The sequence below is a fragment of the Ursus americanus genome, chromosome 14, assembly GCF_024610735.1.
Source record: "Ursus americanus isolate L20-20 chromosome 14, mUrsAme1.1.p, whole genome shotgun sequence".
In the NCBI taxonomy this organism is placed as follows: Eukaryota; Metazoa; Chordata; class Mammalia; order Carnivora; family Ursidae; genus Ursus; species Ursus americanus.
The window spans coordinates 61317164-61387859 of record NC_142140.1 but is presented as its reverse complement, the minus strand read 5'-3'; the positions used below and the strand labels follow the sequence as shown (position 1 = coordinate 61387859).

Here is a 70696-nt window from a genome sequence, read left to right as displayed (position 1 = left end):
GCACAGAGCAGAATAAACTTTCAATTAAAATGTACACACTGCGGCAGTGGAAGGGGGCTGGAGAGAACTTGCAGACGTCTTTGCTGCGAATGTGCTCGAGATTTAATTTTACTATGACGTCTCCTTGGAATTACACTGCTAATTGATCACATTGTGTCTGTCTGTTATTTAAACTTTCAATAAAACGGAGATTAATGGAAGGTGTAATCCTCCCGGGCAGAACAAATATTCCCATTGCTCATGTCAGGTACAGAAATGGAAACGCTCTGCTAACAGCTTTTTGCATTCAATCTGCGAACATGAAGTTAATCATGAAAAATATAGTGATTCTTTAATTGCTTGAATGAAATTTTTTCCTGCCTGCCCCATTTCTCACCCAAAATAGCCGCCCTTGTCAGAGGTGTGGAGTGAAGGGGCGGAAAGGCAGAGCCGCGCTTCAGGGGCAGGGGCTCTGGAGGAGCTGGCTGCGGGGTGGCCGGCGTCTGTGTCCGAGGACATGTGGCTGTCGGGCGGGACAGAGCCTCCGGCCACTTTGGGACTTAGGCAAGAATGTGTGGTGGGGAAGGGGCTTGTCTGTGGCTCAGGCTCCCAGGTGGGGAGGAGCAAGCTGGGATCTAGAGGACCCCTGAGTCCTCCTTCGGGTGGGGGGCAGGACGGAGTAGCAAGTAAGAACCAGTGACCTTGGACAAGTTCCTTAGCTTCTCCGTGCTTCAGCTTCCCCTCCTGTGGATGGCGTGAAGGTCACCATCTCCAAGGGCCGTTGTGGGACGTGCTGTGGTCCCAGAATCGGGCTCGCCGGTCCATCCCGTGTGCCCAGCAAGCTTGGCCACTGTCACTAGTACGTTCTCAGCTGGTGCTTCTGTCTTTTTACGGTTCCTCTCCCAAGTCCAGTTGCAGTGAAGCCCGTACCTTGGAGTCAGAGCGTAGCGGCTTTTTCCGTCATCTCCCACCATCCAGCTGGGTGACACTGGATGCAGTGGAGACCGTCGTGCCTGCGTTCCAGGGTTTCTGCAAAGGTGGAGTACCGGTAGAGCGCTGATGGCAGGACTCGGCATGTAGAAAGCTCGCAACAGGTGGCCGCTGTTAGCATTACGGCCGTCCTTCTGTCCAGGCCTGCAGGACCCACCCAGCCCCTTTCCCGCTAAGGCAGCACAGACCCAGACGGTGTGGGAGCAGTCTGTCTGCAGCTTCCACCCCCTGGGGTTCTTTGACTTAGGTCTGGATAATGGAGCCCCACAGCTCAACCTGTTGCCCTGACCCACGTCAAGGTTGATGCTCCCATTCCCTTCTGTTCTTCCTTTTGCAGGAGGATTCCTCCTACCTCCTTCAGATGTTTCCCAATGCAGTGGATTCTGGTCCTTCATTTACCTTAAACCACCTCATGTCATGTCCCTTTGTGAGATTGGGAGACTCGGTACCCCAGGAGAGTCTGGAGTAGCATAAAGGACAATGACACGGCCACCTCCCATATTCTGGCCACTATGCTTCTATTGATATGGCCCAGATGGCATTCATTTCTTGCAAGCCATATCACACTGCTAATTCAATGAAATTAGTTAACTAATTTTTTTCTGCATTTTTTTCTATGCCTGTGGATGAGGACTTGTGTTCTTTGCATCCTGGGCTAACAGCCCGATTGCTGGACCCACATATAGGGCTTTACTTTGTTCTTCGTAGAGTTATGTTCTTACCTGCTGGTATTACTCGGGCTCCTAATTCTGACATCTGTCATGGGAATGTCATGGTTTTCAAATATTTCACAAGTATGACATTAAACCTCTTTCCATACATATGAGGAAAAGAAGACCTAATTTGAGGGAAAGACTAGCTGAGGGGCACACAGCCAACCGGCCAGAGAATTAGCACGAAGAATCTAGTTTTTCTGAATCAAAGTCCAGGGATCACGGAAGTTCAGAGCTGGGAGAGGGAAGGGAAGCGGAGGTCATCGTCTCATCTGCCGTATTTCCGACGAGAGGCTGGCCGTCCACCCCCTTTGGAATGACCCCAGGGGGAGAGGAGAAGCTCATTGCCTCCATCCCAGCAGAGAATGACTCTCGTTGTCGAAATGTTCCTCCTTGAGCTGGGCTGCCATCGGCCTTGCATGAGATGTGTGGGAGATGAGGGTCTTTCCACATGTTTCAGTCAGGGCTTTTTGGTTGCAAGAAATGGGGATCTATGTGGGTGAGCCCAGGGAGAGGGGGTTTGCGGGGAGGCTATAGGAGGGGCCCCGGTTCTGTCCCACTCTTGTGCTCACTCTCTCTGCAGGCACGCTGCTCTGGGCTTCAATCCCATTCTTTCTCTGTGCAGACTCCCTGGCACTCCTGCATCCCGGACTTTGCCCCCTGGGGCTGGCCCAGTGGTAGCCTCACCCCCACGTGGTCACATTCCTCCCCGTCTCTCAGTTCAAGTTCCGGGGGTGGAATTCAATCAGCCTGGCTTCTCTGGGAAACAGAGCTCAAGACAGAAGCTTCCGTGGCGTTGGGAAGTGTGGCCTCAGGAAGCAGGGGTGAGGACAGGGGAGGGAGGCAAGAGAGAGGCAGGTAGGGGTGTGTGCTGAGCTGGCCCCAGCGTCCGGTCAGCTGGCTGTTTGGACAGCAGGTCACCCATAGAGAGGCCACACGAAACCACTGCCTTTCCAGTCTGTTTAGGACGGAGGTTCTCGACTGGAGGTGATTTTGTCCCCCTGGAAACCAGTGTCTGGAGCAAGGGGAGCGCAAGGGTTTCTAGCGGGTGGAGGCCTCCGGCAGCGTCCAGGAGCCCCTTCCCGCCTGGCCGTGATGACATCGGCGACACCGTGCTGCGGAAAACCCGCCTGGAATCTAGGAGCGCGGCCGAGTGGAGCAGGTGTGTGCCCACGGACGTGGGACACCTGCCCCTGGGGTGGGGGTGGGGGCCGCCCCGATCTGCAGTGTTTGCTGTTTCCTCCATGGCGTAAATACTGTCACGGTGGCCGAGGGCACGTTACGAGCAGATTCACGATCAGCTTGTGAACTTCCTGCAAATCACGTAGCAGCTGGCCCCTGAGAATCCCCGTGAGCCGCCACGGCGTGCACCCGCGCGTAAATAAATGGGTTCACACACAGGCAGCTTAGCACACTGGGAAGACAGCGGTGAGGTGCCGCAGACCCTCCTCGTCCTCCTCGGAGAACCTTCCCACTTGCTCCACGCGGCCCCATCGTTCGGTGGGCGTCATCTCAGAGCGGAGGCATCTGTGGTGAGAGAGACACTGTCGTGGATTCTCTGCCTGGATTTTTTTTGGGGGGGGTGTCCAAAAATAACGCTATTCGAACCAAAAGCTCTTTTGGACATTTAGACAAAAATGTTTGAGTCTAGAGGGGTAGCTGCCATCTGGTCTCGGGAACAGAAAAAATCCCAAACGCTGGGGGAAGAAAACAGAAAACCCCCAAACGGTGAGGGAAGCGCTGAATGTGGTGTGTGTGCGTCCCAGCTAGAGAGCCCCCGTCCCCGCTTCCTGGAAGAGTCCTGGGGGGTCCATGGGATTTGGAGCAGGGAGGGCGCCGGGCAAGCCTGGAGAAAGCAGGCTCAGGTGCGGAGAGACACCTGCTCTGATGTGGTCCAGGGCTCTGAACCTTCCTGGGTCGTCAGACGAGCGCCTGGGGGCCGGGGCCTGACACGAGCAGCGAGAGACCCTCACAGGCAGAGGGACGCCTGTGTGGATGGGGGAGCCTGCAGCAGCCAGCTGCGTCCAGCCGCCTCAGTCCCCTAGCCGCGACCCCCGCAAGAGGAAGGGGACCCTGACGTGACGGGTCTGTGCCACCTTCAAAGGGAGCTTGAAATTCAGTCACAAAGAAGTTACGTTATGTGTTTTTTCACACCTCGATCTGTGGACTGGGATAGAAACTCCAGCTCTTTGCTCTAGACTAGGGGTCAGGAGACTCCCAGAAAGGGCCAGAGTAACTTAACGATTTTGGGCTTTGGGGTCACGTAAGAGGACACATTTCCTTCTTTCTTTCTTTCCTCTCTCCCTCCCTCCCTCCCTCTCTCCCTCCCTCCCTCCCTCCCTCAATCCTTCCTTCCTTTCTTCCTTCCCTCCTTCCTTCCTTCTTTCCTTCCATCCTCACTCCCTTCCTTTTAAAAACAACTCTTTAAAAATGTGGAAGCACGGGGAGCCTCTGGCTGCGGGCCACACTGGCCGCGTGCGTGTGCGTGTGGAATGCACATCTAGCATCGACAACATCCGCGGTTTCTTCCATCTTCGGATCAAACCCGGGGCCCATTTCCTTCGTTGCTGGGGGACCAAGCCCTCCACCCAGCTCCCCTCACCCCTCCCCGCGCCCTCCTTCTAGCTCTGTGCCGGCCACCAGAAGGCCTCTTCTGGGACATTGGTGACAGGGCTCTGCTCTGGCTGGACCACGCTGACCACCGGCTCTCACCTATGGACCCTGGGCAGCTGCTTTCGGAAGTCCTCACGTGAAAACCAGCCGGCCCTGTAGTCTTTTTGGTCTTTTCCGTAACCGATTCGTTGTGAAAGGCAGCTGTGCTCAGAGGGAGAGGCAGACGGCCCCAAGGTTGCCACGTCCCTGTGAGGTTGGCGTGAGCCCTGGGGTCCCCAGCCCACACCTGGATGGTCTCCCCAGGAGGAGGGGCCAAGGTGGGATGCGAAACTCCTGGAGGAGGGGGTGCCTGCCAGGCGGACCTGGAGTGGACTGAGGCAGCCCAGTGGTGGGCTGGGCTGCTGTGCTCTTCACTGGCCCAGGGCCGGGCTCTGGACTCGGGCTCCGAAGCCCGCGGTGGGATCCTGGAGCCAAGGACACAAGGATCTTGGGATCCCGGCGAGGGGCATGCAGTCCCACCAAGTCCCGGGCTGAGCCCCGACCCTGGCCTTGATCTGGTGATGACTCTGGCTTCCAAAGGAGCCCTGATCTACCCACAGCCCCAGCCCTGAGAGGCACTCCATGCCCTGGGGGCCCCTGCTCTGTCACGCACGTGGGAGCACACGCAGCTCTGTGTGGCCGTGTTCTCTGCTTTGGACCAAACTCCGGGCTGGGTCCCTGTCCTGAGAATCGGGGCAGGTTAGGGGCATTGTCTCCGCATGCAAAACACCATGTGTTGGAAGGAAGTGAAGGGTTTTCCTTCTGACATTGGGAGAGCAGACCTGGCACCCTGATTTTATTTTCTGCAAAAGAGGGGAATGAAGGGGAAAACCTGCCCTCTCCTATTTTGAGACCATTAAACTTCAGACAATTTTCTTGAGTGACCGTCAACAAGCAGTTCGTGAACCCTCAGCACTTGGGGGTGGGGGTCGAGCCCCAGTTCAGCTGTGCTGGGAGACACGCGGCTAGATGGGAGCCCCACTGGGGAGGAGCTCCTGTGAGGGTGGACAGGACACGGCGGACGTGCTGGGAAAGACTGTGATCCCAGCTGGGTGTTCAGAGGGAGCGGCCGGAGCGCAGGATCGGGGCTATCCGGGAGGGCTGCAGGGTGTAGGTGCTGAGCTGACCTTGGCCCGGGTGAATCGGCACACTTGGAGTCCACGAGCCCTGTTTGTCCACTGGTTCTGTGGACGCCGTGGGCTTGCTCTGGAGCCCTGGGGACATTTGTATGGAGCAGCGGGTCCTTGTCAGGCTCTGGTGACCCCGCCTTCCAGCCCCTCCTCTGGGAGCTGCCTTCGTGCGTTCACATGCCCGTAGGAATGCACGGTCTCCAGAGCTCCGTGCCCCCAGATGCTCTGTTGATGGCATTCTTTCTCCAAGCGATTTTTCTAAAATAGATTTGACCACGTCAGTCTCCCACTTGAAAGGTTTCAGTGACTCCCATTGGGTGTAGACGAGGTCAGACCTCTTTACCATCGTTCTCCCCACCAACCTGCCCACCACCCCCACAGGTGCCCGCGCACACACCCACGCGTGTGCACGCACACGTCTGCTCACACACACGCGTGCACACACATGTGCACACACACACACACGCTCCACATGCTTGAACTGTCACGTGCTCCCATCTGCCTCCTCACCATTCGGCTGTCCCCTCTGCGGGGAGCTGGGGGTGCCCCTCGTCTGCCTGCACGCGCTCTCTCCCAGGCACGCGCTCTGGGGCTGCGAGGCCATTGCCTGAGCTGTCCCCGCCTTCCACAACTGTGCAGGGGTCACATTTATGCAGACACGGTTGGTCACTGTGTTCCCTCCTTGGACAACCACATCGTTAATTTGTATCTTCTCCATTTTTCTGCCGCTGTTGCTGGAGGCTTGTCAATTTTATTGAGTTTTTCAAAGACCCGGCTCTTTGTGTCATTGGTTTTCTCTGCCGTGTTTCTGTTTTCAATTCATCGATCTCTGTTCTCGAATGCATTGTTTCTTTCCACCCACCTGATTTGGGTTTGTCATGCTGTTCTTTTTCTTGGTGGAAGTGGAGGCTGAGGTGGTATTCGAGACCTTCCCTCTGGCCTCTGGCCTCCGGGGTCCCTGACGGAATAGCTGTCTTTCCCCTTTACGTGAGGTGCTGTGTCTCGCTGGCTACTTTTTCTTTTTTTTTAAAGTTTCTATTTAAATTCCAGCGTGGTTAACACACAGGGTTATGCTAGTTTCAGGTGCACAGTGTAGCGATTCAACACTTCCCTCCGTCCCCCAGCGTCTATCTGGCGACTTTCAAGGTTTTTTAATGTTTTTAATTTTTAGAAGTTTGTCTACAATGTGTCTTTGCGTGGATTTCTTTAGGTTCATGCAATCTGGAATTTACCTAGCTTCTTGAATCTGTAACTGTATGTCTTTTGCTGAATTTGGAAAGCTTTCCGCTGTTTTTGGAATAACGTGTCAGCCCCACCTTCTTCATCCTGTTCTCCTGAACTCTGATGATACCAATGTTCGTTCCTTGGTTGTAGTTATCTCTACAGGCCCCTGAGTTTCTGTGAAATTGCTTTTAAGTCTGTTTTCTCTCTGTTCTTCAGATCAGGTACTTTCTCTTGTTCTGTATTCAAGCCCACGGTTCTCTCCTTGGTCCCCTCCTCCTCCGAACCCACTCTCTGAGTCTTATTTTGGTCACTCTGTTTTTCAGTTCTGAGATTTCCATTGGGCTCTTTATATCTTCTGTTTCTTTGCTGGGATTTTCTACAGTTTGTTTGTTTGTTTGTTTCTACCATGTCTGTAGTTGCTCATTGCTTTATTTTGATAACGGTCAATAGAAAATCCTTATCAGACGATTCTAGCATCTCTGTCGATCGGTGTTGACGTCTGTATCCGTTCCCCAGAACATCTGTGATAAAGCACCACAACCCGGGACGCTAAACACAACAGAGATTTATTCTCCCACAGTTCTAGAGGCTGGAAGCCCAAAATCGAGGCTCCTTCTGGAGGGTTAGGGGAAGAATCTGTCCCATGTCTTTCTCCTAACTTCTGGTGACAGGTGTTAGGCTGCAGACTGGCTAGGAGATGACATCGCCAGTCTCTGCCTCCATCTTTAAGTGGCGTTCTCTGTCTGTCTGTCTTGTGTCTCTTCTCTTGTTATAAGGACACCAGTCATATTGAATCGGTGGGGGGTGCGTTCTACTCCAGTATGACCTCACCTTAACTAATTACACCTGCAATGATCCTATTTCCAAATCAGGTCCCATTCTGATGTCCTGGGGTTGGGACTTCAACCCGCCACCTGCTGATGATATGTTTTCACCCAGTTTGTGTTCGTCCTGCTTAGTATGACGACTAACTTTGGGTCAAAGCCCAGACTGTTGGGGTGTGATGTAATGGACTCTGGGTCTTTTTTTGACCCTCGATTTTATTTGAATTCCTCTGACCCCACTCCAGCAGGGGGAGGGGGCCCTGCCTCGTTCCTGCCAGGAGGGGGCAGAAGTCCTGGTCCCATGGCTGGCTTCCGCTGACACTGGTGTTGGGGGGCCTCTTCACCCTCTTGTTCCCCATGAGGCTTCCACTGAAACCTCCCTGGCTGGGAGGGGGGAGTAGAAGTGCCTCCTTCCAGGGACACCAGAGGGCTGTCCTTGTTGCTTCTGGGTGGTGGTGAACGTCCCGGCTCTCCACTCGGCCTCCTCGGACATCACTCCATTGGGCGAGGAGCCCAGGGATTGCTGGAGGGTGAAGTCTAGACTCTCCTGAGCTGTGTGTGGAGTGGGGGTGGGAGGGACAGTATTTTTAGGCTGCATTCTGCTGGAGGAAAGCAGTTATTACTTAAAGGTTTTCTGCCTCGCCAGGCCGCTCCTATTCTGGTCCTTTGGCTCGAGAGAGCAAGCTCGTGTTGGCTTTTCCCGCCTGCACCATATTGGTGTTTAGATGGCTGGCTTCTGCTGCTCCACGTCTGGTCTGCATGAGGCACAAGAAGAACCCAGGGATCTCTCTACCATATTATCCCTTGGGTCTCAAAGTTCCAAGACAGTTTGTCTTCTTCTTCCCGACTCTCCTTGTGTTTTCTTACACATAACATCCCAGCAGGAGGAATGGGCAAAAGTACATCTACTCCATCTTTCTGGAAGCAGAAATCCCTCCGTGGGTTTCTTTATAGCTCCTTATTATAGTACAGTACGTTAATATTTTTGCTAGTGTGGAACAGCCCTCATATCGCTAGAATAAATCCTACTCATACATGCTTAACGTCTTCACTTAATGCACTACTAAATTCAATTTGCTAATATTTTAGTTGGAATTGCTGCCTCTGTGTTCATAAGGGAGTTTGCTTGTGGAACTTGGGGTGTGTGCCCGGGCCCACACCGTGTGCATGCAGACTGTCGTTTCAGGATTTGGCTCACCTCCTTGAATGAGGCCAGAGGTGGTCCACTTTTTCTCACGCTACAGAGTAGTTTCAATGACATGTGACGCATTCATCCCTTGAATACATAATAGACATTCCCCATGAAGCCTTTGACGTGGGTGCCTTTATATGGTGGGTTTTTTTTTTTTTTGGACAATCTAATTAGCTTCTTTGCATCTCTGATGTTCTCTGATTCTTTCCTTGTCCTGAGTTACATTTGAAATTCTTTTTTTTTTAAGATTTTATTTACTTATGTATTTATTTAGAGCTCTGAAAGTGGGGGGGGGCAAAGGGAGAGAGAATCTCAAGCAGACTCCCTACTGAGTGTGGAGCCCAACGCGGCTTTCCGTCTCACGACCCTGAGATCATGACCTGAGCCAAAATCCAAGAGTCGGACACTTAACTGACTGAGCCACCCAGGCGCCCCTGAAATCCTTTTTTTTTTTTTAAGATTTTATTTATTTGTTTGACAGGGAGAGAGAGAGTGAGCGAGAGAGGGAACACAAGCAGGGGGAGCGGGAGAGGGAGAAGCAGGCTCCCAGCGGAGGAGGAGCCTGATGTGGGGCTCGATCCCATAATGCCGGGGTCACGCCCTGAGCCGAAGGCAGACGCTTAACGACTGCGCCACCCAGGTGCCCCTGAAATTCTAATTCTCTATACAATCATCACTGCAAACTCATTCTGCCATCTGGAATCTCCTTTATATCTCCATTCATGTTTTCAAAGTATGAGGTATTCATATCTTCTCCTTTTTATTCTCTGCGGGCTTACCAGAGGTTTGTGTCCGATTAATCAGAATTTTTAAATGACCACTTTTTAGTTTACCCAGTTCCATAGGCTTTTTTCCCTAACTCATTCTTTTTCACTTTAAACTGCCAAGATTAAATCTTTCATTCTACCTTAAAAAAAAAAAAAGCCTCATAGTGCAGCATCTGACGTACTGAACTGAATGCTGATTTGTTTCCCTTCTTTCTCATTTTATAATAAAATATTTTGGTGATTAGGTTTTCTCTAGGCTGTGCTCAGGTCCTCACTCCACAGGATTTTATATCTTTAATCTGTAAGTGATCTGTGTTTTCCGAATTTGGTTGAAAAGTTCTTGAAACCCTTTCTGTGGTTATTAGTTCTTTGCTAGTTCTCTGTTGTTAAATGCTTTTTTGGTCTCATTTTATTGTGGCGAGACTATATTCCCTGTGAAACGTCCAGTTATTTTGAATTTTCCTGACGTTTTCTTTGTGGTCTGGTCAGTCTGTGTAAAAATACAGTGCTTGTTAGTAGGTGATGAAATCCTATACGTGTCTGAATTATATTTGTTAATTATAGCTATCATTGTGTTTTTGGGGGGCATACTTGAAGGGATAATTGATAAGATGTATATTAATGTATACCACTATGCTAGTAGTCTTGTCACTGTATTTTTTTAATTTTTTTTAAGTATATTTTGGCTTTCTGCTGTTTAACGTGTAAGGTCACAACCAGTACTTTTTATCAATCGTTTTCCAACTCAGCGATGAGCTTATTCTTGGGATTTTTTTTTCCTTCTGTCTTTTTATTTATTTTTCTTCTGTCTTTTTAATGAAATCGGGCAGGATGGAGGCATATGGCCACATATTCAATCCCCCATCTTCAACCTGAATGTGGTTTTTTTTTTTTAAGATTTTATTTATTTATTTGACAGAGAGAGAGAGAGACAGCCAGCGAGAGAGGGAACACAAGCAGGGGGAGTGGGAGAGGAAGAGGCAGGCTCCCCGCGGAGGAGCCTGATGTGGGGCTCTATCCCATAACGCCGGGACCACGCCCTGAGCTGAAGGCAGATGCTTAACGACTGCGCCACCCAGGTGCCCCCTGAATGTGTTGGTTTTTAAAAAGAACCGAATAGAGGCTCTTGGCCAGCTCCGCTGGTGGGGCACACGACTCTTGCTCTTAGGGTTGTGAGTTCGAGCCCCACGCTGGGGTGTAGAGATGACTTAAAAATAAAATCTTAAAAAAAAAAATTAAAGAGAACAGAAGAATAAACACAAATCACAGTGCCGTCGTTCTTCCTGGGGAGGCCGATGCTGTGGTTCAGCAGTGAGTGATGCCCCCCTCCCCCGCAAAAGCGTCAGAGTTTCCTGTCTAAGATTGCGTATTGGAAGACGTTTTGGGTGCCCTTTGTGGGGAGAGTAGACCCGTGCCACAAGACATGTCATTACCCCCCAAGACTATGCAGATGTTGCCTGAGGTTGCTGATTTGGTTCTGCGCCCGACAAGCCGTCCTCACAAGGGACACAGTGGGCTCTTCTAAGAAGACCAGGTCATGCTGCTCTCCTGCTCAAAGGCGTGCATGGCTCCCTAGTACCTGGAGAGCAATGCCCTGAGTCTTGCCGAGGACTCGAGGCTCTGTGTCATCTCTCGCTATCCCCTCCCTGCCCCTTGGACTTTGTGCCACTCTTCCCCAGACACGGGTCCCCTGCAGGTGTCTCTCTCCCTGTCACAGCTCCTGTCCCGATTCCCTGTGTGCCTTTCTCCCCCGTCTTGGCCTGGTTGCTATCCTACTCATCTTTCCAGCTCGATCTCATCTCGGTTTTTCTCTGAAATGCTCCAGGACTAGCCCAGGGGGACCAGCTGTCCCCTTCTCCAGAGGGCTTCATTGGAGCTCATATATTGACCACGGTCCAACTACTTCTGGGGACGGGATGCATGTGCTTGGCTCTCCCGCTGGCCTGTGAATTACTGTTGAGGGCAATGCCCGATTCTCTCTGTTCCCAGGGTCTTAGAAAAGAGTCTGCCACATGGAAAAGGCTACGGGATAGGTGGCTGAATCGAATCAGATTCTTGGACAGGGAAGGGGAGCAGCGTCTAGGAAGGGCCAAGAACACGGGTGCTGGAAGCATTAGCTGATTATAACCCAAATGGCTAGTTCCGAGCTGGAAATAACAGCAGCTCCCCTTTGCTTCAAACAGGTGGGTCTTGACACAGAAGACAGACTGACGAGCCTTACTTCCCTCCTGCCTGGGTCCAGCGAGAAGGGAAGGCAAAGACTCCCTAGCCCAGTGGGGAGGAGAGGGGTCCCAGTCACTCCCCACATCCTGGCAGACCCACCGAGACCTGGGGAGGGCAGGAGAGGGGGACAGGTCACTGAGCGCGTGGGGCCATCTCTCTATCCGGGTAGGACAGTAACCTTGGCAAGATCGTGGTGCCAGCCGAGTTACCCCAGAGGGCTGGTCCAGGTCTCTTCTAAGTCTTCCTGAGAACGGCCGGGCGTCCAGTGGGAGGGGAGTTTAGGCTCCAGACTCCAAGTAGCTGCATTATAATCATTATAATCACGTCGCTTCAGCCTGTTCCATACGTAAGGCCCATACGTTTTTTCTAAATCCAAGGACCATCCGTGAGCGGAAGGAAAACGCCCGGTTACGATGGGGTCAGTTCAGGGCACCCAGACACCCACGAATGGATTCCCGCTTCGCTCTGTCACTTCCTACGCACGTGACCTTGAGCGGCTCTGTCTGTGTGAGCTTATTTTCTCTTCTGTAAAACAAGATCGTTATAGTGTCTACTTCCAAGGTTTTCTGTGAAGGGAACACAAGAACGCACGAGCCCTCGGCTCGGTCGGTGCGGCTGTTTCTTCCCTTCTTTTGTGCCTGATGGGCCCCGCTGCTTGGTCCGTGTGGCCGAGGCCCAGGTCTGGGGCAGAGAGCAGCTGCTTGGAATTCCTTCGGCGGCCCCGTGCGTTGATGCAGCGTTAAATTAAGGCCCTTAATTCCTTGTGGAAACATGCCTTCAGAAAGGGCCTGGAATTTGCAGCTTCTTTTCCTGAGTCAAAGCCGCACGGCACCGCGTTATTTGGAGACTAAGGAACCCTAATGCAACAGCGGTGGAACATTTGCTTGCTGCCGTGTCCCCCGGCGGCCAAGCTGGCGGGTGTCACCCGCACTCCGGCGGGAAGCCGCCACGGCCCCCGCACACGCCACGGAACACTTGAGCAGATGGTGGAGACCTGATCTATTCGCTGCCAGGACGGAGTCGTTTCACAATTGACCGGGGTGCCCAAGGAGCCCAGAGCTCAAGGAGGCTGCCTCCCGGGACTCCTAGAGAAGTCACTGAGTCACAGGCAAGCGACTCCGGAAATCCTTCCGCTGACGGCCCAGGCCAACCGATGAATAGTTTGTTTCTGTTTCTTATCAGAATGATACATGATTTAAAGAGCCCAATGGGCCCGTGACACGCGTTCCTGGAAACAGCCCTCCTTCGGTCCATCCCTCCCGGCTCTGTCCGCGTTCCCCTCGCTCTGCTGGCTCCCCGCGTTCGCTGGACGCGTCTCCAGGGCCCTCCCGAGAAACGGTGCCTGGGAGGGACATGGTTTGACATCTTGCATGTCTGAAAATATCTTTATTTGACCTTTACTGGTGCCTTGGCTGGCTGCGGACTTCCAGGCTGAAAATTACTTTCCGCAGAATATTCGGGGCGTTGCTCTGCTGTGTTTCAGTCCCCGTGTTGCTGCTAGGTTAAGGTCGCTCCTCTTCTTGATCCTTTTAGGAAGTGCAGAACCTTCTGGAAAACGTTCCCCCCAGCACTCTGATGCCTGGGGGGGCGCGAGCCTTAGTGTGAGTGTCCCTGAACCTCCGTGTGCCGCCCAGCAGCCCCTGTCAGCGGGACTGCGGTGCTGAGGGCTCGTTCAGTTTTCCCTTCCATGATTCTCTATTTTCGTTCTCAGCTCTCCGTCCTGTTGTTTGCGTGTCGGATCTTATTACGGACAAGTCCTCGGACGCCTTGTGTTTTCTGACCTCCTTGTCTTCTGTTCTGCCGTGCAGCGGGGTTCTCTCACCTTCATCTTCCTCTCTCTTGAGTTGTCCATTTCTGTGTAATTTCACCTCCCGACAGCTCTGTCTCATTTTTGTTGGTCCCGTCCCTGTTCAACGGCAACCGTCTCCTCCCTGTTGCGACCATCGCTACTTTTTTCTCTTTATAAAGTTCTCCTTTCCCTGCAGGGTCTCACTTCCTCCAAGTTGCTCCCACTGACATTGTGTGTGTGTTTAAGATTATATCTATTTGAGCGAGATTGAGCGCGCAAGCAGGGGGGGCGGGAAGGAACAGAGGCAGAGGAGGAAGCCAACTCCCGGCTGAGCACACTTGATCCACCATCTTCGATGGAAGTCTTTCCACAAAATCACAAATGACACGTTCACTGTAGAAAACCAGAAAAATGGTTAAGAAAAAAATACGATCAGGGAAATCGTGCCTTTACCCCAAACTACCGGTAACATTGCAGTAATTCCTTCTATTATTTCATATATTTGAATTACATATAAATGTTATGTGTGCACACAATGATTGGGAATCAATTAACGTGTTATTTTTAACCTGTTTCCTGAACACATATTGTGAACACCTTTCCAAGTCACTAAATGTATTTCTAGGAGCACCTCGGTGGCTCACTTGATTAAGTATCCGACTCTTGATTTCGGCAGGGGTTATGATCTCAGGGTGGTGAGATCGAGCCCCACGGCCGGCTCCACGCTCAGCAGGGAGTCTGCTCGAGATTCTCTCTCTGCCCCTCCCCCTTCCCTCTCTCTAAATAATGCTTTAAAACATATTTCTAGACTTGTCTTACTGGTTCATATCCTTTCATGAGATATTTCTTAATACAGCATATTTTTTTGGTCCAGTTCTACATTGTGGGATATTTATACCAGTTTTTCAGGATCATAGTAAAAACGCTAATGAACAATCCTATTTTCAGAGCTTCCCGTGAGCCCCGGATTATTCCCTAAGGGTAAATTCCTAGAATCACTGCACCGAAGTCCCCGTACTGTAATTCTTTCAAGTGTCATCACGCAGGCGTCCCTCTCTTACGGCAGAGGCTGGCTTCTTTACCTTTGCCTACGTGTTAGATTTTAAACCAGCTCCCGTGCGAGGGGCCCGCATGATGTGTGAGGGGCGTTCTGATTTGTGTGTCTTGGGTTACTGCTGAGGCCGACTGTCTCTTCCTATTCATTGGTGGTGTGTATTTCTTCTTTTCTGAATAGACCTCACAGCAGGTGGAAGATTTACTCTCACACTCAGAAGTGCAGAAATGTAACTTTGTTCATCTTTTTTCTAACTAAGCTTCACTGGCTCTTGGGCTGAAACAAACCAACTTTTCATTCAAAGTGACTTCGGGCTCTGTTATTTCTGGCTGAACCTTCGCGCCTCTGTCCCTCCCGTCCTGTCCCTTTGTGGGAAGGGTGGCTGGCCTCACCCCTACCCGCAGGCACCTTGGTCTTCGGATGCACCCTTGCACCTGCCACTGGCGTCCCCCACGTCCAGACCCCACCCCACTGGACCAGGCGCCGCTGAAGCCGCCCACGGGTTTCAGGTGCAGGTCTGGGACAGTCCCCGAGCCGCATGGAGGGGAGAGGAGGAGGAGGAAGCTAGGATCTCCCTGCCACCATTCTATCTCATCTATGTCATCCCCACTCCTCCAGGTGGCCCCCAGGGCTCCAGGTGGGAAACAGACCCAAGACCCAAGACGCAGGGATTCACCTGCATGTCCCTGGCTTGATCTCCTTTCCGATGGCTCTCTTCTCCTGAGGGACTTTAATTTCCTCCGGGGCGGGAACATTGCCCTCACCTCCGGTCCCACGCCCTCCAGCTTCGTGACCCCGGGTCCTCCAGCACTCCATCTTTCTTGGTGTCGCTGAAAGAGAAAAACTGTTTCTGTTGCAAATCAAAAAGCTCTGACTGTTGCTACCTGGGATCTTTACAAGCTCTTTTTTGAAAGTTAAATCCGAACAAAGCTTTTTTCTCAGCCAGCGGCTCCCGTCCTTGGATGCACACTGGGATGACCCAGGGGCTTTGAAAAACCCAAATGCTTGAGCAGCACCCCAGATTTCAGAGCTCCTGAGGGGGTGTCCCAGCATCTGTATATTTTGAAGCCCTCTTCCACCCCCACCAGGTGCTTCTAATGTGTAACCAGGATGGAGAACCGCTGTTCCAGGCTGCGACAGCCTTCCCCACCCCTGGGCCAACCAACGGCTTAACCTCCCTGTCCTTGGAGGTGGAGGGGTTCCAGGCACCTGGGGGACAAGATCGCTCGTCGACAACTGGGCTTGCACCTGCGTCTCTCTGCTGGATACAGAGCCCCCCTCAGCTGGTTTGACAGGCTGGAGATGGAGACTCTGCAGAAGGGTCCCCGCAGGGGTGGGGAGGAAGACTCTGCCCGCCCCCCCTCCCCCAGGGCGGGAGGTGGAGCAGGTCCTCATTAACTTGGGCTGAGTCAGCTCCCCAGGAAAGGCTTTCCCTCTTAGGGACCAAAATGTCCCAATGTATGTTTCACAGCTTCCTGGGGTCTCTGACAAACCTCTCCAAACTCCTTTATTTGTCTTTTTCCCCCGAAGGTCACGAAGCCAACTGTTCCCCTCTGCTCACAGATGCACTGAAGCAGGGAGCTCATTTCCATCAGAAATTGGCCTCCGAGGAGGGAAGCTGTTGGGGACAAGCTGGCCGCCCTCCCGCAGGACAAGGTTGCCGGCCAGGATTTTCTGCATTTAGGCTCAGAACCCGGGACAGCCAGGTCTCCCCAGAGCAGACCCCAACCCACCAAGGTTTGATAGAAACTACTTTGATTTTTCCTTCACAGCAGGGGGGGGGCATTTCAATGGAGGCGTTAGGCGCACGCCCTGCCCTCAGGGTCCTGGCTGGGCAGCGGGGGTGGGCAGAGGTAAGCCACAGCGATAGCAGCTGCCAGCATCCCCAGCACCTACTTGGAGTCTCGCACAGGTGGTAGAGATAATAGTATTGCTACAGCTCTTCAGCTGAGCACTGGGAAAGGAGCCCTTCCCACCTTTCAGATGGAGGACCAGCTGGGAGGGCTTCTTGGAAGAGGGGGCCTGTGAATCATTCCTAGAAAGGTGAGCAGGACTGCAGGGAAGGGGACGAGCCAACCTCCCTGAAATGGAGGGAACAGGACGAACATAGGCGGGGGGGGGTGGAAGCGTGTCATTCGCCAGAACGGGGTGAATCAAACATTAATTAGATGGGGTGGTCGTGAGACCAAGGTGGTTCTAATGCCTCGCAGTGCGTGTCCGCAAACCAGAACCGATACCTGCAAATGCCTCAAGGTCAGGAAGTCGAGAGTGAAGGACACACATCACCAAAGCCTCTCTTCTGGACAGTGACCAGTGGTCCGACTGGACACCACGTGGTAACCTTGTCCCCAGACCCCGTTCTGAGCATGGCCGTCAGTCAACTGCCCAAATTACAGATACTCACAGTGCTGGTGCTTGTCAAAGACAAAACCAGACATGTAAGGAGAGTGATTTTATTTCTGCAGTCGGGAGAGCTTTCGGCTGGAGGTGAGCGTCTCCTCCGGGAGGTCTGGCCCTGGGCTTGTGTTGGGAGGAGGAGCCAAGTGTAGGTGGGCATGTCACAACTGGGACTTGGGGGGGTTCTTGGCCGCTCTGTCCAGCTGTTTCAGGAGGGCAAGCCAATCAGCTAATCATTTATGAGACAAATCATGAGAATTCACAGGTGGACAAGGAGGGACACCTGCCGGTCTTGTCTCGGTCACAGGAGGAAGGGGCCGCTTTGCAGGAGCCATTTGTGTCCCGGACACAGAAAGGGTGGTGGGGTGCGGGGTCCTGCACCGCCGCTGTTTTCTGGGGCACGGGGTCAGACACGTTTCAACACTGTCACGCCCGAATTTCTGTACACGAGAGGCTAAAGGGGAGCCACTCGGCTGAAGGGGTGAAGAGATGCTACTTGGGAACAGTAGCAGTTTTCTAAGGATGCTCTTATTTACATTTCATAAGAGGTTACAGAAGCATGAATTTTCCTTTTAAAAATTGTTATTACAACCCACATATGTTATGTTAATGACTGACGGGGAACAGAGGGTGTGGGGGGGCGGGTGGTGCAGGCGGTGTCCTTATGCCTTGCGGACCGTTGAGCCTGAGGGCCGGGGGAGGCGGGACGTACCAGCGCGAGGCTTCTAGATCTGACCCACAGACCACCCGTCACGCTTGCAGAAAATGCAGACTCCCGGGTCGCCCATGAGCTGCCGTGTCAGGATCTGGGCTTGGGGAGGAGCGGGGCCCGAGTCTCTCTAGTCCTTGCTGGTGCGGGCGGTGGAGGCTTTTCAGTGGCGACACTGGGAATGAATGATGGAGGGGCATGGGGAGGAGTATTCCAGACACGGGAACGGGGACCTGGAGGTAGGAAGGAGCCTGGGGCTCACGGGCACTGGACGGAAGTGGAGGTGGCCGGCAGGAGGAGAGTTGCACAGGGTGTGGCTGAGAGAGGGGAGACTTGTTGGGTGCAGCTTGGCCCGGAGGTCCCCCCACACCCCGGACTTCATCCTGAGACATGTGGAGAGTCCCTGAGGATTTAGCTGGGGGCCATGACTAGGTCACCGGCCCGTCATACTCAGAGTGTCCAAACTGGACTCCATGGTCTCGCCAGGCCTCAGCGCTCTCCCTCCTACGTTCACCTTCAGCAGGCATCACCCACCTGGACACCCACCTGGACACCCACCCAGACACCCAATCAGCCTGGCCACCCTGCACTCTTGGGGCTCATCCCAGCAGCCCTCAAATCCATCTGCTTCCCTCCCCTGCCATAACCTGAGCTGGGGCGGTACCTTCTCTCACTTGGACAGTCAGCAACCTGGGTTTCCTGCCTCCCAGCTTGCGCCTCGCAGCCCATTCCCTCTTCGTGCAGCTTGACCTCACCCACACGACGATGGCCCACCACCCTCAGCTGCCGTCCTTGGAGTCAGGCCCCTGCTGGCCCTCTGGTCTCATCTGGCACCGGCACCCTGGACTCTACTGCCCAGCCTTCAAACCCTGCCCGTCCTCGCCTCCAGGCCTCGCCCCTCAGCCCAGAACGTGCCTTCTCCTGACTGTCTCTGACTCATCCTTCGGGTCTGGGCTCAAGGCCGCCATCTTGGGAGGCATTCCGTGGTCTCCCCAGGCCGGGTGCTTCCACCATTCTGCAGCCTGCTGGTCCCATCGCATTGTAAGTATCCGCTCCCAGTGTCCCCATGAGGGCCTGGCCCTCCTCAGGGACACGTCGGGGTCTTTCTGCTGGAGCCCCAGCCTCTCGCGGGCCACATGGGAGGTGCTAGTGAGTAACTGCCCCAAGGGGGTCGGTCTCTTGCCTCCCTGCCCCCCCCCCCCCCGCCAAGCTGATGGGGGCGCTGACATGGCGGCTTCCATCCTGCCGGCTGCTGTTTTCTCGGTATCCTCCTCCGGGCCCCTCACCTCCCACCCTACCTCCCAGCCTGTTCATCGCCTCCTCTTTGGCTTTGGTGCTTGTGAGACCGTCCAGGATAATTAAGAGAGAGAAGTTTTATGCTGTTTATGGGGCTTCGATCAAAGATTTTAATTAACCTACCTTGCTTTAAGCCTTTGAAAGTTCATTCCCCAGGGCCGACCATTTGATAATAGAATTAATGCTTCCAGGCAGCGTGGAAGGTGGAGGCCCAGACATGGGGGCCCAGTGACTGTCTCATTAACCCTTCCCAAGAAGGATGGATTTCAGCTCGTCCTGAAGGATTCATCTCGACCGGAGCTACTCACTGATGGAAGGCGGTGCCAGGAGTGGTGGTGAGATCTCCGTCACTGGAGGCATGTCAGCAGACCCTAGACGAGCTCCCGGGAGGAATCTTGAGGCCGTGGGTGAGGCATCCCGTTGTTGATCAGAGTAGGTCACACTGCAGGACTTGCCAGCACTGGGGGTTCGATCTGCACATGGAGGAGACAGTGGTTAGGACTGTCTGGGGTGAGGGGGAGCCCAGGGTGGAAGGAGATGGGGTGCTATTATTAGCTAAGAGGTACTGAGCTCCCTATTTTCCAGGCCTTGCGTTACCTCATGTAATTCTGATGTCCCACAGACAAGCAAACTGAGGCCCCTTGAAACGGGGCTCCCGGGGCCCACAGGATGAAGGCCACGGAGTTTCTGGCTCTTCTCGGTCTGGACCCCCGCATTCTCCTCGACACCCAGCAGCCCCCGCCTGCAGGAGCTTGCTCGTTTCTGCCCCTACTGGGCTTCCTGTCTTGGTGGAGATGTAGCTAACCGGCCGCCCTGCCCCCTCCCTGACTCCCGCCCTGGGCCCCTGGACGGACTTTTCCCTGGATTTCTGAAACGCTCACCTGTATTTTTATTTGGCCGATGATTTCCTTCTTTCGGGCATATAAACGCCTGGTTTAATGTCCAGCTCCCCTGCCCCCTAGACAGAGACGATTTCAAGGTGGCATCGTCTTAGCTCGAACTGTGTTCCATCCGTGCCCCCGGCCCCAGTAAGCAGCCCGCGTCACGAGTAGACGGAGGAAGTGAGTGAGGAAGAGCTCTCGTCTCTACCCCATCGGCTCTGAGAAGACGGAAACACTAAAATCTCAACCAAGGCATATTCCCGAGTCTCTGCAGTGTGCCCCGGGCGGCGGGAGAAGGTGGGGGTGCTTCTCAGCCGAAGCCCGTCTTAGTCACCTGGATTTTGAAAAGTCTGTGTCTCTAGTACCTTGACTTTAAAATGTGTATTTAACAAGTGGATCGAATGCAACTATCCTCCACAGGGCAGAAACCAGGCTCCAGGAGGCCAAGCATGAACCTTGGGGGGTGGCCTCCGCGATCCATGTGGGTGGCCTATATTTCCAGAGAAACCCCTATATGATCAGTTCTGTCCAAATGCTTTCCGTTATTCAGAGAAAACAAGAGCAGCTTTCTTTTGGAGGCTGTTCCTGGGACAGGTGTGTGAGGGTGTCAAATGGGTCAAACAGGAGATCCCTTGCACACCTGCCCGGGAGAGCAAGGGTGGCTGGGGTCTGGTCTGGGCTCTTCCCTGGTACTGCCATTGGGAAGGAGTGTTGCAGGGAGCAGGGTTCCCGAGGCAGGGAGGCTGGGAGCCATTGCCAGTGCATGAGAAGGGGCTCAAGCATCTCTTCCCACATCCAGAGAGGGAGTGCGAGACCTGAGGTCTCCCCTCACCTTCGAGAAGTTCGGGGAAGAAAAGCCACGGGTGCTCCTTTGCAAAAGGTAACATAAATTTAGAGTTTGATTAAGCAAGAGGGGAGAGTAGCAGCTGGCGTTCCCTGGGACAAGCACTTCTTACTATAATGTGCGTTCTACTAAGCAGGCAGTTTTAGGGAACGGTATCCTGGGCTGTTTGCTGCAGTGTAGGGCCTGTGAGTAAGGGCCATGCTCAGGGATCGCACCGTCTGGCCTCAGTCCCGACCCCATCCTCAGCTGTGTGGTCCTGGTCAGGTTTCTGGGCCTCTCTGGGCAAAATGGGAACAAGGACAGTCCCTATCTCAAAGGCTGCTGTGGGGGATTGGGTGACTGAGACACCGAGCTCAGGTGTTACCAGGGCCTGGCACAAAGCAAGCGCTCCATGAGTGGGAGCTGCAGCTGTTTGCTACCGTGGTTACCGTCTTGTGGGGCCTGCTGTCCACGCCGGGGAAAGCCAGCCGTGGGGGCAAGGGGAGGAACCCAGGGCTGTGTGTGTGTGGGGGGCTTTCAGGCCCTGCCCGGGCTTCACGTGCAAGGCTGGTTAATATGCATCAGGCTTCCCTCCTTCCCCAAGTGCCCTCTCCAGATCATTGCTTCTCTGATTAATTCTTCAGAACAAAGCACCCGGCACTTACGTTTGATTGAACAGAGGATCCCACAGGCCCTTCCCACTGCTGGCTCTTGGGGGACAGTTTCACACCAGAACCAGCTTCAGTGAGAGACATTTGATATCCAACTCACTGATGTGTCAGGTCAAAATCTGTCAGTAGACGAAAGTGCTTCTTCTTTCCAAAGACAACATAAATGTAGGATTTAGGTCATCATCGCCTCTACCACTACCACTACCGCCAGCACAATCATCATCATCCCATCACTGTCACCACCACCATCACTACCACCATCACCACGACCATCACCACCATCATCACCATCACCATCACTGTCACCACCATTATCACCACCATCATCACCATCATCACCACCATCATCATCATCACCATCATCACCACCATCACCACCATCACCATCACCATGTCCATCACCATCATCATCATCACCATTACTGTCACCACTACCATCACCACCATCACCTCCATCACCATCGCTGTCACCACCATTATCACCACCATCACCACCATCATCACCACCATCACCATCATCACCACCATCATCACCATCACCACCATCATCACCATCACCACCATCACCATCGCTGTCACCACCATTATCACCACCACCATCATCACCACCATCACCACTGTCCATCACCATCATCATCATCACCATTACTGTCACCACTACCATCACCACCATCACCTCCATCACCATCGCTGTCACCACCACCATCACCACCATCACCACCATCACCATCATCACCACCATCACCATCACCACCATCACCACCATCACCACCATCACCATCACCATCACCATCACCACCATCACCATCACCATCATCACCACCATCACCATCATCACCATCACCATCATCACCACCATCATCATCATCACTATCACTCTTCTATGTGCACTATGGGAAATACTTTACTTGAATTATTTAATATTTAAATACCAGGAGTATCTTTGTGTACAGGACCAGGGGATGGGGCATGTTCTAGTGATACTCAAGTAACTTTCCTGCTCCTCTTCAAGACTAGAGTGTATCCAGGGGGAACACGGCCCCTGGAGAAGGAGGCGTCTGGGAAGCTGTCAGCACTTCTAGAAACGGTGACATGGCATCCTGGGGCTTGGGTTCCTGGTTCTGCAGAGCTCGGGCCACGCTCGGGCCAGTGCATGTGTGCACCTGTGTGTCTGTGAAGTGTGCTGGAGTGTGTGTGGTCGGCTGGCTCACTGTGCTCTGAGCACCAGGGACATGCAGGGGGTGATGACGCAGAGGTGAGACCAGTGAGGTGGGGACAGGCAGAAACCATACAAGAGAACACAGATCTTGTCCGATTGTGAGGAGGGCACTCCTGGCCTTATGACCGGACTTAGGTGCTGGTAGTTTATGTGGGAGGTGACCTCAGGAGGCAACATTCAGAGGCAGAGAAACTGAGGCAGGGGATGGCAGAAAAGCCAGCAAGGCTCGTGTTGATGAAGAGGTCACTGTGGGCGCCTGGGACTCCATCCAGCAGGGACCTTTGAGGACCAGCGACGTCCCACTTTGAGACAGGAGGGGGGTTGTCTCCCACAGTTGAGGGCTGCTCATGGGGGCATGGGTGCACCTGCTGCAGCTGGCTTGATCTCTGGGTCGAGGGGCCCGTAGGCGAGAAGCAGAGAGACCTGGTCCCTCGCAGAGGGACGCGGCCAGCGAGCTAGGACTGTGTGTCTCAGCCGCGGGTTGTCTCGGGTGGGGCAGGACCCCGCTGCCCAGCCAGCCACAGCAAGGACTTTGGATGCTCTTCTGAGTTTGAGGGGAGGCATGGACGCTTGAAAGCACAGGCATTGGAATGATCTGAGTTTAGTTTGTGAAATGCAGGGAAGGAGCGAACCCTCGGAGAAAGTGGGGGAGGATGGAGTCTGGGGGGCGCTGGCCTCTGGGAGGCACAGGGCCTCATTCTTCATGGGACAGGAATGAAGGTCCTGTGTGGGCACCCAGCAGGCAGGCGGGAGGCAGGGGAGGGAGTATCTGTTGATGGCTTTCTTTTTTCTTCCAGGGAGAGTGCGGTGCCCTCATGGGCTGAAATGGGGGTGGAAGGAGGTTGAGGGCGAGAAAACATAGAAAACAATGTTCAGCTGGGCTCCCCTCCCTCTGCCCCTGGTTCCTGTTTGCATTTTGTCCGTGGCTTGAATTTAAACCATAATTGATCAGTTCATTTATTTTATTTTTTTTAAAGATTTTATTTATTTGAGAGAGAGAATAAGAGAGATCCAAGAGGGAGAGGGAGAAACAGACTCGTCACTGAACGGAGAGTCCGATGCAGGACTCGATCCCAGGACCCTGGGATCATGACCTCAGCCAAAGGCAGAGGCTTCACCAACTAAGCCACCCAGGTACCCACTAATCAGTTCATTTAAAGTGATTTTTCTTGGCCACCTTTAGCTGCCTGGGTGTTAAAACACAGCCCCGGGAGGGAGGGGGGAAGGACGCAGCCCCCACCCGACCCGGAAGACTCGGTCTGCAGGCTGTGGTGAGCGGGCGACAGCTGGGGACCCCACGAGGCTGTCTGCGTGTGCGGGGTCTCGAGGGGTGTGCGTTAGAGGGAGGATCTGGCCTTGGTGATGGCCCTTCCCTATATGGGTTTATACTACACAACTGAAAACACATTTATTTCCACGCCTCCTCGTCCTACTTGACTCGCTTTCATCCACGGGAAGACTGCTGACGAGCCCGTGAGCTGGCCCAGAATGCCCTTTTGAACGCAAAAGCCCATTTTCAACATCAAAATGTTTTCTGAACTTCCAGATGAGAGAGTTCTTTAATATCCACCGATGAGGAAGCTATAGAACAGAAAGCTGTACTTTGGGGACATTTATTTGTATAATGAGCTATTTCACAGGTATTATGCTAATATGTTCTTACTTTCATAAGATTTCAACAGTACAGAGCGAAACCGGGCTAAAGGAACACTTCCAGACACAAGTCAAGGTTTGTCGCTTACTGGCGGAGGATGCCCAGGGAGCCAGGCGGTGCAAACGTGCCGGGACGGACCTGCTTTCCTGCAGCCAGACTTCACATGTCGTCAAGAAATCGCTTTCCCATGGGAGACTATGGACTCCGAGAAACGAACTGAGGGCTTCAGAGGGGAGGGGGGTGGGGGAATGGGATAGACCGGTGATGGGTAGTAAGGAGGGCACGTATTGCATGGTGCACTGGGTGTTACACGCAACGAATGAATCATCGAACTTACATCAAAAACCAGGGATGTACCGTATGGTGACTAACATAACATAATAAAAAAACATAAAAAAAAAAAAAAGAAAAAAAGAAATCGCTTTTCTCCCGGAAGGGGGTTAAACTGGCACCATGGAGAATCTGGAACCATCATCAGATATGACTCGTTAATCACAGCTGTCAGGTCACGGATCTGAGAGTCTCTGTCTGGGGACGTCAGCTGAATGCTCTCGGCCACAGGGCTTGTCCTCCCCCAAGGAGCCGGTCACCCCGAGTGGGCTCCAGCCCCAGGTCCTGCCTCCCCTCGACCTCTCAGAAAGCGTCTCTGTGGCCTCAAAGGTGCCGAACACACAGTGCGTGTTGGTCGGTCTCAGTCTTGAGCAAAACTCTTCTCTCACGGGGGATGTCACCCGTCTCTGCCCATCGCTCCCCTTCCATTCCCGCAGGAACCGCGCGGGCCCCTGCATGTCCGCTCTTTGCGCACGCGAACACAGGGGGCATCACACGAGATGCGCTATTGCTCAGTGTGACTACTCTCCGTGATGTCAGGAGAATCCCTCTGTGTCCGTTCACGGACGTCTCCGCCTTATTTCAACGTCTGCAGGGAATGCCCTCGTTTGGAAATTTGTCTAGCCGCTGCTCCACAGGTGCGCATTTGTGGGTTCCCCACCCACTGCAGTCTGTTACACGGCGGGCTCCCGCAACCCTCGTAGGGGTGTCTTTGCGCGCGCACCCAGCATTTCTCCGGGCGGGTTTCCAGAAGCACTTTCAGCTGGGGCGAAGGGAACGCAACGTCTGGACGTGGCCGATGATGCCTGACGGCTTCCGAATGATCTCACAGGTGCACACGGTTTCCGGCAAGTACCTGAAAACAACTGTTCCTCCTATTCTTGCTGATATTTGTTACTATTAACAGTTGTAATTTTTGGCAACATAATGAGGGCAAAATCGTATCTCGTTATTGTTTTAATTTCCATTTCCCTGTTTGCTAGCGGAAGCTTCGCATCCTCTCATGTGCTTATTGACATTTGCGTTTTTCTTCTGTGAATTGCCTATTCATATAATTTGTCTGATTTTTATTGGGTTGTGTGTCTTTTTTTAATTGATTTGCATAAGATCCTGTTGTATTCGGGCCATAAATTCTCGGCGTGTTCAATGTGCTACATGGAACGGCTCCTGATTTGCTGCTTGTAATTTAACTTTGCATGTAAGGCATCATTTCTCAACAAAGTGCTTAAAAATTTGATGAGATTAAAGATGTTAATCTTTTATTAAGTGGCTTCTGGGTTATGTGTCTCATTTTAGGAAAATCTTTCAAAGAGTAAGATTATGAGAATTGCTTTATAGTTTTATTCCAAACCTTTTATTGTTTCTTTCTTTCTTTTTTTTTTTTTTGTTGTTGTTTCTTTCTTGCATTTAGCTTTGTAATCTAACTGGACTTTATTTTTTGGATGGTACAGGTTATGCACCTAACTTATTATTTTCCACACAGATACACGGTTTTCTTGAAACTATTGATTAGTCCTTTCTACTCTGAATGCTGTCTTTATCACAAATGATATTGTATCCCTAATTATAAATGCATGCATTACACTATTTAAAGTAGAACACTTCAAACAGTTCTTACTTCCAATATGACCGTCGTCATGATAGATGACATTGGCATATAGACACAGGACTGTTGGTCGATTCTGTTCCTTCCTGTGATCTATCCACATGTCTCAGTCAGCTCAGGTTGCTAGAACAGAACACCATAGACTGAGGGGCTTAAATACAAATTTGTTTCTCATGGATCTGGAGGCTGGGAGGTCTGAGATCAAGAGCCAGCATGGCTGGGTTCTGCTGAGATTGGCGGTCTCCCTGCTGCGGGCTCAGGCGGGGGAAGCAGAGAGAGGACACAAGCTCTCCTGCGTCTCTTTTTGGTTGGGCACTAATCCCATCATGAGGCCCCAGAGCCAGCAACGACTCTTACGTGTCTTTGGATCTTGAGGTCCTTGCAGCCCTCTGTCCCCTGGAAATACCCCTCGATCCCGTTGTCTGTGGTTTCCCCGGGCTGATCCCATGTCTGTGCCCTGAGCTCTGGGTGCACGGCCCCAGCCTGGAGCTCCCCCCACCTCGGGAACGTGGGAACTCAGCACCCTGCCCCCCAAACTCAAGGCCCCCTCCCCCAGGACTTATCCCCACAAAGGTGCGACAAAGGAAAACCCGTTAATATCCCAGAGACTTTGCTGAACACGCAACTCTTTCAGAGTGAGTATTTATTGCTATTTATGATGACAGATGATCTTTCTGATTTGCCCCAGCACAGGTCTCTGGAGGAAATTAGATACGGCACTTTCCTTAAGCGGGGCCAGGAGAAAATGTTTCTATAAATACTTAACGACTTGTCAGGGGAGATTACAAACACTGGCATGTCCTTTGCAATGTCATGTCGGTTATGGAAGCTGTCGTAAGAAATCACGAGGGCTTCCTTTCCTCCTGTTTTCTGAGCCCAGCGGAGGCTCTTCCCAAGGCAGAAGCCCCGGGACAGATTCAGGGCCAGGATCCCGGCTTCCCCCCGGGTCTGTCTTCCCATGGGGCTACCAAGAGCGTGGGTGTTGGGGTCAGGTGTCTCGGTCCGCTCGGGGACCATGGGCAAAGCCGCCAGCTTCACGGCGTGTGGGTGGACGCTCACCTTCTCAACGATGATGCCACCGTGACCCATCTCGAGGTGTCGCAAGGATGAAAGCAGGCTTCGGACGTGTGCACGCCCCCTGACGTGTGAGTCCTCTCCCGTTTCCGCGGAGAAGACCTCCCTCAGCAGGTGTGGATCAGGCTAGGTCCCACGATCCTGTGCTGCCTGCGAGAAATGTCTTAAAAACAGGAGAAAGAAATGCAATTCATAAAGCAAACAGTTCTCGGCATCTCACAATGTGTTCAGATTTGCCCCCCAGGGCTTTGCGGGGATTCGACCATTTGACCCGAGAGGCACTGGCAGCACCAGGCTTTTGCCGAGTGACGAGCTCCAGCTCACAGCGATAGCAGGTGGGGCGCTGAGGCTGGCCCTGTGCTGAGGTCTCTCCATCACCCCATGTGTCGTCGGTTTCACCGTCACGAACGAGGCACGGAGTTTTCCTACGTCCCACTCGACACTTGGTGCAACGTTCCGATCCAGGGACTGGGGGCTTCTCGAAGTTCTGGGAAATTCTCTGCTATTACATCTTCAAGTGCCGACCGTCCCGCACATCTGCCGGCCTTTTGGGGCCTCACCGGACCTGTGCCCGAGCTTGGGGATCGCTCTCCATGTCTGCCTGCTTTTGTTGAGTGTTTTTCATTTTCCCAGCTCCGTCTGGCTGTGTTCTGTCTGATCCCTGCGCTCCCGGTCCCTCTGTTCTGCTGCGCCCAGTGTCCTGGTCAGTTTCTCTGCTGAGTTTTATGGTTTCAGGACCTCTCTGTTTTCTCTCTGGGTCCAAATGGCTCCTCTTGATAACCTCCTCCTTTTTACCTCATTGCTTTATTCCTTGTGTCCCGGTTCTGCTTTCCTTCTTGACCCATTTAAGCCTATTGCCAAGCTTGTTATGACCATCGGTGTGGTGGCAACTTTTGTCAGTAGCCTTGGGCCTCCTGGTTTCGACCTCCCCAGCTGGATCCTGTGCTGAGGCTTCTCAGCAGCCTCTGCCCTCTTCTGGGCCTGTCCTCCCGGGCAGGTGCGATCGGCTGCGAGGGAGGTGGGCCCCCATCCTCTGCGCTCTGTCCTCCCCGGCAGGTGTGATCGGGTGCGAGGGAAGTGGGCTCCTAGGCTCTGGGTGCTGTCCTCTGGGGCAGGTGCGAGCAGGTGCACAGAAGGTGGGCTCCCATCCTTGGCTTCCAAGTGGGGGCTGGCTGAGTGGCTTTTGCGTCCGCTCGCAGCCTTCAGGCTCCTTGCATTCCTGTGCTTCCTTGAAGAGTCTTGCCCTAAGAACTTCAGACGTCTCTCTTTTATTTTTGGGTGTGCATGTGTGTTTTCCCTCTACCTTGGAGTCTGGAGCAGAAAGTAAGCAGTGCCTTAGTCCCCCATCTTGGACAAGGAACACGTCCTCATTATTCTTCTCTGTTAAAACGGAATAAATGATACATAAGACTGTATAACACTGGCTATGTGTCAGAGCCACTGTATGCTCCGTCCCCAGGTGGCTACTCGTGAGGACTTTCTGCTTATCTGTCTCTTACTTTCCCCCTTCATTATTTTCCACCAATTTTTTGATGCAGGGAAGTGTCATAACCCTGGCTCTTTAGAATTGTGCTGTGAAGTTCCAGAAATAATTAAAACACATTAGCGCACAAACGGACCAACAAACCAAGGGAACAGAATAGAGAATTTAGGAACAGAGTCGCATTTGTAAGGAAATGTTCCATATAATAAAAGAGGTTCTCGAAATAGAGAGCAAAAAGGATCATAAGTTGCATAAATCAGTGTTGGGCCATTGGTGATGTATTTAGAAGAAAATAAATTTTAGATCCTTATCTCACACCTTCCATAAAAATGAATCCCTAATGGATTAAAAAAAAAAAGACCCAAATCACAATAGAACTAAAAAAAAGTTTAGGAGGATAATTTTATAATCTTGGGTTGGCTATGTCTTTCCAAGCGATACCCAAAACCTCAAAACTGTGAGGGAAGAGATTTATGCACGTAACTACATGAACATTTAAAATCTGACAGAGCAAAAGCCTCAAATAAAATCCGAAGGCCAACCCCAGGATGAAAGCGAATATTTGCAGCACTTGCGAGAGATCAAAACACACGTGTATGTGTATATTACATATATATTTAGATACATTGTATAGGCTAAAAAGTTACTATGTCATCACAAACAGAAGTCACCTGTAATCCTACTCTTTAGATAAAACTACTTGCATTTTAGCCTATAGCGTTATATGTTCCCCCTCTTATGCACATCGTTTCTATATCTGGCATTACGCTGGAACGATTATTTTTCTATGACTTTTTACTTGATCGAGTGCAAATATTTTCTTGCATAAATAAACACATGCAAATTTTAATTTCTCCTGCAAAAATCACGTCTATTTGTTATATACTATACAGGAGTGCTAAAACTTGTTTAATACATGAATTAATTTAAAAAAGTTAACATGCCTAATATACGAGGGGCTCGTAGAAATCAGTAAGCAAAACACAAGCATACAAAGGGGAGAGGCAATAAATCGTCCATCGATCCACAGAAGGTCAAAGAAGAAAAACTACAGCAGGTGTAAGATGCCAATTTAGCTCCCTAATAATTAAAACTATGCAAATAAAACAGTCTTGGTACATGCCCCTGAGCAGAATTGAAAAGGTCGATAACATTCAGGGTTGACAAGGATGTAGGGGAATGGACGGGCTCATCTCCTCTCGGTAAAATGATGTCGTAACTGCCAAGTAACTTGGCAATATCTACAAAAACTCTTTTTAAAGTGCTCGTCTGGGCTGTGACCCAGCGATGCCACTGAAACACAGCCTGAGCGATGTCCCTGCCGCTGCAGGACGACTAGGACAGAGGAGGGGGGTGGAGTATGACAGGAGGTCTCTGTGATTAATTATACTTAGAAAATGCAAAGTCTATGAGGCTTTTTTAAAAAATATTTTGTGCATTTGTATTTTCCCTAAATCTTTCCTAGTAAATATTTTGGCAGACTCAGAAAGTATTTTAAAGGAAAGATGTGCTAATGGGAAATAATCAGCATTTGCAATGCTTATACCATGCACTCACTCAATATACAGCCCCCACAAAAATAATAGCAAAAAACCCGAGACAAGCAAGAACACCCCAAACCCCGAAACTACACAGTAGACAGTGGCTGCCTCATTATGCTCAGCAAAAATCCCCCAATTCCCAGATTGAGATCCAAAGGCCTTGGGGATCTGGGTCTGCAGTCCTCCCAAGCGTCCTGGCTTACCCTCTGTCCCCCCCGATGCGGAGTGTGCAAGTCAGAGGGACCCCAGAAACTGCCAGGACGTGGAATATTCTTTACTGACGAGGCTCAACGCACATGCTCTCCCTGCCACCGAGGGGCCACTCCTGCCCATGCCACCGGCCCCACAGCCATCACCCCGGAGAGCAGATGCGAGCCTGTGCCATCAACACGCTCTCAGGACCCAGCGTGGGCTCGCAGCCGCAGTCAGAGGAAGTCCGTGCTCAGAGAAGGAAGGACCGCATGCATGAAGCCGAGGCCCAGAGTTTCGGCCAGAGACGGACCCCAGACCCCAGCACAGCCCATTCCTGCTGCTTCAGGGTCACTGCGGGGAGACCATGCAAAGAACGCAGAAGCCTCTGAGAGTGGGAAAACGGCCTTGCAAGTTCAGGGGTGTCTCCCCTGTTGCTCGCCCGCCAGCAGCCCTGGGCCTCTGAGCGCCCCGTCTCCGTCCCGCTGGGGGTCCTAATGAAATGCAGGACCAGACAGAGTCCGCCGGGTTCTCTGCTGCAGGTGGGCGGGGGCAAGGCGAAACCTGGCCGTTTATCAAATGCACACAGGTGCACTGCTCGGTGGATTTGGGGCCACAGTAATAAATCGTCTTTTCATTTGAAAGCAGCTCCCACAGCTTGGCAGAGCCCCCTGAGTCATCTGCGTCCCCAGTGGTGCCCGGGTATTTTCAGCTTAATTAAAATCATAACATACAGTGTCATGGACCCCATTTTTGCAAACTGATGTGCACGCTGTTTTGGTTTTTTTAAATTATTAAGCTGACTATAAAACTCTTAAATCTAGAGGTATTTTGAGCATGCTAGGAGAGACCTGACCTAATGTCCTCGCGGGAGGACAGGCAGTCAATGAGGAGGGAAACCCACGTGGCCCCGTCCGCCCCTCTGCTCCTGCCGCCAGAAAGCACAGAATTAATAGGCTCTTACAAAAGGCTGACCCACAGGTACGGAGAAACGCAATTAAATGTGGAAACCCACTTTTCTCACCGCAGTTAATTTTCACAGGAGGCTTTGAGACTCAACCAATCCCCCCTTTCTGTTTCTCCTCCACATCCCCACTTCCAACCCGTGGTTCCTGGAAGCACCCAGAATGCCCAGGGGGCTTCCCCCTCCTGACCCTCGCAGACTGCTCGCGGAGGTGTGTTTCCCGATGGCGGAGAATTATAAATACCCATATACCTCAGTGGCTCCCTGCTGGCTTTCCTTTATCTGCTCCTGGTGCTCTGGGCCAGAGTCATTCATTCATTCACTCGTTCATTCATTCTTTCATTCGTTCATTCGTTCATGGATTCATGGGTTCATTCATTTGATTATTTCCTTGGCAAACAGTCCTTCAGTCTTGCCTTCTTCTCAAGCGCTCAAGAGATGGGCTGTGTTGGGGCGCCTGGGTGGCACAGCGATTGAGCGTCTGCCTTCGGCTCAGGGCGTGATCCCGGCGTTATGGGATCGAGCCCCGCATCAGGCTCCTCCGCAGGGAGCCTGCTTCTTCCTCTCCCACTCCCCCTGCTTGTGTTCCCTCTCTCGCTGGCTGTCTCTATCTCTGTCAAATAAATAAATAAAATCTTAAAAAAAAAAAAGATATGGGCTGTGTGTTCCTGGCTTGATTCAGTCTAAAGTAGATGCATACAGGTGATTCTATCCCTGGGGCAGGAGCCTCAGGGACAGCCCTGGAAGGAGCAGGGGCACCCCAGGAAGTCAGGGCACACAGGGACCCCCTGCACCCTGCCTCCCGCACTGCACCACCCAGCTCCGCGGCCTCCGTCCATGCGTGCTCAGGCGGCTATGAAACTGGCATCCTCTGAACGTGTCCCCAGCGCACGCCACCTGTTAACCTCTCAGCCAAGTCCTGCCAAGGGGACCCATGCGACTCCAATTAGGCTGCTCTCTGCCCTGGACGCTCGCCTGCCTGATTAATTGTGAGACAAATCCCTTTTGAGGGGAAGAGGAGGGCTTTTTGTTTAAATCCCGCCTCTCTCCCGGCCTCAGCTGTTCGGCAGTCGGGCATTTGTCATATTTTAGTCCTTAAACCACTAGTCATTTCTGACTCACACCCAGCAGGCAGACATGGGGCACGATTTCCAGGATGATAAATGCTTCCTTTCTTATCTTCTGATATCTGGAAGTAGAAAATTTCAAGGAAAAAGGGTTTTACACCAAGACGGCCATAAATCTCATTGTGTTCACAACAGAAGGGTGACCAGAGGAGTTTATTAAATCCGTAAAGGATTTGATGTATATCAGACTGTTACATAAAGTCAATACTTTGGAGAGAAGCAGACAATAAATACTCAGCAAGAGGCGGTATTTCTATCGGGGGGAAGGCAATCGCATAAAGATTAGGAGAGCCATTTCAATATTGCGCATCTCTCTGCAGGAAGGAGACGTGTCTTGTTTTCCAGAACGATCGTGGGAAGGAGTGGGGGTGGGGCAGGCGGCCTCTGGACTCGGCTTGTCTGGCCATCCAGCCCAAAGCAGTGCTGTGGACTGAGTGTTGTGCCCCGGGACCCCTGCCTGACCTCCCGTATGGCTGTGCTTGGAGGTGGGGCCCCTAAGGAAGGAATTCAAATTAAAGGGGGGGTCACAAGCATCCAAAGGCAGCAAAACAGGCTGGAATGTCCCCAAACTGTGCTGTTGTGGGAATAAGCAGGGTTGTTCCCCTCCTATGCACTTTCCAGATTTCATCACATTTAAGGAATTCCTTGAGTCCCGTCAATCTTCACAGTAAACAACAACAGTGCCCCCATTTTGCATCCAGAGAACCCCTGACACTCAGAGAGGCTGAATCACATACCCAAGACCACACAGCCGATCACTGGGGGGCAGCGTGGACATTCTCCAGGAGGACCGACCGTTCTGCTCTCCTCGATCCTAAGGTCATCCCTCTCTTTCAGCTTGGAGCTGATCTGCAAAGACCAATAGCCGGAAGGGAAATAGACAATTTCGTGAAACTTCTAGGTGTGTCGTCTGTCCCGTACTTCCCACCTCTGGCTGGCCTTCCTGTTGGTCAGGTGGCGCCCTCTCCGTGAAACCCCATGGTCGAGGTGCTGGAGGGACCCCTAACGGGATTGGTGGAGAGCGAGCAGACCCCACCACATGGTGGAAGCTGAGCTGAGCTCGGGGGCCACCCCCCACCGAATGTCCACTGGCAGACTGCACACCTGTCCGCCATTCTCGCCGCCTCCCCGCCTCCCTCTGGCGTCCGGCACTGCCCTCCGCCCACTGCTGCTGGGACGCTAACCTCAGAAGTGAAATCCGTGCATGAAAGCGCCACACCGCAGCACCCCTTAAAAATAGTTGTATTCTCGCTCTTCAAATGGGTGCATGCAGATGCCAAGTTCTCAGAATACAAGAGGGGTCAGAGCACAGAGGGCCCCTCCCACTCAATCTCCCCGTCGTCTGGGGGTGGGCACGGCCCACAGGCCCTGCTCTACTTCCAGAGACACTCCGGGTTCACAATCGGACCCATATTGCACAGTTTTTGACCAAAAAACACTTGGCAATTTCATGTGGATCAACTGAATACAAACGTATTCTCACGCATTGGCTCGCCATAATCCGAATCACAGCTTTTAATACCAATGGCAGGACCCACTGTCAGTCTTTCTGGTGAGGGGTCTGGTGAGGGATCTGGTGAGGGATCAGGTCAGGGATCAGGTTAGGGATCAGGTTAGGGATCTGGTTAGGGGGTCTGGTTAGGGGTCTGGTTAGGGAACTGGTTAGGGATCTCATTAGGGATCAGGTCAGGGATCAGGTCAGGGGTCTGGTTAGGGATCAGGTTAGGGATCTGGTTAGGGGGTCTGGTTAGGGGTCTGGTTAGGGATCTGGTTAGGGATCTCATTAGGGATCAGGTCAGGGATCAGGTCAGGGGTCTGGTTAGGGATCAGGTTAGGGATCTGGTTAGGAAGTTGGCTAGGGATCTAGTTAAGGATCTGGTTCGGGAGGTGGTTAGGGACACCTGTTTGCTTTCAGATTTATTCCCGGTCCTTCCTCTGCTCTTTTCTCTATGGTAGGGCGGAGTGGGCTGCGGGCTGGCTGGCCCCTGAAAACAGTACATCCCAGGCTCCCTTGCCTACTGGGTCCCATTCATATTTGGCCACAGGCCACTTCTCACCTGTGGCTGCTGGGAGGTGGCGGGGGGAGGAGGAGGGAAGAGGTGTGTGTCCCGCACCCCGGCTTCACCTCCTGTCTCTGGAGTGTCTTCGGCAGTGTCTGTGTCTCCTCTGTGGTCTCAAGCCCTCTGGGATCCTGGCTCTTGGGATCACGTTTGTGGCTACCCTGGGGTAACAGTTGCCCCCCTGATTGCCAGTCCCTGGGCCACCTCACCTTCTCCTGTTGGCGTTTCCGACTTTTCTAACACTCATGAAACCGATTCCTTGTATTAATTTCCCCGTAGTAAGGATCCTGTTTTCTTTACTGGCCCTTAGCTCATCCACTCCGTGACCATCTGGAATTCACACCTTAAACACAGGGTCCTCACCAGCTTCTCAGGAGAAGGGCGCCCAGCGGTTCGGGCCGAGAGTTCTCACTGCTGCGTTGGGGAACCCAGAATCCTGGTAGAAGTTCCCCTGGATGTTTCTTGACCCTGCGCCCTTCCCTCCAGCCCACATCCCACCTTGGTTCCAGCCCCGTCTGGTCCTTCTGTCCAGCCCAGCCTCACAGCCCCTCTCCCGGCTCCTCACCACCCATTTCCCATCTTGCAGCCAGAAGGACGGTGATCTTGTGGTTTATAATAATAAATGTATATGCAGTCTTTGTCCCTGTTCCTGACACGGGGCTCCTGAAACTCCTTGTAGACTCCCGGCCAGAACACGGGGAGCCTCCGTGGTCCTATTGGGGTGACTCTGGGTGGGCTCCTGCCTGGCTCCCAGCTGGGGTCTGATCCGGAGAAGGATGGAGCCAGGACTGGAAGTTGGAGTTTTCAGCCCTGACCACGTTCCCCAGAGAGGGGAGAGGAGACAGAAACAGTTAATAATTGATCCTGCCCACAAGGGGACACCTCCATAAACCACAACAGTCGGGGGCTGGGGGCTCCCGGGCTGGTGAACACATCCTCCCCGGGGGGAGGGGCAGGTGACGCACCCCAACTCCATGGGGACAGGCGCTCCCCCGCTCCGGACCCTCCCAGACCTCGCCCTATGCTCCTCTTCCTGTGGTCGCTCACCTGTGGCCTTTATCATGTCCTTCAATAAACCGGTAAATGTGAGCAAGCTTTTCCCTGAGTCCCGTGAGCCGCAGTCACACCAACCAAACCCCGGCAGGGGGTGGTGGGAACCCTGATCTCGAGCCTGCGCGTCAGAATCACCCATGATGACGCAGGCTTGCGGCTGGAGCTGGACAGGGCTGTCCTGCCTGGGGGTCTCACGGTCTCCAGGTGGACACCCAGCTGGTGTTGCCGAACCGCTCGCGGTGGGGCCTCCCGCGTGCACCTGTGTCGGAGGCGCTGCGAGTGCGTTCCCAGGCGTGGGAGCAGGAAACAGGGCCAGTCTGGGTCCCCCTCCCTGCTTAGAGAGACCCGCGGCTTCCCACGCCCTCTGCTGATGCCCAAATCCTGGCCCGCGCTGTGGCCCCCTTGCCCTCGGGCCACTTCTCCATTCTCCCTGCTTACTGCCCGCCCTCTGTGCGGCGAGAACCACACAGTTAAAAACACCTGACGTTCCCGGTTCCCACCAGCTGCTTCTTGTCTTTGGGCCTTTTGATGGACCCCCTCTGCCCTGCCTCTCCCTCGTCGTCTCTCTTGCTCCTCCTCGTCCTTCAGGTCTCATCTTAGATGTCACTTCCTCCAGGAAGCCCTCCTGAATCTGCCAGGACTGAGTTGGGGGCCTTCCCTTTGTCCCCCGCAGCAGCCTGGGCTTTCCGCAGCCTTGTGGCTTCTCTCCCGGCCACTCTGCCCTCTAGGCTGGAAGCAGCCTGCTAGTTTGCTGAGGGCGGAACCTGGTGCTACTCCGGCCAGTCTCCACCTGAACAGGGCACCACCAGTGAGCAAAGCAAGGCCAAGCCAGGCCGTCCTGGACCGACCTGGCTGCTGCCACAGTCCCAGCGCCCAGAGATCCAGAGCCCTCGGTCCTCCCTCACCAGTGCCGCTCTCCAGGCTGGACAGCTGCTCGGCTGCTGCTGCCAAGTGAGCAGACGGGAGGTGGGAACCACACAGAGGAGTCTGGGATTCCCCCGGAGTTATGGCATCAGCACGGGAAGCCAGGCCTGAGCATTGGTCGGCACGCGCCCATTGCACGGACTGGTAAGTTGAGGTTGGTTATCTCTATAAGCTGGTGTTGGGCCCTTGGTGGCTTCAGGCTCTGCTGTGTGTGGAGCTGGTGGGTAGATAGATGTTCCGACTTCCAGGGGCCACTGTCGGGTCGGAGAGCAGGACAGAGTCACAAGTGTGAGTTGTGGCCGAGGGATGGCGGAACCCCTTCCGGAAGCCCCCTGAAGGGTACCAGCTCAAAGTAAACTTGTCTCCATGCTCGTCCTATACAGCTACTTGTGAGAGGCACCCGGCGTCCGAGGGGCAGGGAGGGACCAGAGCGTGGGGTGCAGGTCACAGAGCTCGGTGGTCGTGGGGTCAGGTTTCTCCTGGAGAATCTGACTGCGCAGACCCTGGTCTGCTTTCCCTCCTGAGACCCTCCCAGGCCCGGGTTCTCGTTGGCAAGGAACAGGGTGCACGTGAGGACGGCTGCGCTCGGAGGGACAGGCAGGGCTCCCGGCATCCGCATGGCCTGCAAGCTCGCGGTGCGGAATCACGCACTTTAAACACGTCCAGAGGATTGATCTTGTGTCTTCCCCCCAAGAAACCCCACACCAAAACCAAACACACCCAAAACAGAACAAAAGCCACACAAAAGGACACAGGACATCGTCAGAGGTGATGGGTAGGTTTGGTACCTTGATCGTGGTGACGGATCATGGGTGTATTTGCAGGTCCAAGCTCATCAAAGTGGGTACTGGAACAGGTGTGCTTTCTCCTGTACCAGTTCTGTCAACAAAGCCTCAAGATTAAAAAGAAGTAGAACACGAGGGAGAAAGGACCGCAGGGCCCACACGCCCCAGCACGCCCGGGGACGGTTCCAGAGGCAGGTTCTCCCCCAGCAAACCGGAGATCCGTGGATAACTCTGAACTGTTGGGGTGTCTGCAGCCCGTCTGTTCACGCTCGGAGTTTTCGGGTGCAAGCGACGGAAAATCCAACTGGCTGAGAAAGATAGCGGCTTGGCTCGAGACAGAACGAGTCTTCAGCCGAGCCTTGGTCAAGTGGCCTCAGATGATCGGGGCTGCCCTCCCCGATCTCCTGAGATTTTCTCCTTGGGGGGCCAGGCGCCCTTCAGCACAGAGCCCCAGCAAGGCCAGCCCCGAAGCTTGCCTTGTGGGGTCAGGACTGCAGGCAGCGAGGGAAGCTGTCGGACGCATTAGCCATCGGGGAGGATGCCGACAGCAACCACAGTGAGACAGCCGCGTGCACCTGTCGGGATGGCGGTCGCCCCGGTGCTGGCGAGGATGCCGTGAAGCCGACCGTCCGCCCACGGCCGGTGGGAGTGCAGAACGGAGTGGCCTCTATGGAAAACAGTTGGTCATTTTTTTTAAGAAGCAAGGCGAGCAATGACCGTACAGCCCCGCAAACCGCACTCCCGAGCATTTCTCCCGGAGACACGAACATTTAACGTGCGCGGTTTTCGCATCTGCTCCACTTGTAATAGCCCCAAGCGGAATCAGCCCGTCCTTCCGCAGGTGGACAGGTGAGCAAATGGCTGCATCCCCACGAGGCGACGCGTCTCAGCCGTGAGAGGCGGGGACCGCCGTGTCTTAGACGCGGACGCTCACCGAAGATCCCCGGGCCCCAGAGGCTGCACCATCTCCTAACGTTTACGGAAGGACAAAACCACCGAAATGGAGGACAGAGTCACGGTGGCGGGGGGCGAGGCGTGGTGGGGGATGGACGGCGGGGAGCGAGCGTATTTCCAACAGGTGCCAAGAGGGAGGACCCAGCCCGAGGCTCGACTGTGGGCTTGCGACTGCAGACCTCGGACACCGTGTAGAGCTAACGTGCTCCCGCGGAGTGAGTACAGGTGAACCCAGAGTCCGAACGAGTCGGCCGGTTGTATTGATGTCGACATCCTGGTCGCGATGTCGTAGTGGGGAAACTGAGTCACGCACACACGGCTCCCTGCATTGTTATTACAGCTGCCTGTGAATCTATGATTATCTAAATATTTCTTTTCTTTCTTAGAGCGCTGAGGGCTTCAGAGGGTTCTTTCCACCCTTTCGTTTGCTAGGAACGTCTCCTCATCCCCCAAATCGGCTCCTGCTCGCGGGTGTCTGGTGACTTTCCCTGGGCTCTCCGCGGCCACGGCAGCCGCGGGACACCTGTTGCGATAATAAACTCATCCTGAACGGCCTCTGGGCTGTCCGGGAGCCCAAAACAAACAGCGAACATGCGTTTGAAGAAAGCAACGTGTTTCGTGGAAGAGAATTGGAGTGGAGAGTTGTTTTATTTTCCCGGAGTCCTTGGGAAAAAGACCCTGACATAATCACTCCCGGGCCCGGGATAAACGCACACAGAAAGTGCTTCGAGAATGCAGTGAGCCTGATGGATTTTATTGATCGGCCCTTCGCCGGGCTTCCCCAGGAAATGCACCAGCTCCCTCCACGCGGCCCACCAACGTGGACGCCGCGGCTTTCATTACGGGAGGGCCCTTCCCGGAGTGAAATATGGGGTGGGGTGCGTCCCCCTCTGCCCTCGGGCCGTGTGGTGCCCGGCCTCCCAGAGACATTTCATTATTTCAAACAAATATCACCTTCCATCAAATATTGGTTTTAGATGAAATAGTGATCACGAGTGCTTTCTGGCCTCGGAGTCAGAGAACAATGAACAGCCCAGGGGTCGTTAATTTCTTCCGGGGAAAGCGACCGCGAGCGCGTGCCTGTGCGCGGAATACAAACAGCAAGCTGGGACGGTCACTGGAGTGGCTGTCACCTCTGTGTCCTGACTTGATTTCTCTGTTCCTCTCCAGCCAGTCACAGCCCTCACCGGGTTTGTCCCTGTGTCTGGAGGGCACAGGAAGGCCAGGTGGTGCCGGGCCTGGACGGGGGCTGGGAGGGTAGTCTGCCACGTCTTGATTTTCTTCCTTCTCCTTTCAACCCCTTGTTGGTATCACACGACCGCAGCTCTGACTTCGGCTTGAATACCTCCAGTGACGGTGTGCTCTGTACCTGATGGGCAGTCCTGTCTCTTGCTGGGAAGTTTTACTCTTAGAGAGTCCTTTCTTAGGTGGAACAAAGAGACACTTCCCCTTCCCCCTCCATTCCGTTCTCTGCTGTCCACGGAGGGAGGCCCATTTTTCTCCCGTGAGACAGCGTTCACGGGCTGAAGGATGGTGACAGGGACTCCCTCCGCCTGCCCAGCTCTTGAATAAGTACTTCCAACTCCTGAATCATTTATGGGATGTACTTATGAGCGTCTTTATCATTCTGGCTTGGTTCTTATAAATAAGTTACGTAGCTAACACGTCTCTTCTTCCGTGTATGAAAATGCATCACAAAGGTGCTGTGATATCATCACAGAAACGGTGCGTCTCAGGGAGAAGAAAAAAGTCATCCGAGTTCTCACGTCTAACTCCGTTACAATTCGTATTTCGGTATATTCCTTTTCTGCCTTTTTCTCTGTCCAATTTCTAAATTTGAATCCTTTTTATCCCTTTCTGTTCTGCACATTGTATCAGAGCTGCTTTTCACATTCCTCTGAGTCTTTGTAACCGTTGTTTTGGAAGGATGTGCTCTCTTCCATCGACTGATGTTATTATAATCGATAGACCCATTTTTGTGCTATTAGAAGCAATGCTGGGATGGACATTTTCGGGCGCGCTGGGACATTTCTTGGACAAAAATGCCAATGAGACGCATCATGGCGTCTGAAGATTTGAATGTTGATGGTTTCCTGCAAATGGTCGCTTTCTGGGGCACTGGCGGGGTCCACGGCGGGAGAGCACAGGCCTGGTGGCCCCTTGCCAGCCACCGGCACTGGGCTGAGCCCTGGCGAGCGTGCTCGCGGAGGAGCTGGGTGTGGGAGCTCGGTCAGCAGCCTGATGCGGGCCCCTGGGCGTCCGCTGACGAGACAGCGTCAGGCAGCGGGTGAGTCTGGGCTTCAGAGCCCAGCGGCCCGGGGATGGGACAGCCCTGGCCCAGCCACTGGCCTGCTGTGTGAGCTTGGGGTGTTTACGGTGTCCTTGTCTGTAAAGTGGGAGCGACACTTACCTTAACACCTGCTCTTACCGTGACCACAATGGCCTTGCGTTGGTTTTCCAAGGTTAATGCAGAACAACAGACATTGACTCTGGAGGCCAGAGATGGGGGACCAGCTTCACAGAGTCCAAATCAAGGAGTCTGCTCGTGCTCCTGGCACCTTGGCGGCTGGTGTCTCTCTGCGCGGAGCTCCATCTGTCAGTCTCTGCCACCATAGTCACTTCTGTCCCTTGAGTCTCCCCCTGCTTGTCCCCTGTAAGGACACTTGTTGTCACATTTCAGGTCCCCTGGATGATCTAGGCTGATCTCCCCAGCTCAAGACCCTTCACTTAATCAGAGCCGTGGAGACCCTTTCCCAAGTAAAGCCCCACCTGCAGGTCGGGATTAGGGCCCCGTACGGTTGGGGCCGTTGTCAGCCTGTTGCATCCTGCACGTGGCCGAGACTCGAGCCCGTCCCTGGCGTTCTTCTTTTTCTCTAGTCGTCCCGCTGTGCGGTCCTGCTGGTGGGGGGCTTGTCTTTCTGGCTGGGGTCTCCACCCAGTCTGTGACTGAGCACAATCTGCGTGCTCCCGGCTCCAGCCCAGACTTCTCCCCTGAACACCAGGTGTCCGCTCAAAGCCTCGGGCGGAGGCTTCTAGCACCCGAGCCTGAGCCCCTGATGCCCCCGACCCTGCTCCTCCTGCTCCCTCCCTGCCCCGGAGAACCCTCGTTCTGCACCCCAAGCTGCCAGCAAGTCCCCTGGGCCGTTTCTCCTGAGTAGACGCAGATACCAACCCCTTGCCACCATCCCACTGCCACCATCCCTGGTCTGAGCACCACAGCCCTCGTCAGTTTGCACCCAACACAGCAGCAGATGGGGCTCAGGATCCAGCCCATCGCTCCTCTGCTCGGAGTAGAAACCAAGTCCTACTACAACTTGAAAGGGCCCATGGTCTGGCCCCCTTGCCTCACTGGCCCAGCTCCTACAGCCCTCTGCCCTCTGCTCCAGCCCCCTGGCCTCCTTGTGGTGGCCCCAGGGCCTTTGCACTCACTGTCCCTCTGCCTGGAACTCTGTCGCCTGCTCCCTGTTCCTGGGCTTTGCTCAGGTGTCAGCTCTGCAGCGAGAACTGTCCTTCCCCCCACGTTCAATACCGCCCGGCCACCCTGTCCCCATACACGCTTCTTGGGTTAATTTGCCCCTTCACACACTTCGGCCCCTGCACATGTTGCTTATTTATTTTGTTTTTGTATTTCTGAATATAAGCTCCTGGAGGGAAGGGCTTTGGTCTGTTTTGCTTGCTGTTTAAACTACCCTCCCCATATGTTTTTGCCTCGTTCATCTGTTTGTTTGCATATGTTCACTCCCTTTCTCCACTGGATGCCAGGCAAGGGTGGTTGTGTTCCTCGTGGGTTTTGTAACCACCATCTGCAAGGGTGCAGCTCCCATAAGTACCTGTGGAATGAGTGAATGATCGGGGATCTGGGGGGGGGGTTCTGTGAGGTGTGCACACAGAGCTCCTGGTGCAGCGTCTGGCCCTGAGCAAGCACCCGGTACACGGTGGGCACGACCGTCACCATCACCTCCCCACAGCCCTGTCATGTGACATCTGCAGCAGGAGCCGGAGGTGGGAGCTGATTTCTCATTCAAGCCCTCGCTGGGCCTCGTACGTGCCGGGGACACCAGAACCAGTGTCCAGCAGCGTCAGCAGGCCCTCGGGGGGGGGGGGGTTCTCCAGGCAGGGGTCCCACTCCGTGAGGGTGGCCTGCCCCCCAGGGAGGCCTGATGCCGCTTTCTGGGTCACGGAGGGCTTTGGCCAAGCAGAAGACCAAAAGGAGGAAAGTGAGGCAGGAGCTTTTGAAGGGTGTGGGAGTGGGCCGAGCCCCACAGGCCCTTCTTGGCGCAGCCCCCATTCCATGCATCCGTGCAGGAATTTCACATCTTTGCATGGCTCTTCCCTTCGGCCTGGTGGCCTGTACTAATGATGTCGAGGTTGCTGCCTTGAAGATCCAGCCAAACCTGGGTGAAAACGGCTCGTGTCAGCAGCCCCAGATGAGAGCAAATGCGCCAGGACTCCACGTGGTGGCTGTGAGGCCAGGACAACAGGGGATGGGACAAGACCCCTAGAGGGCTTGGAGGGCCCGCCTGACACCATCCAGCAGGTGCAGAGACTGGGGCTCCCGTAAGTGGGACGTGAACAACCCTGCCCGGGATATGCTGCCGAATTCCGAAAAGAAGGATCTCCAGGCGTCCCGGGAGCAAAGTCACGTCCCTTACAGCAGGAGGGGGGAGCGAGCTCGGGCTCATCCTTGCCCACCACGGCCAGGGATGTCCTGCAGCCAGCTCCAAGAGGCTCGCGAGAGCCAGTTATTAAATTTTCAGAAGTTTTGCCAGCTGACTGACATCCCGTGGGTAGCTTGAAATCGGCCGCATTGGGAGTATTTATAACCACAGAAACTAGCAAACGTTATACAGAAGGTCCTCCACCGCGGGAACTGTTAAATAGTTTCGGGCGCACACCGAGGGCGCACAGCCAAGGAGCCCGTGGAGCAGTGCCTGCGAAGCGCCGAGGCAGAGGGTGGGCGCCGGGAAGTTCAGTTCCATTGTATACGTGTATTTTAAAAAGTTTTCATTTTATTTATTTTTAAAAGGCTTCATTTTGGGGGGGCACCTGGGTGGCTCCGTCGGTGATGCGTCTGCCTTCAGCTCAGGTCATGATCTCAGGGTCCTGGGATCGAGTCCTGTGGTGGGATCCCTGCTCAGTGGGGAGTCTGCTTCTCCCTCTGCCTCTGCCCCTCCCTGTGCTGTCTCTCAAATAAATAAATAAAATCTTAAAAAAAAAAAAGACTTAATTTTTTCAGGGTAGATTTAGGTCCCAGCAAAGGGAGAGGTTGGTGCAGAGCTCTCCGGAGGCCTCCTGCTCCCCCCGCACACACGGCCTCCCCGGCTACCGGTTCCCCCGAGCGGTGCACTTGACCCGCGGATGAAGCCACGCTGACAGGTCCTCGTAGCCCAGAGTCTGTGGTGTATGCGGGGCTCACGCTCGGCGGTGTGCACTCTGTGTTTGGACAAATGCGTCGTGTCACGCAGAGCCTTTTCACTGCCTTGAAACTCGTCTGCGTTCCACCTGCTCCCCCTCCCTCCCCCCAGTCCTGGCAAACACCCGTCGTTCATTGTCTCCATCGTTGTGCTCTTTCCAACACGTCATATGGTGGGAATTATGCAGCATGGAGCCTTTTCAGACTTTTTTTCACTTGGGAATCTGCATTGAAGACCCCCCCATCATGCTTTTCATGGCTGGATGGCTCATTTCTTTCTCGTGCTGAGGACTATTCCATTCTCCGGATGGTCCACGGTTTATTTACCCATGCACCTGCAGAAGGACATCGCGGGTGCGTCCGAGTCTTCGTAATTACGAAAGAAGCTGCCGTGAACATCCGTGTGCGGGGTTTTGTGTGGACATAAGCGCTCAGCTCTTTTGGGTAAATACCAAGAGCATGATCGCTGGATCCCGTGGCAAGAGAACGTTCAGTTTTGTAAGAAGCCTCACGGTCTCTTCCGGAGCGGCTGTGTTTTGTGTTCCCAGCAGCCGCGAATGGCCTGTGGCTCCACGTCCTCGCCAGGACTCGGTGCTGCGTGCGTTCTGAATTTTGGGCGTTCTCATCGGCGCGTGGTGGTTCACATGGCCGCTTTCCCGAGCGCGTCCCTGGTGACCTACGACGCGGATCATCTTTCCTTGTGCTTAGCTGCCATCCGCCATTTGTTGAGCTGTCTGTTCAGGTCTTTGGCTCACTTTCAAATCTGGTTGTTTGTTTTCTTGTTGTTGAGTCTAATTTTTTTTTAAAGATTTTATTTATTTATTTATTTGAGTGAGACCGAGAGAGAGCATGAGCGTGGAGAGAGGCAGGCAGAAGGAGAGGCAGAAGCAGACTTGCCTTGAGCAGGGAGCCTGACGCGGGACTCGATCCCAGGACCATGACCTGCTGAAGGCATACGCTTCACCGTCGGAGCTGCTGAGTCTCAAGAGGTCTCGGTATATTTGGGATAACAGTCCTTTATCAGATGGGTCTTCTCCAAGTGTTTTCTCCTGGGCTGTGGCTTGTCTTCTCGTTCTCTGGACGTTGTCTCTCGCAGTTCCTCATGTTTTTTGTTGTTATAAAGTGAACCAGCAAAATAACTAAAAATAAGGCCATTGTCACAGCCACTGGCAGACAAAGGGAAAGTGAAAGACGGGAAGGAGGGTGTGATAATTTTCTCATCTTTTGGAGTGGAAGCAGACACATAAAGACCCATGGGCCAGATACGACTCGCCACCTGTTCTCTCTCCTTTACCACCTGTGTTTGTAAATAACATCCTGCTTGCTCATCTACGAATGTCTATACCATTCTCTTGCTACCTGTGCAGAGCTGGGGCAGGGGGCACAGGTGAGGACCCCCGTGTGTCCTCTGGAACCCGGGTGGACTTGGGGTCTCGGTGAGGTGGGGGTGAGCCCACCGTCTGCCCAGTCACCCCCTACTCCTGTCCCCTCTGTATCTCACGGGCAGCAGAACCCCCTCCTCTGGGAACAAATCACTGTTCTCTTTTAAACACATTGAAAGACCCCAGAGAAGAGGCCAGCGTCCTCCCTAAGCATCCTGAAGCAACACCTGTAAGTGGGAAGCCCTGCCCAGAGTCAGAGCTTCTCACTGCTTTGAATGTCCTCATTCTGGAAAACACAGTCTGACAAATCATAACCAAACAAGTTAGGAAAGCCTCTGTATTAGCTACTGTCTGCTGAGCAATGAATTACCCCCAAAACCGAGCAGCTCAGAACAACAATTATTTATGTGCCATAGTTCTTGTGGGTCAGGTCCTCAGGAGTGTCTCCGCTGGATGATTCTGGCTCAGGGCAGGAGGACCTACTTCCAAGATGGCCCGCTCACGTGGCTCCTTTCAAGATGGCCCGCTCACGTGGTCCTTCCAAGGTGGCCCACTCACATGGCTCCTTCCAAGGTGGCCCGCCCTTGTGGTCCTTCCAACGTGGCCCGCTCGCGTGGCTCCTTCCAAGGTGGCCTGCTCACGTGGCTCTAGACAAGAGGCCTCGGCTCCTTGCTGGTTGTGGATAGCAGGACTCGGTTCCTTTCCCTGTGGATCTCTACAAGGCTGCTTGAGTGTCCTCGTGACATGGCAACTGACTTCCGCCAGACTGACTGATCCAAGAGAGAGAGCGAAGTGGTCGCCTTTTATGACTGGGTCTTGGATACCGTGACCCTTCACTTCCATTTTCTTCTCTCATTAGAAGCAGTCACTGAGTCCAGCCCACACTCACAGGTGAGGGCGTGGAGTGGGGGGCGGGGATCATACGTGTCCTGAAGGAAGGACTTTCAAAAATTGTGTGACCATCTTTAAAAACGACCACAACCTCGAACAGAAGACGGGATAAAATAAGTAAATATCTACAAGTAGTTTGAGAGAAGGCTGGGAGAGTGCAAGCAGGAGAAGGGGAAGCCGAGCACGCAGCAGGTGCCCTGGAGGCTCGGGGAGGGGTCACCGTTCAGTCAACCAACAGCCAAGGGGACACCATGGACGCCAGGACCCAGAGAACCAGACGGAGATCTTGGGAATTAAAGCACGGTGGCTGATTTCTTCACTGTTTTTTCCCTTCACTTGCTTTTTCCGAAGATTTATTTTTTTAATCGATGTGAGATTCACATCATACAAAATTCCTTATGACGCGTGGTCTTTGTGTCCAGCTGCTTTCACCGCGCATCCTGTCTTCCATCACTGGCTTCTGGGTTTCGAGTCAGTAGAAGGCTCAGCGTCGTAAGTGGAAGGGATCTGCACGACAGGAGAACATAGAGGAAACGGGAGGGGAAGGAGACAGAAGTGCAAGCTGGCCATCCCGTGTCTAGCATGAGCTCCAGAAAATAGCCAAGAAAGTCGAGGGGAGAAGCTTACGAACCATCTCCAGAAAGGAGGGACACGAGCATCTCCAGGACCCGCGTAGCAAGTGTCAGAAGACCCACAGGAACACAAGCTACGACGACGTTTCCGAGGTTTCCGGCGGCTGGGGGGAGACAAGGGCAGCCCAGATGTGGGAAGACGCTCCTTAGGAGCCCGGCCCTCTGTAAACGACGTCTGCATCTTCACCCGTGTGGTCTGACGTCCACACGATGAAACTCGAGAGGAAGATCAAGACGAAAGTGCCTTTCGCAAATCAACCACCCGGGGATTGAAGGAAACTTCTCTCGCAAATAACTCTTGGCTCAAAGAATCCCTTAGGTCTGAAATGGAAGACTACCGGGAACATAAGAATAGACAAGAACGAAAATGCTGGAGGAGCAGGGCTCGCTTCGTAGAGAGCGTGGGGATTTTTGACAGTTCCTCCCGACACCCACTGAAGAAGCATCACGTCTCTGATGATTCTCAGGGAGTTAAAACCGTATGCAGTGACTTCAGGGCACAGCACTGCCTGGAGTAACTAAAAATTGTCCCGATGTCTCCCCTTCTGCCCACCAGCCCGTCTTGGTTTGAGGTTGAAGGGCAGGTGGAGGATGGGGACATGGAAACCTCTCGACTGGTCCCATCCGCGATGGGCTCACACGCTTGGTTCGTGGCGTATGGTTGAGTGAACTCTGCCCGAGAGCATTTCTTGAGCTACCACTTGGTCCTTGGGGAGGGTCTCCTTTTCCAACCTGCCTCCCTGCCTCCGGGGGCTCACCTGACAGGTGCAGATGTCTGCGCTCAGGAAGGGTCAGGCACCAGGTCTCCGAGCTGCAGGGACCCTCAGACTCCCCTCTGCTTGTTTACCAGCGTGGCCTGGAAATTGCACGGTCCACGTGGTCCCCTTGGAGTCAGGTCTGCCTCAGGCACAGCTCTGCCCCAGGAAATGCTCTTCTCGTGTGCGTTTTGCCCCCTGTCTGCCCACTAACTGCAGCCCGACGGGGACCGTCCACCCAGCCAGCTCCTGGCCGCCTTCTTTGAGTGGTAAAATACCTTGTCTCCTCCGTGTTACATAAGTAAGGATGAACACAAACGAATTAAACGCCCAATTCGACAAGCTCAGAAAGACGCACAAAGTTGGTGGCATTCTAAATAGTCAAGGCGCAGTGGGCGTGGGGGGGACGCACGGTGAAATTGGTAAATCATCGGAGAAAGATCAAATGCGCTGCTTTAGAAACGAACGAGAGAAAATAACACAGACCCAAAGCAAATAATAATAAAAGAAGATTGTGCACAAAATTCAGTGCACCTACATTGGAAAAGATCCATGAAATAAGACATATTCCAGGAACGACACGTGATCAAAACTGACTCCGAAAGAGACGGGAAATCTCAACAGACTCAAAACAATGGAAGATATGGAGAAAAGTTATAAAAAAAGCAACCTCTCCACGAAAGCGCCAAATCCAGATGGTCTCAAAGGTAAATTCCTTCAAGTGTTCAAGTAACAGATGAACCCGATACTATTTAAACCCTTCCAGATCCTGGGGAAAGAAGGATGGCTTCCAAATTCCTTTTATAAAACTTGCGTAACATGGATACCAACATTTGACAAAATTAGCACAAAAATAGAAAAACTTTAAACCAATCTCCACTCAGGACAACCATGAAAAAAAAAATCTTACGTAAAATAATGGCAGAAACTTTACAGCCTATGAAAAGAACAAAATAAAATATCGCCTTCAAATGGGAGTCTCCCTCCAATTCAAAGGCTTTCAAAATGATGAAATCTATTAACGTGATATATTAACGTATCCAAGGAAAACACATCTCAGGACCGGTGCAGTATCTACCAAGAAGGAATTTTAACCGAATTCAACATGCAGTCCTCACTCAAAGCTGACGGACTAACCTTACGCAGGAGGATGGACAGTGTCCCCCGCCAACATGGGCAGCCCAGGGCCAGAGTGGCATGGACCCCCACCTGTTCCGAGGGGGCCCCTCGCTCCATGTCTGTCGCTGGAACGGTTACGGAGGGGCGATAACTCAGCAAGTGATGTTCTCGGCCATTACAATTGCTTCGACTATGAGGAGAGTCCTAGGACTTGCTGATCAGAGTAAACTCCCCAAAAGTAGGCTTTTTACCCCCTCAAAGTTTGAAGAAAGAAAAGTTTCCTCTTCTGGGCTACATGGTGTGCAAATGTCAGGTGTACAAGTGGGGAGATGTTGACTTCTCTAAGAGGAAGACCGGTCAGACCACATGCCGGGGTGCAAGACTTGGTGTCATTGCAGGGAAACGAAATTGGAGCCCTGATCGAACTGTACCTGAAGCTCGTACTCTCACTGGGGTATTTTCATGCAAGCTGATACATTCTCTTTATGGTTTAAGGCCGTTCGAGTGGGTGTTCCATGACTTGTGACTGAAAACACTCTGATCCAGCCCAAAATTTTCTTAAGCATAATTTAAAAGGTTGAGCTCACGTCAAACTAATGAAGACAAGCTGGAGGCATTGTCATTAAGCCCAGGTTGCAGACAACTTCCCCTGTACCGGATGGTCTGGGCAGATCCCAGGTTTCCAGGAGCGCAGGGTCATGAGGCCTAAAGAGAGGCGATCCAGGAAGTAAAGCAGCTCTGGGGTCCGGTGGTCTGGCAGCCTTCCCTTAGACAGGTGGTTCTCAACTTGGGGTGTATGTCCCCGCGAGGAGACGTTTGGCAGTGTTTGGAGACATCCATGGTTGGTGCAGTTGGGAGGAGTGATCGGCGGCATCTCATGGGGGGTCAGGAATGTTCCTAACACCTCACAACGTATGTCCCCTCCCCCCCACAAAAGGCCCACGCCCCCACCACCAACCACACCGGCTTGGGGAGCCTTGCCCTCACCCTCCCAGTCTCGCTGGCAGACGTCCACTGCCCCTGTGGCCTCACGGGTGACCTCGGGCATGGGGAGCAACGTTCTCACCGTGCATGTCAACGAGACGGGTTGAGAGCCAAGAACACTGAAGAGGGGAGGCCGCGTGTCCTTATGCACATGCTTCGGGACTGGTTCTGACTGCGCCGGTTGGAACGCGGTAACCTCCATAAGAGTCAGCCAAGTGGCGGATTCCAACAGGAATAGTCCAGATCCATGGTTTTGCTTGAGGGTAAATGTAGCCCGTCAGAAAATACTGCGGAAAATAGAGAAAAGCTCCAAACAGTTGAGTGTGAATTTACTCTGGACCCGTGAAGACCATCGGGCGGTGGTGGTCCACACGGCAGAGAGGGCATGACCTCAAAGGGGATCCGTAAACGAACAGCATCGAGCGGCCTGCAGGGTCCTCCGTGGCCAGGGAGGCTCTGGCCACACCAGGAGGTCCACAGCAAAGCTGTGCACTCAGATTTTAGGGACGCAGGCGAGGGTCCTCTCTCAGAAGGGCCGATGTGTCCCCACTTTAATTAGGAACTTAAATAAGCAGTTATGAAATTTGTGTTTCTGGGAAAGGGGATAGAAGGGAAGAGGGAGAGAGAGGGGTTTGCTGCGGGCGCTACGGACTTCTGGCACGTGGGAGGTGGGATAAGGACTTCCCAGTTTTTGAAAGTGTCTGTGTCTGTCCCCACCACCCCCGCCCAGAGAAATGGGCTTCACGGAATTGTCCGCACGCGCTTCCAGGCCCCTTGGGGCCTGAGCAGGTTTGGGGATCGGTTTTGATAGGAAGACACAGAATTCTGTCCACAGCCAGGATCCGGGCTCCTGTGTCCAAGGTCAGGACTAGGAACAGGGTCCAAGCTCAGTCTACGAGGGGCCAAGGTCGGGGCTCCCTCAGGGTCAGGCTGTGACTCGTCTCCCTCCAGGGGACGCTGTGTCCTGTGTGCGGCTCGGAGGTTTAACCGGGCTCCTGGCTCCGCGTCTCCTGCTGGGTCTCTGAGCGAACCAAACGCACGGCCATGTGACAGCACGTGGCCCCAGCCTCCAGACCCCAGGACAGCAGGAAAGCCTCCAGCCGGAAACAAATGCACTTCTTGGTCTTTCTGGGCCTGCGAGACCCTGCTCGTCCCATAAGGCCAGCGCCGTGTCCACCGATCAGAGCAGGTGCACGGGGCAAGTATCTTCATCCCCATTTTACAGGCAAGGAAAACGGAGATGCTTCTTTTCTGCGTCCCGATCTGTGTATCCCTCACGGGCTTTTTACCTTTCATTCTTCACCGAAGGATGGTTGACGCGCAATATCGTGCTGGTCTCGGGGGCACAACATGGGGACTCCGCGGTTGTGCACAGCACATTAGGACGCGCTCGCCGCGGTAATGCTGTGTGTTCCGGACGGTCTGAAGTTGCTTCCACGCCTTCGGCTTCCGGATCACGCCAGTCCCACCGCGACTCCCCAGACAGAGCTGCACACGCGGCATGCAGGAGATGCGTCTCCTCCCGCTCGAACGCGCCAAGGCGGGACGCCGGGTGCAGGGGCGGGTGACCTCCTTGCTCTCGTCTCCGCTCAGCCTGGGCCGGCCTAAGAGCCCCTTCCTCGAGGGGCGTCCCTGTGAGAGAAACAGCGGCTGAGTGGGGTCCCGCAGGCCAGGAGGGTGGGCAGGGAGGGGGCAACCCTTCGTCAAAGTGGCAGAGGGCCCCACCAAGGGGCAGTGGTGTCCAGCGTCCTCCCGTGGCTGGCTGCCGCCCTGCGCTCTTGGGTGTTAGCGGGGTGGGGGACGGGTAGGGCGCAAGCCCCGGGGTCTGCTGTCCCCATCTCTGCTGGATGGACAAGGGCCATCTGCCTGGTCTTCCCTCCTCCTTGCTTCTTTGCCCCCCATCGTGCTCCAGTGGCTGGGACGTGGGCTGCTGGCCCGTGGCCGGGAAGATGCGATGGGACCCTTTTGCAGCGTGGATCCCCCCATGTGCGGGGGTCTTGGGACTTCTCACTTTGGGCTCCTCCCTCAGCACGACCTCCTCTGCCTCCTGGGTCTCGGGCCCCTTCCTTTGGCTAACGCCCTGGCCAGCGTTGCTGGATCCACCTCCTCGCTGTGGGGAGGAAGGAGGGCGGAGGGCTTCTGCACGTGTGCGGAGCAAAGAGGTCCACTGTTAGTGCCTGTCTGACGACTAGCGGCTCCTGTCAGGGCTGACAGATGAGTGTGGGCTCCTCGGAGGACAGAGACGGATGGGGCTCGCCGCGCCTGCGCCCCGCTCGCACTGCCCGGCCGGGTACCCCTCCCCCAGGGATCGGGCTAATCAGATGGCCGTTTATGGGGCCATTACTCAGTCATTTAGTTGTGCTGGGAGGGGGAGTGCGGGGCTTCGGCAAGGAGACAATGAGGACCCCTTCGCGGTGCCTGCCCAAGGGGCCCCGGGAGCTGCAGTAGGAGGTGGTGGGAGAGACTGGCAGCGTGCAGCCAGACTAGAGGCCCAGCTGCCCCTCCCCAGGGCACGGCCAGCCCCACCTGCTCCACGGGACCGCAGAGCCCACGTGAGGTCCGTCGGGGCTTTCTGAGCTCCTGGGCACCTGCTACGGAGAGAGAGGACCAGGGTGCTTTCTGGTCAACTGCTGCCTTTGTTGGAGACGCGGGATCCGAGTGCCGCCCTACTCTTGGTGCATAAGCAATTCCCCGGGAAGAGATTTTGAGAGGTTTGTGCGGTAATCCATTCCCCGTCCCGGGGCCTGTTATTGCACAATAAAACAGGAGGGCTGGGAATCAACACGGAAATGTAAAAAAAAAATGCTCTGAATCATTTTCATAACCAGCAAATGTGGTTTTCCATGGAGAAACATTTTCTCTTCTATTCTGAAATGGTGGGAGCAATTTTCGGGCCCGGGCGCTGGGACGGAAGCTCTCTGCCGCATGTAGGTAAACACCACCCAGAGGAAAGCCCGCGGCAGACGGCTGTAGTAACAATCGTGTCTGTTATTACCCACGTTGCAAGCATCTACCAAGGGCCAGCCCTGCGCTGGGCACTTGCACGTTTTAACAATTCCGTAGGGTCCCTCTGCTCCCGCCCCCCAACGCGTAGGAATTCCCTCTGCCCCAGTCTCACCAGACCCGCCAGGACTCTCCCCTTGAACACCTCCAGGAGGGCAACTCGCGAACCGCCAGAGCCTGGCTGCCTCGGTCAGCCCCGCACGTATCGGAAGGTGCTTCTGCCTGCTGGGCGCAGCTCTGCTGGGACACACGGGTGCGCGCGCACGCACGTGAAAGCCATACCGCGGCAGAATTCTGTCTTGCTTTTCACGGGACCGATTATACTAAAAATAAATAAAATCATTTCTGTAGGCTGGACATGAGATGGAGACTGTCGGGCAGGGGTGGGAGCTGGGAGCTAGGAGTCCGGAAACGCCCCTGGGGCCGGAATTCCCTCGTGAAGGAACAGGAAGGTGTGACGTGCAATTGAGGACAACATGCAATTAGCAGAAACTTCCCCAAGATGGCCCAGCTATGAGATCTTAAGCAGGGTGAGAAGCAGACTCCCCGCAGAGCAGGGAGCCCCATGCGGGACTGATCCCAGGACCCGGGGATCACGACCTGAGCCAAAGGCAGACGCTTCGCCAACTGAGCCCCCCAGGTGCCCCTAGAAGAAAAGTCTTTAAAGCAGTTATATAAATATGCTCGAAAGACCAAAGTCATGGTGGGTCATCAGACGGAGAACGTCTGCAGAGGGACAGGAGCGAAAAACAACCAAATGCAAATTCTAGAGCCGAAAAGTATCGTAGTTGAATTAAAGTATTCACAGGATGGGCTTCGTAGCAGATCAGAGGTGTCGGAAGGACAAATAAGTGAATTTGAACATAAATCACAAGCAATGACCCCATTTGGGGACGGCAGGTCGGGAAAGGATTGAGGAGAAGGGCGCAGAGGCTCCGAGGCTCATGGGACGACGTCAAACAGTCCAACACGACGGCAGTTCCCGTGGGAGGCTCTCCGGGTGGTAAGTCAGAAGTCCTACTTGCAGAAGCAAATAGCTAACAATTTCCCCCAAAACAGATGGTTGAAAGGGGAAAAACATAAACTTACAGTTCCAAGAAGGTGAGAAAATCCCAAGAAGGAGAAATTCACACGTCCCCACATCATGGTCAAGCTGCTTCAAACTGAAGACAAAGGGAATCCTGAAAAGCAGCTGGAGGGGGAGGGAACCCCACACGGTCCGCACACGGGGTAACAGGGATGAGACCGGCCATCGACTTCTCAGAAGCAACGGGGGCCACAAGGCACAGGAATGATATATTTGAACCGATCGTTTAAAACACAATGACGGGATGAGCTGTGGTTGAAAACATAAAAAGCAAAAGATCTGGCGACGAGAGCAGAAAGAACGGAGGGGCGCGTCTAATCACGTGATCACCGCACCGCGGGGTCATGACTTTCATGAAGGGGGACTGGCGGGGGCGCAGACGGGGGGGACCATGAACGGGTGCAGAGCCGTCCAGGATGGACGGAGGGGGCCTCATGTCGGCCCTCGCGTGCTACTGAAAAACACAATAAAAAGAGGTATCGCTAAAAATCCGATAGGGAATATAAAACTGAACGTTAAGAAATATTGGATCAGCTTCAAAAAAGGCGGTGAAGTTGCAACCAAGGGGCAAAGAACAGCGGGGCTCGGGGTGGGGGATGGGATGAAGAAGAGGGGGCAGGGGCTGAACCAGGTAAGGCAGAGGCTCCTGGGGCGGCCGTGGCATCTGTGAGCTCGCTCGCCCCTCAGAACATCCAGCCCTCCTAGTTGCATCTCCTGCTTCATAGACCAGCGCCCCGGGGGCTCAGAGACGTTAAACAGCTTGCTCAAGCTCACCCAGGGAGTACGAGGCTTGCAAGAGCAAGGTGCACGAACCGGGGATCTCCACTCACGGGACGCACCCCAGGCCCGGGAGGGGCGGGGGAGCCTCAGATCCAGGAAGGGTGCTGGCGCTGAGCCACGGACACACCTGCTGGGGACCGGCTCGTCCCGTGGAGGGCGGGTCCCAGTGCCCAGGGTGCGTGGCCCGGCCAGCTGACCTGAGCCCTCCCTTCCGTTCGGCGTCACGAGGAGCCTCCCCCGAGAACCCACTTTGCACCGGCTCCTTCGCGAGCCTCCTCAGCCCTGTCCCCAGCACCGTGCAAGTCATTTTGTAAGGTGACCGCTTTGCTCCTCGTCGCACAGATGGGGAAGTCGAGGCTTGGAGAGGTTAAGTCACTTGTCCCCAAAGCCCTGACTGTCTGGTTCCAGTCCCCTGTGTGTGCTCACCGCTCATGGCAGACCCTTCAGGCACCCGCCTCCCTGGGCCGACGAGGGTCGAGGCCTGGCCACCTTCCGTACTTTCGTGGGGCGCCCTCTGCACCGGTCTCTGGATTTCCCACATTTGTCCTTCCCACGTCAGGGGAGTGTCCGCTGGAGGTAAGGAGCGCAGATCAACCCCAGGCCCCAGGAGGTGGTGCGTTGCCGAGAGGACAGGAGGCCCGGGACTTGGTCCCTGCTCTGCCTCAGCCCTGCGGCTGTGACTTTTCTCACCTCTGCTCACGACCACGTCCCCCGCCTACAGTGAGGGGTCTGGCCTCTCTCACCCTGAGCCAGGCATTGACAAATTTTTCTGTAAAGGGCCCCGATGCGGACGTTTTTGGTGTACGGTCCCCATTGCAAACACCCTGTGTCCCGATAAAACTTTATTTACAAAAACAGGGCAGGCTAGATTCCGCCCACGCACGGCGGTCTGCGGCACTTTGCTCCGACCATCTCAGAATTCCGGGGGCCGGAGAGGCAGAGACTTCTCAGTCCGGTGGAGGAGGCGTGTCTGTAGACCCCAAATGACAGCAGAGGCTGACTTTGACCCTGAGGCCAAGTGTCAGCCGTGACACCCGAGTGGGTTTTGGCGGCTGAGGGGAAGGGCGTTCCAGGCACATGGAACAGCATGTGCAAACACCTCTATGCATGATGGTGCCCGGTGTCTTGGCAAACGTTGTGGGATCCGATGGCTGGAGCGCGAGGCAGCAGAGGGATCAGAGAGGGTCCCCATCGCTGTGAGGAAGGGGCATGGACTTTCTCAGTTAAACTCTTCTTCAGTGACCAACACTTTTCTTGCAACAGTCACCCCATAACTGCTCATCTCAGCAAAGAGTATTGGATATCTGAGTTCTTCTAATTACGTGGAAGGGCTGGGGTTTCCTCCCTGCGGGGGCTGAGGCCTGGGGCTGTGACGGGTGTGCAGGGCAGGTGGTGGGGCCCGAGGACTGTGCACGGCCGGTGTGCACCACGGAGCAGCCCTGGACTGTGATTTCACACCCTGCCTCGGGCCAGAGCCATCCGCCTGTGTCATCATTACGCTCATCAAGGGACGCTTTGTCTTCCCCTGATCGGCCTAATTGCTCTCCTCATTTGGACAGCCCTGGAGTCATTTAGTAATGAAAATCACCCCGTGCTAATGTGGCATCAGGAGCTCACCTGCTTGCTGGCATTCGGAGCAGCATGGAGAGGGGAAGAGGCTCCGCGTGTCATTACAGGTGCAGAGCCTCGCCGAGCTGTTCATGTGCAATCACCGTCCAACAGCCTGGAAATTACAGTCCGGTTACAGCGGCTGCTAACGAGGACTAATTGCACCACCACGGGGCTGCCCTAGACACTTAAAACAAATGGCTGCCGTGGGAACTTGGCGAGGGGGAGGGAAAATCCCATTTGCTCTTGGATCAGAGGAAAAGGCTGCTAGGGGTTGGAAAGGGCCTAGCTGGGGGCTCCTGGGCATTAAAGACTGGTTTCCCAATCACTGTGACCAAACTGGGATTTCACAGGACACCCACCTATCCATCCCCACCCCACTGTCATCTCCCTATTTATCCTCACCATCCATCCTTCCATCCATCCATCCATCATCCCTCCATCCATCATCCATCCATCCATCCACCCATCCATCCACCCATCATCCATCCATCCCTCCATCCATCCTTCCATCCATCCATCATCCATCCATCCTTCCACCCACCCATTCACCCATCATCCATCCATCCCTCCATCCATCCTTCCATCCATCCATCATCCATCCATCCATCCACCCATCCATCCATCCACCCATCCATCCATCCATCCCTCCATCCATCCTTCCATCCATCCACCCATCATCCATCCATCCCTCCATCCATCCTTCCATCCATCCATCATCCATCCATCCATCCATCCATCCACCCATCCATCCATCCACCCATCATCCATCCATCCCTCCCTCCATCCTTCCATCCATCCATCATCCATCCATCCATCCATCCACCCATCCACCCATCATCCATCCATCCCTCCATCCATCCTTCCATCCATCCATCATCCATCCATCCATCCACCCATCCATCCATCCACCCATCATCCATCCATCCCTCCATCCATCCTTCCATCCATCCATCATCCATCCATCCATCCATCCATCCATCCACCCATCATCCATCCATCCCTCCACCCACCCATCCATCCATCATCCATCCATCCATCCATCCATCCACCCATCCATCCATCTATCCGTCTATCCATCCATCCGTCTGTCCATCCATTCATCCACCCATCCATCCACCCCCTCTCTCCACCATCCATCCATTTATCTACCCATCATCCATCCATCCTCTTTCCATCTTCCTCTGTCTATTTTTCCATCTGTTAATGTACCTGTGCATCCATCTTTCCATCCATCCATCCAACTATCTATCCACCGCCCGCCATGCATCCATGTATCTCTCCACCTACCCAACGCACTTCTGCCAAGCTCTCACTTAGTTTAACATCTACACTTGATTCTGCAAGTCAGGAATGAGTCAGGAGTGATCCTGCACACAGGAAAACATAATAGGTACCAGTAAATATTTTTGAATGAATGGAAGAAGAATGAGTATTCCCTCAGTGAGGGGAGAAAATAGTAGAGACTCTGCTAGTGGGAGGATGAGAAAAGGGGTATAGTAGGTGTGAGGAGAGAAAAATATGGAGTTATCCATCACAGTCACATGGCATGTGAACAAAAGAGACAGAAGAGAAGAGGGATGTGATGTGTGTGCTCTGGGTCTGAGTGTGGCGAGTGCCTTTGTCTCTCTTAGGTTCTAAGAAAAAGGTCTCACACCCTGGAAGCACCTGGAGAATTAGGACTTGCCATAATCGTGAGCCATCCTGTACTGCTGTCCATGACTTCTCCAAGGGCTCTGACCCCCACCTCCCATAATGTTCCTCCCATCTTCCTGTCCACCCTACTCTGCCTAGAGAGAGAGAAGACCATCCCAGGTGGTAGAACCCAGTGTTAGATGTGGGTAACCCAGGGGAGGCCTTGAGGTTTGGGGAATGTTCATTCTGTCCCTGGGGTTGGAGCCCAGGGAACGAGGGGCAGTGACAGGGAAGGGCATTGGGGCCAAGGCCGCATCTGTCCAGGAAGAGCTGAGAGGTTTGAGGTTTGCTGCAGGGAAGATGGGGAGCCATTGAAAGACCTCAAGCAAATGACTTGCATTTTAAAAATTATGACTCTGGCGTGGGGAATTGATTACTGTTTTTTACTCTGCGGGGAATTGATTGGAAGACCAGTGAGTCACCGTGGCTCATGAGCAGAGTCTGGTTGAGGACTGGTCCAGTGCTCTTTCCTGGGCCCAGCTGCTCAGACCTTGGCCTCTGGCTCCCTGTCCACTGTTTCCTGGCCCAGAGTTCAGGGGCGGGAAAGGAATTGTAAGGCTGTGGGTTCTTCTGCCCTGTCAGGGTCTTTGTAGGGTCTAGAAGTCCCCATGCTCTCCTCCCGATCCCCCCCCCCACTCACAGAACTCCACTAAGTGGCCATTCTGACTCTCCTTACATACCTCCCGTGACAAGGACCTCACTCCCTCCTGAGGTGGCCTGTGTTCTCTCTGGCCACCTCCAACAAAATCCTTCATCAGGTTGAACCTTGACTTTTCTCATAAAATCTCATTATTCACCCTTACCTATTCCTGAGGGGCTGGGCAGAATTGGGCTCAGATGCAGTCCACTGACATGACTGTCCTAGGACAGGGACCTAGGCTGTTTGTGGTCAGTGGTCAGTGTGTGACAGGGTCAGGGTGGGGCATCTCCCAGGAGGGGCTGTGGGGGACAGGCATGGCCCTGGTAGCCCCCAGACCCCCTGTCTCCCTGTGTGCATGCTCTGGTCTCGTGCCCCCCACACCGACATGGGTCGGGACGTCGTCTTGGACATTCCGTCCCCCCTTGACCCCTCCTCTGGATGCAGGCACACATGGGGCCTCGGCTACACCGCATGGAGCAGACGTGCCCACCGGAGCCCACCTGCCCTCCAAATCGGGAGCCATAACAGATATGTGGGCACTGCTCTGAGCCACCGAGTGTGGGGGTGGCTGGCATGTTGCTGTAGGTAAGTGACCCTCGGCCCTGGGGAAGTGCCGCCTGGCCGCTCCCAGAGCAGAGTCAAAGCCCAGCTGCAGCCTGCGAGTCTCCAGGGCAAGTCAGGCCTTCAGCATTGACCCCTGCATGGCCCCGGGGCTCACCACTGCCCATCCTGGGCCTCAGCGTCACCGCATAAAGGACAGAGATTAAAGAGATTAAACGCAATGATTTCATGTCTTGTAGCTTTCCTTGGATGAGGCCGAGGGACCCCAGCGGAGGCAGGACAGACACCTTGCTCCCAGGGGGGCCCCTTCTCCAGGCACGTGCCAGCTTGGGGGAGGCTTCTCACACCCATGGGACCACCTGGTGTCCATCTTTCTGGCTGATCCACCTGGACTCACACCTCTGCTCCGGTCCACGTGGCTCCTGGAACGGGGCTGACCCCGTGCCGGCCCCCTTGCTCTGCTTTCTGGCTCCTCGTGAGCTTTGGAAGCAGATGATTCTCCTGAAAGGTGAGATGCGATCGGGCGGTGATGCTTGAAGCCTTTCTCCCCCCATCACTTCGTAAGAGCACTTCCCCCATGTTATGCTATCGGCAAAACCTAGGATGTCTATGCAAATGACATTTGTAAAATCATGTCTGTGGCTCAAGCTTTCCAGCCAATTCTTCTCAATAGGAGGTTTTAAACTTTTCCTTTATCGTCGGTAGAAGGTGCTTCCAGAGAGTTGCTTTGTCAGCCTTGGAGGCAGCGAACAAGATGAGCGAGATAACCGCGGGGCTGGAGGCTCACACCCGGAGAGTGGAGGGAGGGAGAGCCGGCCCCTGTGAAACCCATCAGGGCCCTCCTTGGTTGAGGGAGCAGATGTCACTGGGCCCAGCAGTGGCCACGATGAGACCGAGAGCCAGCAGACAGAGGCCAGTATGGTCACATAGACTTTCTAGAAGTCCCGGCTGTCCAGAGAGGGAGGCACCTTTCCACGGCCAGCCAGCTAGGCGGTGAGGGTGGGACTGTCACATGAACTGACCACAGCCAGCACGAGGGGCAGGGCAGCAGCACAGACACGTTGTCCTTCCAAGGAGAGGACACATGGCGCCTGACACCAGCCTCTCCTGATCGCCAAACGAGCTGAACACATCTGACGTCCTCTCAGGATTTACTATCCCAGCAGACCTGAGCGATTCCGCAGACACAATATTACATTTCTTGGAAACTCCCCTGAATACCTACTTACCTGGGAGACCTGGAGACGCCGAGAGGGGCTCAGACCCCCCTACTTATGCGCTCGGTCGTCCCCGGGATGCGACTTCTGCCGCAGAGGCTGTAACTAGGCTGCCCTCAGGCCGCACCCCTGCTCCAGGCGGGGTTGGGAACAGGACTAGGGATGGGCTGCCCCGTGCTGTGGCCCCCACACCCAGGAGGCCTGTGCTTCCAATCTGAGTCTCTGGGGACCGATGGCAGGTGCTCACGGATGCTCAAACTTGGCCACATATTGGGGTCACCTGGGAAGTTGTAGAAACTACTGATGCTCGTGTCCCAGGATTTTGATTCAATTTGTCTGGAAGCCGCCCGGGCACTGAGCTCTCACAGGCTCCGCACGTCCCCTGTGCAGCAACATTCCAGAACAGGGTGGACAGTGAGCCCGCGGGGCCATGGCAGAGGGTCCCACGCTTGGTTTAACGCCCTGCTGCGGCCGCCTTGAGATTCTGAATCCTTCCATCCCAACGAGCCTTGCATTTTCTCTTTGCACCAGGCCCTGTAGATTCTGTAGCTGGTCCTGGGTGGAGGACTGGGGTTCTAGAACCGTCTCTGTCTAACTGGCTTGCTGTGCAATGCAGCAAAACTTTCTTTGTCTCTGCATCTCCATTTCCCTCTATTTAAGAATTCAATCCAATTCAGCCAACTCGTTACCCCCACCCCCACCCCCACCCCCAGGCCTGTGTGCACAGGACAGGCCCAGCCTGACGGATGTGTGCATGGGCCCTTCTGTCCATGATGTAGTGGAAGAGAATTCCTTCTTGTCCGCTCTCTTTCCCGGCAGCCCGCCTCCAAGCAGAGGTCTGCCTTCACGGGCTCGTTCCCTCTGCTCTTGCAGAACTGGAGACTGTAAGAAGGCTGGGGCTGTAGCAGGGACGGCAGGGAGAGGGTGGGGAGGGAGAGGATAGGGAGACTCTGGCACTGGCTCTGAGAGTGGGAGAAAGAAGAGGTGTCTGAGGAGTAGCTGGCAGATGGAGGAGAGGGAGCTTTTAAGATATATCCCTCTGCACTGGGAATATACTCTGACCTCCCCAAACACACGCACCCATTCTCCCTTTAAAGGCTTCTCAAGAGGATTCACGTTAATCACAATGGCTCTCAGCTGTATTTTTCATCAGATGGCAGATTCCTTGAGTGGATCTTGTGCAGGGAGCAGTCCATCCACAGGCCAGTTTTACCCGGAATGCGCTGCTCAGTCGGGGTGACGTGGAAATGACAGCAGATGGGGGCTGGGGAACCCTCCGTCACCTCCTGCAGGCACCTCACAGACTCACGAGCTCTCGGAGTGGAAGAGACCTTGAAGATGGTCTCGTCCAGCCCCTGCCCATTTGAACTTGATTTTCTAGGGCTCCCAGCAGGTGCATTCCCTGCCAACACACTTCCCGGGGAGGAACACACTACCTCCCGGGCCAGCTTCTTCCAACCGCATGTGGATTGTGGATTCATGGTTAGAACGGGCAGCCACATTCTCAAACACTATTAGTGGTGTCACAGATTGTCGCAGGTTCACTGGACTTCACTCCAGGAGGTCTTATCACAGTTTCCGAAATCTGCAGCCCACGTACACAGAAGTATATATCCAAGGAGGTTTACATGAAAGCACCGTGACGGTGACAATTTGAAGCAAAATACCTCTATATTGTGGAGTAATATAGGTGTGTGTGCTAATAGGGAAAGATTCCCAATACATAGTGTGGGAAAGAGCAAGTTGCGGATAACAAGGTGGGAATGACGGTGTTCTGACTCCGGTGGTGGTGGTGACGGCACAAGTCTGTGAACGTACCAGGACACGCTGACCCGTGCTCGTCAGCAGGCGTAGTGCGTGGTGTGTGAATTAGATCTCAATCAACCTAAAGGTGCTAAGAGCGTTCCTGTCTGGGGCGTGGCTGCTGGCTTGGGAGGGTGGAGGGAAGTCCTTGCCTTGCTCTGGTATTTGCTTCAAGCTGCAGAACATACAGGCATTCCATGGGGGCATTTCAGGCAGGGGAGGCTGGACACCCAGCCCCCTGGCAAGGCAGACAGCATCAGCTTTGTGTCTCTGGGGCCAGTGGCTGTCCCCCCCCCCCCGCCACGGGCAATCAGAGGCCCAGGTGGGCAGTGCACGCGTGGGAGTGACGCCCCTTCCCACACTGGCCGTGCTCCCCGGTGCCCTTCCTGATGGGGTCAGCCTCATAGACTCCAGCATCTCAGGGCAGAGGATAAACTGTATTTAGCTTACTCGTTCCTGGGGTTCCCCATCCCAGGGAGGACTCGGGAAGCAGGGAAGGTGGGCTCAGCCGACATTCAGGAGACAGACTGATACTTCTGAGAAGATGCTGTGTCTGATGCAGATGACAGGGCTACCAGGGAGACCAAGACGTCCCCTGCCCGGCGGTCGGGGGAGGGCGGGGACTGCAGCCAAGGTCAGCTGGGGCAGGGTCAGTGGCCAAAAGGGGTCAGTGCAGCTGGGGGTCTCTGCTGGCAGCAGCCCGTGCACATCACCCCAACCCCCCACCTGCAGGCCCCCTGTCCACCCGCACTCGTCCGCCAGGTTCAGAGCTGCAGGACCCAGAGCCTGGCGCCCTGGTGCACAGCGCACGGAGGTTTGCACCACGTGGTCCCTGAAGCCACTAGAGCACACAGTCGCCCAGCTCCACACCCAAAGGACAGCACACGTCATGCCGGCAGATACACACACACAATGCTACACACATGGGGGCTTACACAGTGTGGGGAAAGAGAGGCCAGATGGACGGATGTAAGCAGAAGTCCCGTCTGGTTTGCCCAGCGGCTGTGCAAGGCTAATCCAGAGCAGCCAAGCACCCTCCTCAGCCCCCAGCCTGGATCGGACAGCTCCCCACTGTCCTCTGGGTCACCTGCCTGGGTCCCTTCTGTCCCCCGGAGCGCTCTGGGCCTCTTTCGGGCGCGCACTCCATCCTGCTGCGTTGGGACTGTCTGTTTACTCTGCTTTCCCCGCTTGACGCAAGATCCTTGAAAGTAGGGACCGTGCCCATGTTCCCCAAGTCTTCAGCCCTGCGTTCAGTGTCTGGCGGGCGGTACGGGGTTAACGTGTCGTGCTTTCAATGAACGGGGAAATGAAGGGCACAAACCCAAGTGCGTGTTTATTAGAGAAAGCGTTCAACCTTCATAACGATTAAGGAAACGCAAATTAAAACGAGATTCAATTTTACACCTATTAAATTAGTGCACATTCGGAAATAGAATTATCACACCTAGAAGTGACACAGTTACGGCGGAACGGTGGTGCCCACACATCGCGGGCGGGGGCTGGGGGCGCGTCAATCGGGCGCAAACCCTTTGGAAAACAATTTGTTGATGCTGATGGAGAGTCATCGGGGGCTCCCACCCTTTGGGGCAGCGACCCCACTCCTGGGCGTTTGTCCGACCGACATTACCAGGAAGAAGAGGGTATTTGCCGACTGTCCACGCACCTGTCATCCTGTCATTTACCATCACACGGCCCTGGTTTAGGAACCAAAACTTGGGACTCGCGTCTGGTACATTCCACCCGAGAGCAGGCGGGAACGATGGTCCCGGAGAATGGGGGACACGGGCTGACCGTGGGTGAATGGGGAAGGGTGGTCGTGGGCACCTGCCTTCCCTCTGTCACTCGCCGTCACTCACTGCATTTCCCAGCCCCAGCAGGGTGCCCGCTGCAGGGTTGGGCGAATAGAGCCAAATAAAAGAATAAATAATGGTTAGAAATACACACGTTCATGTAATTAACCGTTACAGGTGTTACTGATTTCGCCATCATTTACATTAAATATGCATAGATATGCATATAACCATCACACGCGCGCGCACACACACACACACACACACACACACACACGGTGAATGACACGTCCTGTAACCATTAAAGGTGATTTAAGATGCTAACGTATTTAAGATAAATATTATAAGAAGGTGAATCCTTGCTCTGGATAAAAAGGACTCCTATGGGGGCGCCTGGGTGGCACAGCGGTTAAGCATCTGCCTTCAGCTCAGGGCATGATCCTGGCGTTATGGGATCGAGCCCCACATCAGGCTCCTCCGCTATGAGCCTGCTTCTTCCTCTCCCACTCCCCCTGCTTGTGTTCCCTCTCTCGCTGGCTGTCTCTATCTTTGTCGAATAAATAAATAAAAAATCTTTAAAAAAAAAAAAAGGACTCCTATGGGGGCGCCTGGCTGGCTCAGTCTGTTAATCGTCTGCCTTCGGCTCGGGTCATGATCCCAGGGTCGTGGGATTGAGCCCCGCATCAGGCTCCCTGTTCAGCCAGCGAGGGACGCGTCCCCCCGTGAGTCCTGGGAGCCCATGCTTCCTGCAGAGAAAAACACACAGCACGTTCTCCCAAACACGTACTTAGTTTGTGGTGATGGCAAAATAGAGTTTTCTTTTTAAAAGGTCAACGCATTTGCTTTTATTTTGACAAATACGTATTTTCTCAGAGGACAGATACCAAAGGATTGACTGTAATTCTGTGGGAATCCAAGAGATTTTTAAAAAAGATTTTGTTTTATTTATTGAGAGAGAGAGTATGAGTCGGAGGGGGGCGGGGGGAGGCAGAGGGAGAGGGAGACTCCCCAGCTGACTCCCCGCTGAGCCCGCCCTGGGGTTCCACCTCACACACGACCCTGAGATCACGACCCGAGCCCAAACCAACAGCCGGACGCTTCCACAGCTGAGCCACCCAGGCGCCCTGAGATTTTTGTTGTTGTTGGTAGCAAAGGGCCCCCAAACAGTGAGATGTGGCATGTCAGGGACTGAGCCCCAGGGGAGCACGGGGGCGGGGGGTGCACGGAGAGGGGAGGTGGGGGGGGTCCCTCCCGCTGGGCCGTGGGGCCTGGAGCGGATTTGCGGTTTTCTGGCAGCGTCTCCTGGGGGGGTTCACCTAGGCTCGCGGAGACCGCGGCTTGGGAGGGTTTAGGCCCTGATTTGGGAAGAAAGCAGGAAAGCGGGACCTCCTTTCCCTCTAAGCCCTGGGCCTCAGGGGGCCAGGAAGGGGGGCCGCCCTGGCACGTGGACTCCCCACACTGGCAGCGAGCGTGGCCTCCTGCTTCTCCTTGCTTCAATCTCTGTCTTCTCTCTCCTTAACGTTAAAATAGGTTGCCATTTTGCAGTAATTCTGGATCTACGAAGAAGCTGCAGAAGACACAGATTTCCCTTACCCCTGCGGCCAGCGTCCGGACGTGCCGACGCCTCCACGCCCGGCGCATCGGGATCCGAGCCAGGAAAGAGCCGTGACACTCTATGGGTGGACCCACATGTGTGCTCGGACGTCCGCCGTCCACCGAAGACCCCCGGCACCTGGGCTCCGATCTGGGCCGGCCCGCAGTCCACCTGTCACCGCTCGGGCACGTTGGAGGAGCGCTGGCCAGGGTCTCTACGGACTGTCCTCCGGCGTGATGAGATTTTCACTGTTGGCAGACGGGCTGCAGAGCGGGGCCCTCTCGGGCGGCACATGGGGCCGGCCCCTGGCCAAGGCGGTGTCTCTGCAGCCCCCTCTTCTCGCCTGAACCACCCTCCCAGCCGGCACATCAAGAACGTTGGGTCAGCGTGGCCGTAACCATGCCCGACCCGGTCCCTGCTGGCCGCTGGGGCTTGTAAACAGCAAACACTCATTTCTTCCGGTTCTGGGGGCCGGACGTCAAGATCCGGGTCCCAGCAGAGTCGGTGTTGGGTGGGGACCCTTTCCTTGTTCCTGTGTCCTCTCGTGGAGGAAGGGCGTCTCCGGGGTCTTTCCTACAGCCCTGATCCCATCGTAGGGGCTCCCCCTCCTGACCTGACCTTTCCCCCAAGGGCCCCACCTCCCATATGTGAATTTGGGGGATGCATATACCCAGCCCACGGCGTTTGACATACGGACACATAGCACTTCCCACGGCCTCCCTGGGCTCCCACGGCCGCAGCCCCACTGAACGGCCTCCGCCATGACCCACTAGTGCGTTCGCGCTTTCCAGATTGCCGATAGGAGCGGAGGCCTTATTGGGGAAGAGGAGGCAGCGACAAGTTTGGGGGTTTCCTCTGCCCACGACGTGACTGTGCATACTGTCCATGCCACACTGAAAGCTTCCGGAACCATGAACAGAGGAGGACACAGAAGAAGCCAGGGGACACTCTGTCCCCAAGTCCAGGGCTGTTCCCTCGTCTCTCCAGGGAAGGGCTCTGCTCAGTCTCCCAGTGATTCGGGAACGCTGCTGGGAAACACCCCGAGTTCCCGGGGAGCCCCCAGAGATCGCCGAGGGCTGACAGTCCTCAACTCCGCCCTGCGGGGTCTCAGACAATGAGCGTCTTGCCCCGAAACCTCAGGCAGCAGGGGCAGATCAGGGACCGTGTGTGCTGTCCCCCCTAAGCCTGAGCCCTCGCTCTGGGACCGCCTGTCGCTCTTCTCCCTCTGGGGAAGGCTGTGCGGGCACGCGGGCAGGGCGAGGGCGCGGGGTGGGGACTGCACATCGTGTGGGAATGATCGAGGTCTCCCTGCGGGCTGCCTCCATCCACAGGTGGTGTCCTTATAGGTGATTTTCATGCTTCATAAAAACATAATTTATATGATTTATAAAATTTTATGTGATTTATAAGGCCTGTTAAATAGACGAGGGAGCTGGCTGGGCTCATGGGTCCTGCTCTCTGTGGGTTGGTCAGTCAGCAGCTTCCCTTCGTCAAAGGCTGTTCTGCCCCGCGGTGGGGGCTGTGGTGGTCTCCCCCCCTTTGCTGGGACCGGCCACAGTCCCAGGGCTCTGTGGTGCGGAGAGGACATAATTGCCCATGGAGACATAAGGTCAGAATGTGACCAGAGATGAAAACCCTGGAGTGTATCACGGAAAGCTTCCTGGAGGCAGTGGCACTGGAGAGGAGTCTGGAGAGTGTAGGGACGGAAGCAGATGTGGGCTGGGCGTGAGCAGCAGTCACAGTGAACGCAGGCTGTGGGGATGGAGTGTGGGTCCCCAGAGTTGCGGGGGAGGAAAGCTGCCGTTCCCGCAGCTCGTGTGTCCTACAGCGCTGGGAACATGGGCAGGGCCGGGAGGAAGCTCAGCACACACGTGGGAACACAGCCGGCCTCCTGTGGACTGAGGGACGCGTCCCTCATCAGCACCCGGGCCTCCCTTCCCGTTAGAGGAGGAGAACAGGGACGGAGAGGGGTCCCCATGAGTGTCTCCAGGACCCCGAGCTCTGCGTCCCTCTGCAAAGGGAAGGAGGAAGTGGGTTGAATCCCGCAGCAGAGGGATCGGGGATAGGAGCGGAGAACAGGACTCGCTCCCGCTAAGCCCATCAGGATAAACTCGGATGAGAAACGGGGGGACAGCAGAGGGGGCACCCGTGGCCTCCACCTCGGCACCCCCCTGGCTTTCGGGTCCGTCTTATAGTCCGGCCATGCCGTGCAGGAGCCTGAGGGATGCGCCCCCGAGTGTCCTCTCATCTCCCGGACGCCCGTCACCAAGAGGCACCCCAGACCCTCAGACTGACATAGTCACCTTTGCCCAAGCCCTGCCCCCCGCCCCCAGCTCCCAGTTCAGATGTGGCCCTAAGCCAGAAACACCCTTTCCAAGACTTCCCGGCTTCCTCCCCAGTGTTGAGCACCGTGCCAGGTCCTCTTGCTCCCAAACATCCCTGGGATCCCCTTCCTCCAGCAACCACCCCGTTTCTTGCCCTGACCGAAAGCGAATAGCTCCCTGTGGAACCAGAGTCTCCCGCTAGTCGGTCCTTCATATTGCCCCCCCATGCAGCCTTTTCCACTTACACCTGACCCCATGTGTCTTGTCTGCGTAAGACCCTTCTGCTGCCCCCAGGTCACCTGCAGCATCAGCCCCGAGTCCTGGGCTTTCCAGCCTGGCCCAGAGGCTCCTGGCAGGTGACCTCTCTGTCCGTCCTCCCCAGCCACCGGCCCTGCACCAAGAACCCATCACTGGATACACTTGCTGGAGAGCCCGTGGCGGTTCTCAACCCCTGGCTTGTCCGAATGTAGTTCCCTCTCCCTAGAAATGCCATCTCTGTTGGTCTCCCTGGAGCACTCCTATTCATCCTTCAAAACCAGCTCTCCCTGACTCTCCCTCCCCAACCAGAGCCTCCCGCCCCGCCAATCAGTCCCAGGTGCGAGCCGATGTGCCAGCTTCTGTTCTGGGCTTTGCACACGTGGACAGAGCTGATGTCCCAGACGAGTCCTCTCTTTAGTGGGGCCCACACTCTCCTGGCGGCACAGGACTCACGTGGGGAGGCAGATGTGCTCTGGAGAGACCCCAGCAGAGTCCTGGCATCAAGAGGGACGTCTGGGGGTGGTCAGGGAGGCCTTTCCGGAGGAGGAGACCCTGGAGCTGAGGCCTGAGACAGAGGGACTCAGAGGGAGCTGCGTGGGGGAAGGGCTCGCCCAGAGGCCCTGGGGTAGGACCGAGTGGGTGCACGGAAGGGGTAGGTGGGTGGCTGGAGAGAAGTGGGCAGGAGGGGAGGCCCAGGCTCATTCCCAAATCCAACCTAAATCTAGCAGGGCCGAGGGGATGGAGCAGAGCAGATGAGGGATGAGCTCCGGGTTCCCATGAAGACTCCAGGCGGGCTCCCCGCCTCACGGAGCTCCATCTCTAACCTGTGCCCCAGGATCTCCTGTGCAACTCCAGGCCCCCCTGGAAGAGGCTGATGGCAGCGTCCCCCACCCAGGGCTCTTTCTGCAGCTACCCTGCTGTCTGCGTCCACCTGCACTTCAGGCTTTGGCTCACGCGTCACTGCCTCCAGGAGACCCTCCTGATTGCCCTTCCCGAAGCAACACTGCTGACGTGCTTCACATGCTTTCCTTCCCCGGCTTTTTGGCTCAGGTTCACGGGCAGAATCCCCCACCAGCCGGCAAACACCTTGAGGCCAGGGACTCGACCCTTCTGTTCCCCTCTGTCTGCCGTGCTTGGCAGACATTTGCCAAGTGAACCGAGGTGCTTGGCCGTTCTTCTTCCTTCCTAGTGATTAACACGCACAGATTTCTCTTCAAAGAGCAGGTTGTGTCAGACTCACAGGGCGTCCGACTCCGGTGTGGCTCAGAACTCATTACCTTCCAGCCGCAAGCGGGGAGGATCTTGGAACGAGGTTTAAACAAATGCGCGAGTTCCCTCTTTGACCCAGCTGACCTTCCGGTGAGCTCAGAGTCGTAAACCATTACTGTCTCTACACGCGGGGAGCGCCGCGGGCACCTGCTGGCGCCTGGCACATCCGCCTGAATCAGTAGCCGGTCTCCAGATCTGACGCAGGGCCAGGAGCACGCGTCCCTGTCAGGCTGCTCTGAGCGTCCGAGACCTCAGGTAGCGCCCCGCATTGGAGAAGCAGGCCTGCGTCTGTGTTAGAGCCGGAAAGAACCGGTGAGTGAAGAGGACTGGTCCAGAGCCCGGCACCTGGACTCCTTCCCGGGTGCTCCCCGCGTCCCGGCCTCGCTCCGGCCATCGGGACCATTCCCGTCCGGGAGACCCGGTGCCCGTCCCTGCCCCTCGGCAGCTGTGGAGGGAGCATCATGAAATCCCTGCTTTTGTAGCCATAATAAAATTAACACACAACTTACCGTCGTAACCGTTTTCAGGCGCACGGCCCTGTGGCACTGAGCAGGCTCACGGTGTCGCCCGGCCACCGTCCATCTCCAGGGCCGTGCTCATCCCGTAGAAACGGAACTCTGGAAGCGTAAGCCTTGAGGGCGAAGGGGGCAGCCCGTGCGGCGAGCGCGTCGGAACCGTCCAGAGCAGAAGCTCCGTAGGGGTTCATGCAATCGAGTTTGAGGAACTCAGGGACCGGCTGGTCTGCCGATAACATATCATAACAACACATGAAACAAAAGCAGAGTGCAGGGGTGGGGGAGGCGGGGAAGCAGGCATCCTGTTTTCAGGGCTCCCCCGTGAAGCCCGTATCCGCTCGCTACCCCTTCCTGCTTGTCTCGGGAACTCGCATCGCTACGTTCACCGTCGCCACCGTTTGTAAACGCACGGGTCTGTGGCACCGAGGACGTCCGCCCCCAGCTGTCTCCAGACCTCTCCCATCTGTCCCCCCAAACTGAAACTAAACACGACCCCCACTCCAGCCCTGGAAACCACCCCCTACTTCCTGCCTCTTTCAAACACTCTTCCTTTCCTGGGCATGTAAGATCCCGTTCTGCGCTCACGACAGGCGTGGCTGCCACCTGTCACCACACGACGCTATTGCGATACCCTTGACTGTAACCCGCATGCCGAACCTTTCATCCCCGTGACGTGGTCTTTCCATCACTGGAAGCCTGGACCTCCTGCTCCCGTCCACTCATTCTGCCTCCCCCCTGCCCCTTCCCCTCTGGCAACCATCTGTTCTCATTTATGGGTTTGTTTCTGCTTTTTGTTTGTTTTTTTTTAGATTCTGCATAGGAATGAAATCACACGGTGCCTGTCTTTCTCTGTCTGACTTATTTCACGGAACATGATGCCCTCTAGCTCCATCCACGTTGTGGAAAATGGCAAGATTTCATTCTTTTTTATGGCTGAATAATATTCCACTGTCTATACACACCACCTCTTCTTTATCCATTCATCAGTCCTTGGACACGTGGGTCGTTTCCATAATTTGACTATCGTAAATAGTGTTGCAGTAAACATAGGGGTGCTCGTATCTTTTCAAATTAGTGTTTTTGTGCTCTTTGGGTAAAT

At 54.6% G+C, this 70696-nt stretch overlaps 2 long non-coding RNA genes across 2 annotated transcripts; both read right to left on the bottom strand.

Moving 5' to 3' along the window:
- Window positions 1-38260: 38260 nt before the first annotated feature.
- Window positions 38261-52785, bottom strand: LOC148109009 (uncharacterized). The gene is made up of 3 exons (XR_015726750.1): window positions 52572-52785; window positions 48488-51085; window positions 38261-40928 (listed from the first exon to the last, which is right to left on the bottom strand). It is a non-coding gene; the product is annotated as an uncharacterized LOC148109009 (long non-coding RNA).
- Window positions 52786-63154: 10369 nt separating this feature from the next.
- On the bottom strand, window positions 63155-69982 carry LOC148109008 (uncharacterized). Its single transcript, XR_015726749.1, has 2 exons — window positions 69592-69982; window positions 63155-69370 (listed from the first exon to the last, which is right to left on the bottom strand). It is a non-coding gene; the product is annotated as an uncharacterized LOC148109008 (long non-coding RNA).
- Window positions 69983-70696: the final 714 nt, after the last annotated feature.